General features: G+C 36.1%; 1 long non-coding RNA gene across 1 annotated transcript; it reads left to right on the forward strand.

Annotated features, from left to right (window-relative positions):
- Positions 1-11,346: 11,346 nt before the first annotated feature.
- LOC131278281 (uncharacterized) lies at positions 11,347-33,876 on the forward strand. The gene is made up of 3 exons (XR_009185601.1): positions 11,347-11,507; positions 21,482-21,725; positions 33,668-33,876. It is a non-coding gene; the product is annotated as an uncharacterized lncRNA (long non-coding RNA).
- Positions 33,877-72,089: the final 38,213 nt, after the last annotated feature.

Raw genomic sequence — 72,089 nt, forward strand, 5'->3', positions numbered from 1 at the left:
TCAGCCTCCAGAGCGCCCAAATAAAGAAGACAGTTCTTCAAGTAAGAGAGTTGCCAAGGTGCAGAGGCCAGAGCTTCTTTTTAGGGAGTCATTATAGACCTCCACAATGCTGGCTGCCTGTGAGTACTGGGTGATGTGGAAGGTCCATCTAGTTCTATGAGTCTGGACCCATTGCTGACTGGATTCTGCATTTCTCTGGTCAGAGAGATGCCATCTGGGTAGCTGAAGGGGTGACAGAACCATTTTTCCTTGGTATCCCATGTATTTACCATGTCCATATGATAAACTAGAAAGGCAAGACCATAACCTGAATAGGGATCTCCTGCAGCCAAAACATAAGACATAACCTGGGATGGTGGGAAAGGGCTGAGGTAACCTACTTGCCATGAGCATCCCGGTGCAGCCACTCTGGAAATAGCCTCTAAATGCCCTTTTCATGCTCTAGCTTTTGAAAAATGCATACTGGGCTTCTCTTAATGAAAGAAGTATTATATGTTCCTGGGCCCATAATTTCATGGTATCAGAATTTTATGCCCAAGTCAATTGTGGATCCATACAGCAGCAGATGAAGCAGTGGGAAATTCAACTGTTCCACAGATGTCACTAAGGTTAAGTTCATTATCCTTATCCTCTTGACCTTTTCTCCCAGGAGGATCTCTGGCCTCACGGAAGGTGAAAATCACCTAGATTCATCCTTTACTGGCTAGAACATTCCAGTGATATTCATCATGATACAAGCTCTTGCCATGCACATCAACAAAGGAAACAGATGGTTCTTTACCATACTGCCAATTGTTTCCAATGGTCTCTTTCCCACACTGAGGAATCTTTGATTTTCCAATTATGTTCCCTACATGAAGCTGGCCAGACTACTCAGCTGTTAACATTAGTTCATGATTCAGTAAACAAGTACATGGGGATGCTTTGGTCTGAGTGACCCAGGGCTAAGAGAACAGCTCAAAGTTTGGACCATTGAACACTTTTTCCATTGCCAGAGGTAGTACATAATCTACCCAAAGCAAGGGAAATTGACTACTGCCCAGTGGATACCAGACAGGTTCATCTTGGCTGATCCATTAGTGAACCAGCACAGAACATCTTTGAATCAGGGTTCCCAAGATGCCAATAAAGGGAAGAAAGGGCTCTCATTGGGTTTTGCAACAGGGTGATTGTTGAGGGAGCCTCCTTCACTTCATGTAAACATGTTACTCCCTAGGGGTCCAGTGAATGCAATACTGAATGTACAACTTCCATTTGATGATACTCTGTTGTTGGGAACTACTTGGGTGAGTGTTCTGATTCCCCAGGACCCAGAATACGATAGGAATTGATGGCTTCAGGAGGACCTGGAAATTCTCAATAATCTTTTCTGTTTACACAAAGGTCCAATAGCATGTGAGAAGTTGCTTCTTTAAAGGGGAGTAGCACTATGCTGTGCCTGGGAACTTCTTGGTGCCAAAAAGCCCAGGGTTCTGTGAGTTACTGTTGCTCCCTCCTCTATGAGAGGAAACAGTTAGCATAGGTCCAGGTGGTAGAATCCTGTAGCTCCAATGGAGGGAGATCCAGGTTCTAAAGTCCTATAGATAGGATATCTGAAATAGCTGCTTTTACTTCTGGCAGGAGCTGCTCCTCTTCTGTTCCCTGGTGGAAAGTACCTGCTTTCCATGTCAAAAGCACCTGTTTTGGAGATGCCAGGAGGATAACAAGATGAGGCATGTACTTGCATCATTATGCAAATAGTCCAATATCTAGGAAAGTGGATGCTTAAAGGGGCATTTCTGGATTCAAGTACACATGATCTGTAGTCAACTGCCATGCTCCACTCATCTATTTCAATGGTCACACAGGGCTATTATAGGCAGAAATGATGAAAAGCAGGGCACCAGCAAATAAAAGGTCCAGTAATGTCCTTTACTCCACAAGAGAGATGATATTAACACTGTAAAACAATGTGGCAAGGAGATGGGAGCACTGAGGGTGCAGGGCCCATCACTTGCCCAACCTTATTGGCCAGAATTTGTTGGGATGGGGGAATATATTCCTAACAACATTACTGGGATATACAGCAGTGCAGGGTATCAATCCATATAATGCATTCCTTAGAAGGAAACATGATCACAGGGACATCTAAGGGACTAAAAGGATCAACCCACAGGTTAGTGCTTACCACCCATCCTCATACCTGTGTGGAATGCCTGAAACCTTCCAATTCTATTACTCACCCTTCCACTCTCTCTCTTCCAGAATGATGGTAACCTTGGCACCTGTATCCAAAACCTCCATAAAGATATTTTTCACTGCCCCAAACCATACAAACACTGGAGCACATGGCCTTTTGGTCCTTTGCCCCTCCCCCCCCAAGGGCATTTTCAATTTAATCAAGTCTGGGTATAGATGTCCTTCCTGGAGGTCAGTCTTCTTGGTTGAGATCAATGGGAGAGGCAAGAGATAATAGTATCCTCCTCCCTTTCTTCTGTGGGGATTATAGAGAAGGGTACAGGAAGCAGCAGATTGTCTCTCTCAAGCCTGTGTTCCTTCTTATAGTTTATATATTTCCCCAAATTCTCCATTGGAGATACTGTCTATGATGTCCTGTGTCTAGTAACCACAAAAATTAGCTCGGAGTGGGGACCCAAGTGGAAGGGGTTTTTTGCCCTTTAGTCATTCTCAGGCTTTTCTGGGTTAACAAGTGGGCACCTACTGATCTGTGGTTTAACTCTTTGTTCATTTACCCATAACAGTCACTCACTTAACATAGGAGGTCTTGCTCCAAGCAGGGAGAGTCTGATAAACCTGTTCTGTGGCATCTCCCAACAAAAGCCCTGTGGTGAAAAGGAGAACCAACCTGTCATCCAATTTGGGGGACTACTTTCTAACAAAGCCATCAATGTTCTGCCATGAAATGGGAATTTGGTGAGACTCTAAATCCCTTACTGGGGATGGAATATCCATGCAGCAATATCCAGTTATCACAGTATGGCCATGTCTTCTTTCTCCTTACTCCACTGCTTAGTTGGAATTCAGTGGAGGTCATTCGGAGCAGGACACGCTCATTGGACTCCCTGAAGAATCCAGCTAAACAGAAGCTGTGGCCACCAAGCACCTGGGGCTATAACTTCAGCCACTTCCTCCCCACCTTTGCCTACTGCATTAACTTCAACTGATGTTGAAGAATTTCTTGGAGAATGGAGATGGACATGCCATGACCAAGACTCCTCCATGCAGCCTGACTGATCAAGATTGTAGTGGCACCCTCATCATTAAGTTAGGGAAGCCATGAAAGGAGATCTTCTACAGGCTTCTGTCCATACATATCTTTCATATATACTATCTCCTTCCCCAATGAAAGTTTATATTTTCAGTTAAATGTCCTGGTTCCCATCATCTGTTCTAACAGTTTCCTGAATAATGACCGGTCTCACACTAACATCAAGATTAATCTGTGTGTCCTGTGTGTAGGTAGGCCTTGTTTCAGAATGGGAACAGATATTAGTCTCTATGAGCTAGTGGATTGTATACCATACAGTGGAAGCCCAAACTTCATTGATATCAATATGGTAACAGTTAGCCAACTCCTGGCATTCATTATGTGCTTTCAGAGTGCCATTTCTTGCTGCCCTTCCCCCAAAGAATGGAGAGGTCATAAAGCCTCCCACCCAACCTGAGTTGATTGAATGGCTGTGAGCTTTCAGTTTACCCCACAGAGCCATGAGACCTGTGTTGCCCAAGGCACTCCTGGACAAAAGGAATATAAGAGCCACGAAAAGAACCATCAAAAATTCAACCCATTCCATACTTTCCTCTGCACCTTGCTGACTGCTCCAAAATCTGTTGAGTGAGTTGCTACATTGTACATTGTTGAAACACTGTTGTAGGCATAACAAAGACCTTCAGGAAATTAAGTTTTATTACTCACAATGCACAATGGATCCAAAATGGCAGGGGAAGAGGTCCCATCATGGCCAGTCCATCAGGGAGGCCAAATGCTAGGGTGAGGCTTGGTGGATGGCAACTTTGCACTCCGGGCTTGTGGTGGAGAGGTGGAAAGGATAGGTGCTGCCCAAAGGTGGGATATTTGCGTATCCCAGGGAGAATGGCATTTACACTGAGCAAAAAGATTGCATTAATAGAGTTTTGTGAAGAGTTCCTGTCTTGGAAAGCAACTTGGGCAGCTTGTTTCCAGTTTCAGGTTCAAGGTATGGTCAGGCCCTTCCATATGACCTAATGTCTCACTGTAGCTGCGGAATAGAAACATCTGCACACAAAGAAAAGGAGAGAAGGGGAAAGCTTGGAAAAGGTTGCTGAATATGCCTGTGGCTTTCTCAGCATCATTCCAATTGTTATTTATTTAAATTTTTGTATCCAATTATTTATTGCTAGCTTATAAAAATTCAATAGATTTAGTTGTTGTTGCATTGACCTTGCATTCTGCAAAATTTAATCTCATCTATTAGTATTACAAGTTTATTTTGAAGATTCCTTGGGATTTTCTCTGTAGATAATCATGTCACCTCTAAATTGAAAATATTTCCATTTATTAATTTTTTTAATTTTTATTGCCTTCTTTTACTGTCTAGGACTTCCAGTATGATGTTAAATAAGAATGTTGAGAGTGGACATATATAACTTGTTTCTAATTATAGAGGAAATGCATTCTTTCATCATTCAATATGATGGTAGAGCATGATGTTAGTTATAGGTTTCAGTGATTGTTGTTGTTATTGTGTCTTTGTTTTTAGATACCCATTGTCAAGTGCAGAATGTTCCCCTCCATGGCCATGTGTAGAGAGGTATGGTGAATTTTATTCATGTTTTTTGTTTATGAATTTTATTTTTTTAAGATGAGGTTAAATGTGTAATTAATATGAGACTGTGATTTTTCTTTTTTAGACCCTTCATTAATTCATCCCAACTTTGGAACATAGAAATTCTATATTTTCATGTAATTATGCATGGTAGAGTTATGAACATTTTTTGTATTTTAGTAATTTATGTGAAGTTAAACTTAAAAATAGTAGAACATTAATACTGATGTCCAATGCTAACAAATGCTATTGGACATACTAGACAAATATTTAAATACATACATTAATAGCTATAATTTGTAAAGAAATAGAAATCATGACCACAATTCTTTAAAAAGATAGTAATTGGTAAAAAAGGCCCATAACTTTTTTTACAGAGGATAAATAAAACCTGAGTGGTGTTTAATTTGTATCAGTTTGATCTCCAGATCTCTTTAAAAGTATGTAAATGTGGTTTCATCAAAATAAATAAGAAATATGCATCAAAGGACTTCATCAAGAAATTTAGAAAAACAACCTCTATAATGTTTACTATTGAAAATGGAAAATAACAAGTGTTGGAGAGGATGTGATGAAATAAGAACACCCATTAGTTGTTAGTGGGACTATAAGTGGTGCAGTTGCTGTAGAAAACAGTTTGGCAGTTCCACAGAAACTAAGTATAAAATTACCATAAGACTCAGCAATCCCATTTCTATATAGGCATATTCCCAAATGGATTGAAAGCAGGGACAGATGTTTGCACACCATTGTTCCTAGTGACATTACTCACAATTATCAAATGATGGAAGTAACTCAAATGTCCATTAATGAATAGATAAACAAAATGAGGTATATACATGCAATAGGATATTAATCAGCCCCAAAAAGGAATGAAGTTCTGATACATGTGACAAAGGATGAATTTTGAACACATCCTGTTGAATTTAAAAAGCCAGATATAAAAGGATAATTATCATATTATTTATATGAAATAATTAGAATAAGAAAATTTTAGTTAGAAACTAGAATATAGATTACCTGAGGTCTGGGTGGGGACATGGAATGAAGAACTATTGCTTAATTGGCACAGTGCTTCTATTTGGAGTGATAGAAAAGTCTTGGTTATGTGTGGTGGTGTTGATAGCATAACTTGTGAATATAATTAAGATGACTGAATCAAATGTTTGAATATGATTAAAGGGAAAATTTTAGGTGACATAAATTACTGGAATAAAAATTTAAGAACAACAACAACATAAAACAATAAAACACAATCAGTGAACCATAATATAAACTATGGGCTTTAGTTAATAATATAATTATAATAACATTGTTTCATCAATTTAATGAAGATACCACACTAATGGAAATGTTAATAAAAGGAAAAACAGTGTATATGAGAGGCAGAATATGGGGGATCTGAATTATCTGCATGATACTTCAGTAAAATTATAACTTTTCTAATAAAAATGCTTTCTTCAAATTAAGTAAGAATAGTGGCACTAAAATGTTTCTTTTTCACTTTGAAAGGATACAATCTCTTTCTCTATATGTATGTATATACATAAACACACACCCACACATATATATGCATGTGTATGTTTATGTGTATACATAAAAAAGAGAAAAGTGAAAATATAGTAAGGCTGTGAAATAATACTAGGACTATGATTCTTTATTTGAATACAGAACTTGATTTTAGCTATTTTGCAAATTTTATGAATATCTTCTGATAACATTTATTTTAATAATTGATAACTCACAAATATTAAGAAGTTCAAAGATACAAATGAAGAAAGGAGAAGTCATCCATGATTTTATTGTTGAAAATATTGAGTCCCCTTTTCTCAGGTTGTATCTAATTTATGATCTTGTTAAGATTAAAAAATAAAGCAAGAAATTACAAACTTTCCATTAAATACAGGGCAGATGCACCCTGTGCTCTCTACATTTAATATTTCATCTTGTGAAGCCCTGTTCAGTTCAGAGATAAAGCAAGACATATTAAATTTGCTTTGTGCTCAACACTCTCAGTATGACAGTCTTCATTTTACCAACAAAGACAAATGAAGGAGCAGAAATTGTAACATAACATTGATCATTTTACCACTATCATCCGTGAACAAAATCATTTATTCTGAAAAGTTTTTTCAAAACGTGTTTATTATACTTTTTTTCCCTACCTGTTATTACCTAGCTACAAAAAAGTTTTATTATATTGGAGCTATTTTTCAGTTAAAAAAAGGTGCTTTTATGTTAACTAGTTATTAAATATTATTCTTTAAAAATGTGCCTTAATATTATTATATTCTTATAATACAAACAATTGAGGCTGGTGATATAAGAAAAAAAAAATTATACCATTTATCCCATGTTCGTTAAGAGTTTTCCTCTATCAACTACTATACTATTCCACAACATTTTAAATGTTTCAAATTTTTGTTATATAAAGTTACTCTGCCATTATCACACCAGTCTGCCAGGCCATCAGTACTAGCTAGCTTGGCACACCTGACACTGCATTTTTAAGTGATATGTATTTACCCTTGGTGTAGCAGTTTGGCATTGTTTATGAATTCCAAAAATAGTTACTGGACTCTGTTTGTGACCTTGTCTTTTCCTCTGGGCATATTAGATTATATTGGATTCAGAAGTTTACTTGGTTAAATACTGATTAAAGTTTTGATTGGGACATATTTGTAGGAAGTTACATCCTTGACCCTTTGGTGGGCAAGGACTCAGAGAAAAAACATGGCAAAAGAGTTAGTTGGAGATTTTGACCTGGAGTCTGGGAAGTGAACACACAGCAGAAGAAAACAGAGAAATAGAGATGGCTCCTTAGACATGGCAGAAGCCCCAGTGAGAGAGACAGAGCCCTTCGCCGGATATTCTATGCAACAATTCATATCATCAACTCTTCCAATGATCTGGTCAGACAAAGTCTGAAATTTATCTTGCATCTGTTGCAGCCTCTGTACCTAATGGCTCCTGGAAGGTGAAGGAGGGGGTGATTGAGGGAGTTCTCAAGAGGTGGGCAGGAATGGGCTTTTTGGCACAGGGGAAGAAATGTGGGCTTAGAGACTCCAGCTTCGCCTGGGCTTAAAGGAAGACAGCTAAGCATGGCTAGAGTGGTAAATAAGTCAGAGGGTGCGAGTGCCCCCAGGGAGGTCTGTTTTTCTCTGTGAGCTGGAGAGAGAGCTGTGAGGGACCCCCAAGCTAAAAGGCTTAGAACAGACACCAATGAGACAATCAGGGAATTCTGGCAGATTTCCAGGCAGTGCTGAGAACCAGGGCGGTTGGAGACTTGTAGTTCAGGACTTCTCTCTAGCAGGGCCAGCCAACCTGTCCAGTGGAGAAGAGAGAGCTGACCCTCAGCCTGGACAGAAAGGGTGAGTCCAGTGTGCAGTCTCAGGGGATCCCTGCCTGCAGGGGCTGTCAGCTGAGCTGAGGGTTGTCTCCTGAGTCTCTGAGTTAGGAGAGCCAGCTTTCTCTAGGCCAGCTTTGGGGAAACAATGGCTAGGTTTTTTTCACTGACCAATGAGCCTAGGAGGCACAGGTTGCCTCAGCTCTTCATGCTTGGGAAGACTGGCCAACAGGCCAAGCAAGGCCTGGCAAACTAGGAGGAAGTTAGGATTCCCTTTTGGCAATTAGCTGAAAGTTCTGGGCATAGTTCTGGGCAGCATGTGGAGGCCTCAGGAAAATCAGTAGTACAGAAGTATGCTGGGTTGGTAAAGGGAACTTCCCTTTGTCCGTCTTCACTGCTTCTGAGGAAACAGTTAGGCCCAGGATTCCAGGCTCAGGAAGACTTGGAGGGCTGAGAAAATATGAAGTAACTCTGAGGATCTCAGCTCTGTTACAGCAAGGTGGGGGCCCACTGCAGGACTGGTTCCTGGTCCTGGTGTCCTGGTCCTGTCTGCCTTCCATACATTCCTTACACTTTCCCTGTTCTGCTATATTCAAAGAGGCTCACCCTGCAGGCTCTGCTAGCTGGGCGTTGGTTGGATTTGGCCATTAGGAGACTTAGGACTCAGGAGGAAGAGGAGGGGAGTTTGCCAGAACTCCCATAACAAAGTTCCTCCAACTAGGTGGCTTAAAACAACAGTAATTTCTTGCTTCACAGTTCTGGATGGCAGGAATCCAAAATCAAGGTGTTAGCAGCTACACATACTCTCCAAAGGCTCTTGGGAAGAATCCGTTCCATGCCTCCCTCCTGAATCTGATTTCCTTTACTTGTGGCAGCACCACTCCACCTGCCTACATCTCCTCAGGGTCTTCTTTCTTGTCTCTATCTTCCCATGGCCATCTCCTTTCTGTCTCTACTCTATTCTCAGATTGGTCAGGACCAGGAGGTGGCTTGCTTTGTTCCAGAATCCCTAATCTTGTGCCCTCCAGTTTCTTCTCTCATCCTCTGTCTCTTCCTCTACTGGCTCCCTGTCCCTAGGCTGAAAGAGCATTCAGCAGAGCCAATGCCCCTTCTCTGGGGCACTTCCAAATAGTGTCTGTGCTTCCCACTCTTCTTGCAGCAGCTCTTAAATGTTTTTCCTGAAATTCTTTTCCCAGAGAATAAAATTTAATTAATCTTCTGAATATTATTAGTATCCAGTTTTCATTTGAATGGTTACTTACAATTCTTACTTTATCCAATAATATGAAATGGCCTTGCTATTTTATAGCTATCAGGAATTCATAAAAGTAGTTATGGCTGGGAGAACATAAGGGGAAAAATTTCTATGTAAAGTGTTCTGTGGCTAAACTTTCATTTCATTTTCAGTTTTTATTTAAAATCATTATAAAGAGAAGAAATTCCAATCATTAAATATTTTCATTGTAATGATACTGAAGAAGAGTGGAAAAGAAAGGTAGTTATATGAAGTTGTTTAAGAATTTAAATGAGATTTTCTTTATTGAGTTAAGAACATAACAGGAATTCTTCTTTGCTTAATTTTTCATCATTTAATTAAAACGAGATACATCAATAGACTCAAAACTCTTGAAACCACTCAAAATATGAATGAATAAATAAAACATATATATATATACACATATACATATATATATGTTTTCTTTGATATGAGTAAAACATTTTGCATTAGTCAGCCAAAGGGGTGCTGATGCAAAATACCAGAAATCAGTTGGTATAAAGAGTATTTATTTGGGGTAGAAGCTGACAGATACCAGGCCATAAAGCATAAGTTACTTCCTTTACCAAAGTCTATTTCCACATGCTGGAGTAAGATGGCTGCTGACATCTGGCAGGGTTCAGGCTTCCTAGGCTCCTCTCTTCCCAGGACTTGCTTCTTTCTGGGCTCAGGGTTCCTCTCTTCCCGGGGCTTGCTTCTCTTTCCTCTGTGTGCTTGCTTCCCAGGACTCCAGCTTAAGACTTTAGCACCAAACTCCAACATCAAAACTCCAACATTAAGACCCTCAACTCTGTCCTTTGCCATGCCTTTTATCTGTGAGTCCCTACCCACCAAAGGGTGGGGACTCAGTGCCCCACTGGCACAAGAAGTTTATATAATTACTTAATAAATTAAACCTATGAATCCAATAAAATCTAATATGTCCAGAGGAAAAGATGAGTTTACAAACATAATCCAATATTTCTTTTTGGAATCCATCAAATAATATCAAACTGCTTCACATTATATAGTTGCTTTTTTCTTAGACCATAGAGATAGTAGTTCAGATACATAGCACATAGATAGTGGATATTAGATCTTGTGGTTTCTATATATTTAGTACCTGTCCCTCTGTCCTATCTTACTAACTTTCTTCTTTAAGAGATATTTAAACAAATATGTGGGCTGCTATTTTGAGTTAGCAACCCAAGAGGACCGGACGGGCTTCCACGGCTCGGCGGGGAGCCCCTAGGCCAACGCGTAGGCCTAGGTTCTCCAGGTGTGGGGGACGCGCGGTAAAAACCACGGAGACAGCCTGTGAGAGTGAGCTAGTCTACTTTATTGCGGAAATACACTTGATTATATAGGGTCGGGTTAAGGGAGGGGTAGGAGCTGGGGCGGGTTAACTACGGGGCGGTAGTGGATAGGCGGAGCCGTGCAGGCAGCTATGAGGTAAGCAGTGACTAAGGAAGGGGGCAGATTATGAGTTGGCTAAGTGGGTGGGACTGGCGGGAGGGATAGCAACGGCTGGAAAAGGGAGATAACAGGGGCTAGGAGGAGGGGTGAAGGAAGGCAGTAACAATTGCTCCTTTTGTTTTATAAAAAAAAAGAGGGCGTGAGAGAGTAGAGGGATGGGCTGTGGAGGGTGAGAGAAAAAGGGGTAGAATTGACTGGCGATGGGCAAATGACATATCATTTGGCCAGAATGTATGCATAGCCCTTAGGGTTGGTGCGTGCCAGTGCTAGACGAAATATCTAACATGATGTTGCGCACGCTTTTTTGGGGTGGATAGCGCTGCGGCTGGTTTAACCGTGAAAGATTCTCCGACGTATAGCAATAAAGGGGGGCGGAGGGTGCACCCAAGCCCTTTACGCCGAGGGAAACAAACCCGTGCCGGTGGCTAAGGTCAGGGAGTTTCACAGCAAGCAGCTTCACAGGCAGGAAGTACGGTGGGAAGGGGGGCGAGGACAAGGGCGGGATTGAGGAGCGAGATCAGAGGTAGCAAGACTGTGGTAATGGATTTGAACAAACGAGGAAAATACACTGTCAGCGTGATCCTTGGCAAGACGGATGATTCGTCGAATGGCCCAAGGACCAACGGTGAGACCTAGGATGATGAGCAGAACTGGGGTTAGTAACGGGAGGAGATAAGGGAAGAGGGGCTGCAGGAAGCCCCAGGAACCAGCACTTTGGGCTCATTCAAGTTGGCGTTGGTTGAGACCTTTTTCAAGTTCTTTTAAGCTGGAGTCTACTAAACCGGTATAATTGGCATAGATGCAGCATTCTTCTCCCAGAGCTGCACATAGGCCACCTTCTTTGAGGAGGAGGAGGTCAAGGCCTCGGCGGTTTTGCAGGACAACTTCTGAAAGGGAATTGAGGGAGTCTCTAAGATACTTGACTGCATCTCGGAGGTAGATGATATCAGAGTCTACTGCTTGTCTAAGGTTTTGGAGGGCGGAGGCTTGTGTGGCTAGGGCTGCAACACCAGTGGCAGCTCCAGCTGTAGCTAGGAGGGAAGTGACAGTGAGTACAGCAGTAATAGGTTCGCGTTTGTGGAGGTAAATAGCTTCTTGAGTGTGATCAAAGGCTTCAAAGAAATGTAGAGGAGTGTGATAGATGACTCGGGGCGTGAGGAGGATGAGAAAACACGTTTCTTTGGTCTTGTTAAGTGTGGCAACAGATAAGCATGGGGTAAGTCCAGTGGAAGAGCAGAGCCATTGGGTGGTGTTTAAGGGAACTAAGTATTTGGCAGAGACGTCTGGGGAGGTATAGTTGGTACAGACAGTAAGGCTAGGAGTGTGGGAAGAACGGGGGTGAATGCATAAACCTTTGGAAGAGATGTGTGTAAGAGTGAGTGAGACATGAGTAGACTGATTCCAATTGCAGGAAGAGGGGGAATCGTCGGTGGAGGAAGTAAAGAGTGGTGAAGGGATAGCAAGTGGATCATAGAGGGGGAGGCTGGGGGAAAGACATAACCAGCAAGAGCGAGTGAGGTTGGGGTGGGAGGCATTGAGAGAGGAATAGGAGGCGTTTAGGAGTTTGAAGTAAGGACTAGAGGGGATGAGAGGATGTGGTTGAATACCTGGAGCGGGGAGGGAAGTGGGGCTTATAAAAGGGACGACGGCGGCCAAGGTGGAAGAGATTTTGAGGGGGGTAGATGAGGACGGAAGAAGGTGAACAGTGGGTGAGGGAGGAGGGTTAAGGAGGTGATTGGGACCAATAGCAGAGGGTGGGGCGGAGACAACACGCTTTTGGATTTCGAACAAGGCGCCACGATCATAGTTGCTCATATACAACCGGAGTCCATAGGGGCGAGCGGCCAGCCATGTATCGTCGTTTGGGTTTTTTACTGTCAGCCAAATAAAGTCCCAACGGGAATTGTTGGCTACTTGGAGAGAGAGATACGGGTCTCTGTTGGGGGTGCCGGACCATCCATGGGCCATGGTCACACATCCCCAAGAGGGGCAGTAGAAGTGTGATGGGTCATGACAACCTCGAGCACTAGCAGGACAGATGTAAAAACCAGACACAGGGTTGAATTGAGGGCCAAGGAGACGGTTGTTTCGAGAAAGCAGGCATGCTGTATTCCCGCCTCGACAGGATGAGGAGGAGTGGTGGCCTACCTTCGCTTTTCTGATGTTGCTTACTTGGCATTCGGGACGGAAGGAAATTCCAGCAAGAGGGCAGACGTGCGTGAGAAAGGAGGGAGCGACACTAGTAACATTATAAGCGAGAATGCGCTTTTCCGGGAATGTCTGTAAGGTCCAGTTGAATGGCTGATGGGATGAGGAGCTTTGGGCAGAGGAGGCTAGAGACAACATGAGAATGAGGAGATGGATGAGGTAGGGAAGGGTAGGGGAACAGGAGGCGGGGGTGTGAACAGAGCGGGCCTGTCAGAGGAGCTGGAGAACTTGGCGCTCGATGGGGTCATCATCTTCCAGGGAAAGACGGCTTAGGCGGCGGGCAAGGAAGCGTTGTCAACGTCGTTCGTGGCGAGAAGGAGCTGATGTGGTTCTCGCGGGCGGTGATGTTGGAGAGGTAGGCTCGAGTGAATTTGCTTGGGGGCGCATGGTGGTCATGGGAGGAGGGCGACGAGGGAGGTGAAAACGCCAATTAGAAGTAGAAAGGCGACAGCAAGGAGAAAGTGTTGGCGGAGGTTCCAATCTGCTGGGGCTGTAGCTGCGAGACAGACAGCTGAAAAGATTGTTAAAAAAATGAAGACTATAAAAAAGAAGTATAAAAGTGGGTGAGGGTGCGAGGGGAGTGGGAAGAGCATCTGCACTGAGAGTTCTTCTCTGATAAGTTGTAAGGCACGTTTTGGTGGAGGTCAAGCACTTGTCAGCAGCAGGTTGTAGAGGCGGCAATAAGGCTCTTCTTGTAAATTGTGCAGAGTCGAGTCTTTTGGGGAATCTGTAAAGACAAAGAAGGGAGAAGAGAGCCCTCATAGGGGAGGGACAATCAGCGGAAAGAAACTCGGAGAGAGTACTTATTTAAATATAAACATTTCAGGGAGAGGCTGGTTGGTGTTGAATTTGAGCAAATGGGGCGACATCTGGGCCTCCGCAGTCAATGTTGTCTCTAACGGAGGGCGCAGTGTACTCGTCATTCAGTGGAACTTTGGGGTCGGTGGCAGGCCTGATGTAGCGTCCAGGAACCCAGAGCGGTTGTGGCTCCGAGTCTGGGAAGACAAAAGCAAAGCCTCTCCCCTGTGCTAGCAAGGGGGCTGGATCTTGCCAAAGGTTTGTGGCGGGGTCTTTCCAATGAACAAGAGGAACTTGTGAAGGTTGCCACATGGGTCCCCAATGTTTGTGATTTGGGGAGAGTCCTTTGTTATCGAAGGTCAGGAGATTATGATGGATAAGGCAAGCAGTAATGACGTCGGCAGGGGCTTTATGGGGAGAGGAAGTTTTTTCTTTTTGAATGAGTAGCTTGAGCTGTTGGTGAGTGTGCTCAACAATTCCTTGCCCCTGCGGGTTGTAGGGGATGCTGAAATGGTGTGTGATGTGGTACATCTGCACAAAGCTGGCAAAGGTGGCACTGCGGTAGGCTGGTCCATTGTCGGTTTTGAGATCCCAGGGAATTCCCATGAATAGAATGGCTTGACGAAGCGCTTTGATGCAATGTTTGGCACTCTCTCCTGTGAGGGGCACGGCATAACATAGGTGCGAGAAGGTATCAACTGCAACATGAAGATATTTAAGGCGCCCAAAAGCATTAACATGGGTGACGTCTAGTTGCCAGGGGGAGTTAGGCCGCAGGCCGCGGGGATTAGCTCCGTGGGGCTGCAAGGGTCCAAGGGGTAACAAAGGTGCGCATGTTCGACAGGAATGCACAAAATGTTTGCACGTTTCGATGGAAAGGTCTGGAAAGAGCTTCTGGATAGATCGCGCAGAGAAGTGGAATTGAGAGTGTAAAAGTTTGGCTTGGTTGATGAAGTCCCCTAGTCTTGTTTTGTCAATGGAATCTTCTTGAATGGCAGCTGGGTATACATGGTGGCCGGACGCTAAGGCGTCAGCAAGAGCATTTCCTTGAGTCAGTGGTCCTGGCAGGCCAGAGTGACTTCTGATATGAGCGATGAACCAGGGTTGTTGCCTTTCTTCAAGCAGTCGCTGTACAAAGGCGAGTGCTTGATCTATAGATGAGTCGCTGGGTAGAAAGGTAGCAAGTGGGAGCAAGTGCGACATACCTGTAAGGTGTATAAGCTGTCTGTAAAGATGTTGAGAGGCTGGTCTGGGTAAAGATTGAGGACTGCAGCGACAGCTAAAAGTTCACCCACTTGAACAGAAAGGTGATTGGCAAACATTACTTGTCGTGGCTCAAGCCTTCCTGGCGCATATATGACAGCAGCGAAGGCCCTTTTTGAGGCATCAGTGAAAGCAGTGATGGTGAAGGGAATTGGCTTTCTTGCGGGCAGCGGACGGAACGGGTTGAAAAATGCTAATTGAGATACACCTTGCAACAGTGGATGATGAGGATAGTGGTTGTTGAAGGAGCCACAAAAGAACTCTATCAGGCTCTGCATTTGAGCATTATTCATGATAAGGGAAGTAACTTCTCTTGCATCAAAGGGCCAAACAATGGTGTGTGGCGGGACGCCGTACGTTTGTATGGACAGAAGTACTAAGTCAGTGGCTAATGTGATCCAAGCCCTTGTAAATGGGCAGATTTTTGGGAGTTTACTTTTTGATGTGTGTAGAAAAAGAAGAGGACCATCTTGCCATAGGAGACCCGTTGGGGTGACTGGTGTTGGCAGAACTAAGGCAAGGATTGGGAGATTGGGAGAGAATCGCTCTAGGCGGCATTGCTGGAGTGCAGCATTTACTTATTGGATGGCTTCTTTGGCAGCTGGGGTGATGGTGATGGGGCGAACAACTGCAGCCGATGGACTGCATTTAGTCTGCGGGAGCTCGAAAAGAGGTTGCATTTGCGCTGTTGTGATGGGGAGTGCTGATCGAAGCCAATTGATCTGTCCGCAAAGCCGTTGGAGCTCAGTCAGCGTCATGTGATCAGAAACATGGATTTGCGGGCTGGTGGGCTGAATATATTGATGAAAATGAAAGCCTAAGAACTGGAAAGGTGGCTGGGGGTTAACTTTGTCAGGTTGCACTGTTAATCCAAGACTTGAGAGGTTCGTCATAACTGCAGAGAGTAGATTATTGAGAAGTGTGTTAGAACTTGCTGCTAAAAGAAGGTCATTCATATAGTGGATGATGTATGTGTGCTCTGGATGGAACTTAGAGCGTAGCGGCTCAATGGCATGATTGACATAGAGCTGACATATAGTTGGACTGTTCCGCATGCCTTGTGGTAGTACTCGCCATTGGAATCGGAGTGCTGCTCCTTGATTGTTGGTACGCGGGACTGTAAACGCAAATCGTGGACAATCTCGCAGGTGAAGGGGAATGGAGAAAAAGCAATCTTTGATGTCAATAGTGGCAGCATAAAAATGCTGGGGGACTGCAGTGGGATGCGGGCAACCAGGCTGGGGTGACCCCATTGGCTTAATATGCTTGTTAATTTCTCGAAGGTTGTGGAGGAGGCGAAACTTGCTTGTGTTCTTTTTGTTGATGACAAAAACTGGCGAGTTATAGGGACTGGTAGACGGCTCATTGTGCCCTGCCTATAGTTGCTCTTCAACGAGGGCAGAGAGAGCTTGTAGTTTGTGAGTTGGCAAGGGCCACTGCTCGACCCAGATGGGCTCCTCTGTGTCCCATTCCAGAGGGATAGGGTCAGGTCTTGAAATGGGAGCAGTGGCCCCTATAAGGGGGGGGGGGCGGCGCAGCTAAGAAGGCTTCTGTAGTGATTCGAGCTTTTAGCTGGCTGAGTACATCTCTTCCCCACAGGATGGTTTGGACTGAGGAGAGGACGAGTGGACGAATTTGGCCTTCGTGACCCTCTCGGTCGCTCCAATACAGAGGCTGAGATGTTTTCCAAGAGGTAGCAGCTCCCGTGGCGCCGATAACTTGAGGGCCAGTTTCGAGGGGCCAGTGATTAAAAGCGGCGATTTCGAAGGGAATACAAGAGATTTCAGCACCCGAGTCCAAGAGTCCGTCAAGCCATTGTCCCTCTATTTTAAGTTCTAGTGAAGGTCTTTGGTGACGTTTGATAGGCATGGTCCACATTAGGGTTTTGGAGCTTTGTGAAGGGCCTCTTGGGGGAGGGGCTGAGGCCTGCCCTGCTGGAAGTTTAAAGGCTGAGAAAAACGTTGCGCTGAGCGGCAGTCGCGGGCCCAGTGATACCCTTTGCCACAGCGCGGGCATGGCGTGGGGGGACCTCTTGTTCTGTGCAGTGCTACGGCAGGGCGGGGAGTTGCCGGTTGAGGGCACTCGCGAACAAAATGACCGGGCTGACCGCATCGAAAACAGGCAGAATTGGAGGCAGATGAGACAGCCATGGCGGAAGCGAAGGCAGCAGTAAGTGCTTTAGTCTGTGGGTCAATATCTCGACAAGCTAGGACCCATTCGTGCATCGGCTTATCGCGGATAGGAAGGATGACAGCTCGGAAGGGTGTGAAGCACCCATCAAGAATAAGTTCTTTTGCTAACGCAAACTGAGCGTCTTCATTAGTAATTTTACGTTGGCATGCTTCGATAACACGGGCAACAAATGCCGGAAAGGTTTCTTGCGAGTCCTGAAGCATTTGCGTGAACTTGGTGGATTGTTTGGTGGAAATCAAAGAAAATGACCGCTGAACGAGAACTTTCACTCGGTGCCAAAACCCTGGGTCTATGTCTACATAGGAACGAGGGTCAGCATAGTTGTTAACCCCTGTGTAGGCATCAGCTGGATCTTGGACACCTGCTCGAACATTTTCCACTACTTGTTGATCAACAGCCACTTGATAGTGAGCGCGCCATTCAAGGAACTGGCCTGGCTGAAGGATGGAACGAGCTAGAGAAATCCAATCATAAGGAAGAACAAGCTGAACCCCTAACTCTTCTATTAGTTGTTGAGCATATGGGCTATCAATGCCGTCTTCTTTAATGGCTTTGCAAAGAGTTTTAACTTCTTCTGCTGTGAAGGGAAGCCAAGTCTGAGGGCGTTGCTGCGTGGGCAGCGGGTTGAGCGGGTATAGCTGGGGGGCAGGAGAATGCACTTCGCTAGAAGCAGGTGGGGGGCTGCTGCCATACGGTGGTGGCGAGGGATGAACAGCAGCGGGGAACAGATGAGAGAATGATGGCTTAGCAGCGTCAAGGTGGCAACAAGCTGGTGGCGGGATATTTTTGGGCGCTTGACAAGATGGCGGAGCGGCTACATCACTTCTGGGCGTCCGCCAAGATGGCGGTGTAGTGACGTCGTTTCCGGGCGCCGGCCAAGATGGCAGCGAAGTCGCGTCATTTCCGGGCGCCGGCCAAGATGGCGGCGAAGTCGCGTCATTTCTGGGCGCTGGCCAAGATGGCAGCGAAGTCACGTCATTTCCGGGCGCCGGCCAAGATGGCGGCGAAGTCGCATCATTTCTGGGCGCCGGCTAAGATGGCGACGAAGTCGCGTCATTTCCGGGCGCCGGCCAAGATGGCGACGAAGTCACGTCCGGTGAGGGACAAAATGGCGCAGGAGGCTTTTCCGGTTTAACGGAAGATGGTGTCTGCATCATTTCCGGGGCAGGGCCGGAAGATGACGGGACAGGGAGGGGCGGGTTAACTACGGGGCGGTAGTGGATAGGCGGAGCTGTGCAGGCAGCTATGAGGTAAGCGGTGACTAAGGAAGGGGGCAGATTATGAGTTGGCTAAGTGGGTGGGACTGGCGGGAGGGATAGCAACGGCTGGAAAAGGGAGATAACAGGGGCTAGGAGGAGGGGTGAAGGAAGGCAGTAACACAAATATACAGTTACTTTATATTTAAAAAAAAATTAGCAAACTTTCTGTCACATCTATGTATGCCTATTTCTTGTGGCTTTTAAATTATACATTGTATTATTTGTGTGTTATTATACATAAATGTATATCTACAGTATATATATATTAAGTATTGTATTAGTCAGCCAGAATTACCAGATGTGAAATACTAGACATTGGTTGGTTTCTATAAAGGGCATTTATTTGGGGTACGAGCTTACAGATACCAGGCCATAAAGAATAAGTTACTTCCCTCACCAAAGTCTATTTGGAGCAAGATGGCTGCCAATGTCTGTGAGGGTTCAGGCTTCCTGGGTTCCTATGTTCCTGGGGTTTGCCTTTCTCTGGGTTCAAGGTTCCTTTCTTCCAGGGGATTGCTTCTCTTTCCTTTGTGTGCTGACTTCCCGGGTCTCCAGTTTAAGTCTTCAGCATCAAACTCCAAAATCAAAACTCCAACATCAGAAACCCTCAACTCTGTTCTTTGCCATGCCTTTTATTTGTGAGTCCCCACCCGTAGTCATAACTCAATCATGCCCAGGTACAGGTCAGATTACAAGAATAATCCAATATCTACTTTTGGAAATCATAAACATATCAAACTGCTACAACTATATAAATAGTTATAAACAAAAATGCATATAAGTATGCATACTTAATTTAAATCTCAAAAGACAAGGTAACTATAGTCTACATATTGAAGGTCTTTTTCTTGTTTTCTTTATTTTGTTAATTGAACAAATATATACATACATATATTACCTATGTCCATAAGGAGACAAAAAGGGAAAAAATCTCAAGGCATTAGCTATGGTTTCCTGATTTTTGAAATTCAAATATTGAACTTCATTTCCTGTGACAGATCAATGTCCTCCCCAAGATTTTTACAAACTTCTGAGTGTATATGTTTTAGAATTGACCTCTCTGTTGACTTTCTTCTTCTGTTGAAATCTCATCATCACTCAAAATTCAAATCCTTTTGTTATTTTTCCCTGTTTCCCACTGATCCAAATCTGGAGCTCAGCACTTATTCTTGCTTCCTGTTTTTCTTAACAAGAACAATTCTTACCATTCTGGTGTGTAGTGAACTTTAATAGAGATTTTGTAATCTGGAATGAGTTATGCAAACGTGTAATTAGAAAGTTAGACACGCTTGAATTTAAAATCCTGAGACCCCATTGTTGTTGGCCATCTTCTGCAGGTAACAACTTTCTGCCAATTTGCTCAGGTTCCAACAAGTCCCAATATGTCCTCTTTCTCCTCCTTTTTCATTCTCCCTTCCTTTCTCTTCTTCTTACCCCAAACTACTATTATTTCATAGGTAGGCTAAAAAATTTCAATATAAATTTGAACTACAGTATTCCAATACACATGTGAATTCATGAAAAATACTATAAAATTTCCCTCATCCCACATTCAATATCAAAATATTAGGTTTCATATTTACATGTAATTCATGAGAAGCCATGTGTTTAATTTACAAAAAAAAATGTATTGAGATAACACATTTATTTTAAGTGTACATTTCAATAGATTTTGACAAATTTATACATCAATGAAAACACCATCAGATTTAACATATATAATATCTATATTACTCCAAAATTTCAGCTTTGCCTCTTTTGAATAAATCCTATGCTGTGTTCAGATTTAAGCAGTTACAGATAAGCATTCTGTCACTGTAAATTATATTAGCATTTTCTATGCCATTTAATTGGAAACATATAGTGTGTTGGTTAACTACAATGTACCTCAGAAAAAAATGTGTTCTTAAACTTAATTCATTCCTGTATGTGTGAACCCATCATAGATAGGACCTTTGATGAGGTAACTTCAGTTAAGTTGTTGCCAAACTCAATCAGGATGGTTCTTCATCCTATTACTGGGGTCCTTTATAAGAAGAATAAAATTTAGACAGAGAAAGGGCCATAGGAAGCAAGAAGCTGAAATGCAACAGTGCCCAGAAGAGAAGAGAGAAGACATGACTTATAAAAGCCATGTGCGTTGCTATGTAATAGAGGCTCCAACAGCCAAGGACAGTCATTCCCAGAATGCCAGTTTCAGGAAGAAAGCATTGCCTTACTGATGCTCCAGCTTTGGAATTCTACTAGCCTCAAACCATGAGCCAATAAATCCCATTATTTAGGCCAATCCATTGTGCGGTATTTTCTTGAGCAGCCAAAGAAAGGAAAACATACATTATTTCCCTTTGGTTATCTGACTTCCTTCTGATAACCTAATACTTTTCAGATTTATCCATGTTGCTAAAAGTAACAACAGTTCATGAGTTTTTATTGCTCACTTGTAGCCCACAGTTTGGATATACCAAAATTTGTTCATCCATTCACTCTCTTTAACATTTTTGTTGTTTTCGTTCTTTGGCTATTATAAATTAAGCTGCTATGAAAATATGCATATGTGTGTTTGTGTAGATCTGTTTTCCTTTATTGTGGGTAAGGTTTAGACTTGTGTAGGTCTATATTTAACTTTAAAAAGAAATCTCTAAACCACTTTCTAAAATTTTACTTTTTCAAGAGACTAAAAGTAACTGCTCTATGTCCTCAATAATTTTTGTTATTGTAACTTCATTTTTAGTGAGTATTTTATGTGTATGTGATGGTTTGAAGATTTTGTGAATTCCAGAAGAGATCATGTTCTTAAAGCGAAGCTGTTGTTATGAGTGTGGGAACCTTTGATTGGATTAGATTCATTTGGGGGGATCTTTGATTTTGCTTCGATCAGGCATGACCTAGGGTGGAATATATTCCCTTTCTGGAGTCCTTTACAAACAGAAGGCAGAAAGCTGAAATCCAAAGAGAAAAAGCAGCAGCAACTGAGCAATCTTGAGAGGCTGAGATTGAAGTTCCGGAAGGCAGAGGTTATAATCAGCAGAGCACAGAGGAATGGAATACAGCCCCCAAAAGGCTGAAAAAGAAGAGACCCAGAAAAGAGGGGAGAAAAATGTCATGTGCCTGATTACCCACAGGTAAGCTTGGGGAAAGAGTAAGCCTGAAATAGAAGTCTAGAGTAGAGAACCAGACCAAAGAGCCACCATTATGTCTAGTCACATGTAAGGAGTCCAGGATTGCCTCTGATAATGCCTTAATTGGAACATTGTCGGAGCCTCAGAGCTGTAAGATTTTAACCTAATAAATTTCCATGATAAAAGCCAACGTATTTTTGGTATCTTGATCCCAGCAGCTTCTAGCAAACTAAAACTGTATATATTTACTGTATACATGTTTCTGGTATCCAGTGATATTGAACTTATTTTCTTGTGATTATTGGCTATGCATATATCTTCTTTTGTGATATATTTGTTGAAATCTTTACCCATTTTATGTGGGTTTTTTTTGTCTTCTTACTGTGTTGTAGGAGTCATTTTATTGTTATATATATGTGTTACATACTTTAAGAAAAGTCTTAATTTCTACAACATATTTTGATTGGGATTGCATTGGATATAGAGATCAAGTTGAGATGAAATTACATTTTATCATGGGTGTTCTGATCCATGAACCTAGGATGTATATCCATTTATTTAGGTTTTTCTTAATGTCTTATAACACTGCTTTGCAGTTTCTAGTGTTTGGGGCTTACACATACTTTGCTAAATTTATCCCCAGATATTTCATGATTTTATTGCTACTTTTAAATTGAATCTTTAAACTTTTAATTATCTATTTCTTTTATTGCTGTTTTGCTGAAATACACTTGGATTTTCTATATTGGCCTTGCATCTTATGACCTTGCTAAGTTTACTTATTATTTCTAACAGCATTTTAAAAGAGTCTTGAGAATTTACAAAATACCTAGGCATGTCTTCTGTAATTTAACTAAATTTTGCATCTTCCTTCCCAATTTGTATGCTTTAACTTTTTTTTTCTTATTTCACTGGTTCAGTCAAGCAAAAGATTAACTATATATAGTAACAGTAGTTAACTTGTTTTCTTGCCCTCATCGTGCATATAAAACATTCAGCATTTCACCATTAAGTTTAATACTAAAACATGATTTTTATAACACCACTTATCTGATTGAGACCATCATTTCCAATTTTCTGAGAGATTTCATCATAAATAGGTGTTGAGTTGATTTTCCTCCATCTGTTATTATCATATATTTTTCTCTTTAATTTTCCATATGGGGTGAATTACTTTTAGTTTTGGAAAGTTAATTTAACTTTGCATTCCTGTAACAATGCAGTCCAAATTGAGATGCAGTATGCTTTTGCTATATACTCTCATTTGATTTGCTAATATTCTTAATGAATCTTGCATCTATGTTCATGAGAATTATTAAATTGTGGGTTTTGGTAATATCTTTTACTTTTTAAAATTATGGCAATGAATTGGGCCTGTAGTTTTGTTTGTTGAAGGATATTTTATTAAAAAGAACTGACATTATTAAATAAATATTGGGATACTCATGCTTTCTTTTACTTGGTGAGCCAATTTTTATAATGCATAGCTTTTAAGGAATTTTCCCCTATCATCTATGCTGTTTATCTTATTATATATAAACTGTTTATAATACATACTTACCTATTTTAATGTTTATAGGATATCTAGTGATGTCATCCCTTTAAATTCTGATATTGTTAATTAGTATTTTTGTTTTCTAATTTTTAATTCATCAGTCTACCTAAAGGATTACCATTTTTGTGGGTAATGTGGAAAAGCCAGTTTTTGATTTGATTGATTTTATCTGTCCTTTTTCCTTGATTATACTTAAATTTATACTTTTTCTTTCTACTTATATTGAGCTTAACTTGTTCTTATTAACATAGAAGAAATCTAGATCATTGATTTGAAATGTTTCTTTAATATAAGAAGTTGAAGCTCAAATTTTCTGAATAGTTTTAAATGGTTTTTCCAATTTTTATAAATTATACTTTCATTTTCATTCAATACAAAATATTTTCTAAATTCTTTTTTTTTTATTTCATCTTTAACACATGCAGTATTTATAAATATGATATTTAACTTTATAAGTTTTAGGTCTTTTCTAAAGTCTTTCTGTAAATATTTTCTAATCTAGTTATATTTTGTTTAGGGATGATTCCTTGATAATTTGCATCCTTTTAAATGTATTGAGATATTTCTATTAGAGACTCAAGTTTACTGGATCTTTGTGAATATTTCATGAGTACTTAAATGTCTGTTTTATTATTTCTCAGTAGGGTATTCTATAAATATCAATTACACAGATTGACAAGTAGTGTTACTCAAATCTTCTATATCCTTACAATTTTCACTCTACTCATTCTACCAATTACTAAGAAAATGTGCTGATTCCTCCAAAGATATTTTTGTACATGGCTATTCCTCTGTTCAGGTCACTTAGTTTTGGCTCTATGCATAAACATTTAAGATTGTGATAACCCCTTGATAAATAGACACCCTAATCATAATGGAATAGTCCCATTTATATATCATATATTTCCTTTTTCTGAAATCTTCTTTATCTATTATTGATAATGATATATTATCTCTTTTGTTTCTGTTCTCCCAGGGATAAGATAACAGCTATTCTTGCCATCCAGTGTCTGAATACAATTCTTTCTTATGCCTCAATTATATTCTACTTTTTACTTCAGAAGGGCAAATTCATGAGTAACTAAGTATAACTGGAAAATTTGAAAAAAATTAATGAAAATGTGTATCTTAGTTTAACTTATTTTTTTATATTTTTCTTTTTTTATTATTATTTTAAAAGAAGCTTTAGATTACATAAAAGTTACATAAAAAATATAAGGAATTCCCATATGCCCCTCTCCTTCACCACACACACACTTTCCCACATTAATAAAATCCTTCATTAGTCTAGTACATTTGTTAGAATTGATGAGCACACTTTGGAGCATTGCTACTAACCATGGACTCTAGTTTACATTATAGTTTACACACGGTCCCACACAATTTTGTTGGTTATGACAAAATATATAACAGTCTGTATCATCATTGCAATGGTATGCAGGGCAATTCCAATGTCCTGAAAATGGCCCCATGTTATACCTATTTGTCCCTCTTCCTCCCCTAGAACCTCTGGTGGCCACTGCCTTTATATCAGTTATAAAAGTTCTTCCATTACTAGAATACTAGAATTACTAGAATACCTAGAATTATATAGAATAAGTCTATATAAAATAATAATAGTTCTACTTCAGTTCATTGTTCATTCCCCAATCTTGAGGATTTTAAGATGGTGATGCCCACTCTTTCTAAATGACTGGAATGGGTGTTGTCTGCCATCATCTCCTTGTTAGTTGTCCTGGATGAGTCCAATGAACTGGAGATTAGTTGTTGCAAGCTGCTGAGATTCTGGGCTCAACTGGCACATGGATGGACCAAAGATTTAACTCTCTGGGCCATATATTCCTGAGCATTCTGCCCTGATTATAGTGTCTGGATGTCTCTGGAGTCCTCAGGAACCCCACTATTTAAGACACTGTTTACTGTGGCAGTGAATGAGATCCTTCTGAATAGTGCATAAGTGTAACCTCTGGAATGCTCTACTGACTCATTTTGAAATCTCTTAACCATAGAAACTAATTTGTATTTAACGTTTCACACTTTTTTTTAATTGCCTTTTTTTTGGTCTTTTTTTTTTTTTAATATTACATTAAAAAAATTGAGATCCCCATATACCCCCCACCCCCTCATCTGACTCCTCCCCCCATAACAACAATCTCCTCCATCATCATGAGACATTCATTGCATTTGGTGAATACGTCTCTGAGCACTTCTGCACCTCATGGTAAATTGTCCACATCATAGGCCACACTTTCCCACATTCCACCCAGTGGGCTATAGGAGGACATACAATGTCCAGTAACTGTCTCTGCAGCACCACCCAGGATAACTCCAAACCCCAAAAATGCCCCCACATCTCTTCCTCCCATTCCCTACCCCCAGCAGCCACCATGGCCACTTTCTCCACACCAATGCCACATTTTCTTCAATTACTAATCACAATAGTTCATGAATAGAATATCAGTAAGTCCACTCTAATCCATACTCTATTCCTCCATCCTATAGACCTTGAAATGGTTGTGTCCACTCCACATTTATATCAAGAGGGGACTTAGATTCCACATGGATGCTGGATGCAATCCTCCTGCTTTCAGTTGTAGGCACTCTTGGCTCCCTGGTGTGGTGGTTGACCTTCTTCAACTCCATTTTAGCTGAGAGGGGTAAGTCCAATAAACCAGATGTATTGCTAGTTGGTGCTTGGTGATAATCCCTTGGGGCCAAGAAGGTTCATCCCTGGGAGGCATGTTCTCCACTGGGGGGAAGGTACTGCATTTATATGCTGAGTTTGGTTTTGAGCAACAAGGAAACTTTCAGGAGGTAACTCTTAGGCAACATAGGACTTCTTAATAGTGGAATAGTCCTAACTTCTTAATGGCAAAAACTTGTATAAAACAGAATCTTTGGAAATCTGGATGGATGAGAACCTTTGATGTAACCCCATTTTCCATCACAAATCCCCCAAAAGCTCAAAAGGCATTGTAAACCTCTGCAAATGGGGTCATTATAGGAGGCAAACTGAATAAAGATGACTGAAAGTTGTTTAAGAGCTAAATCATTAGATCCCTTTCCACTCTGTGTAAACTATTAATAGTAAATATCCCTCCCCTATTCCAGCAAAACACTAAAAATTTCCTTTTTGTAGTGAATAAGAGGACACTCCCTGGACTGGAAAATATCAAGCAGAGTTGATGCCATGGGTACTAAATGAAAACATTAATATTAAGTGAATTTAAGTATACTGGATCCTGAACACACAGCTGTTAGCGCACACTCAATGTACAAATCCTTGAAACTAAGTTTTACGTTTCAGAATAGATAATGGAAAATTCTTCTCTAGGTATTCTGATCCTCTCAAAGAAAGACTGAAATATCACCCTACAGTGAAAATCACTGTCAACAAACTCCCAATAAACTTTTAGTATTTCAATTTAAAAAAGAACATACAAAATGTATTACCTATGTTAACAAAGCATTGACATGAATGGAACTGAAAATAGCTATGTCAACAGGCAAAACAAAGCAAACAGCAAATTCTTCATTGTATCTCTGGAGGGATAATTTAGTATGTCCTGAAAACAAGAGCAAGGTGAAATGGAAAAGCATATTCAAAGAGAAGGAAAAAGATATCTTGGAAATTAAAAATATGGACCAGAAATGAAAAGTCTAATAAAACACTTGAAATGTAATTATTAGAAAAGCTCCCAGAAAGTGTGACAAATGGACAAAAAATATGAAAAATAAGTGAGACAAGATAAGCAATTAGATAATATTTGAGGGTGTGCAATATCTGAATAAGAGGGCCTAGTCAATATGAAATATTTTCTTCCATACAATATTCTCAATTATATAAAAAATTAAGTTAAATTGCCAGTGGTTCTTATTTTTGGTTGTGATATGACCTCCTAATTATTTTTTTTTTTCCAAATTCACCATCAAGAAACCAACTCAACTTGGTGGAATGGTTTTTATTTCTTGAACTAAATTTCATAATGATGATGGTGATTAAAATAGCAAATATCTGAAAGCAATTATCATCATCATCTTCATCATCTTAATTGCAAAGAGACATTTAGCACTTTCAATATGCCTGGCAATGTATTATAATTTAGTGTTTTAATTTATATATTATTACAAGAACCCTATGAGGTAGATACACTTATTGTTCCTATGTAATTGATATGGGGACTGAAACAGAGAGTTTATAGCATTTGCTGTGATCACACAGCAAAAAGTGGTGAATCCAGATTCAACATCAAATTATCAGACATCATAATTCATGATATTACCTCAAAGATATATGTGAATCATAGCTTTATGCATGAAAATATGATTTCATATTTTAGAATATTTCTGGCAAGGTTAATTTACAATGACCATGGCTTCATTACACTCTTTCTTGAGATGCTATTTTCTTAAATTAGAGACAATAACATATTAAATTTTTCTAATAATTAAACAGAATTTTCTGATAACTAAACAAATTTAACTGATAAGTGTGAAATTTATTTTGTATATTGTATAAAATAGGTTTTGATTTCATTTTTGATGCTCTCTATATAAATGTATATAGTTATATATACAATTATATATTGATAATATATATTTCATTTACAGCATAACTTCATTACTAAAGTAATGAATCATTACTTCATTTATATTATTACTAGGTCATTACTAAAATTGTTTTGGAATACCTAGTATTCTCTCTTCTTTAAGAAATGTCTTTTGATATTTTTGCTACTTCTTTTAATATATAATATTAGAAGCATTTTTCTAATTTGCAGTGAAATCTTAGTGGTATTTTATTTTAAATTATAATAACTGTAAATTAACTCAAACAAGCTTCTGTATAATATATATATTTTTTTTCATATGCAGGGAATGGTATGTTTATTTTTTATGAATGTATTTTTAACAACCATGCATTTCCTTATCAAATATATAAAACCAATCACTGTAGTGGTTATTATTGCACCCATTTTACAGAGGAAGTAAGAATGGCTTTAAAAGTATCGATAACTGTGTAATGTCATGAAACTATAATATGTGGTTTTTGGCTTTAAATGCATTACTTTTTGACCCCAAATCTTTACATGTTTAGTCACTGTGGTTCCTTTATTACATCTATAATGGTGGCATACATTTTGAGATTATTCTACCTTTTCAAAATGTTGTTACGGCTACTGTGGACATAGAATCTATATATTTTCATTAAAGCATTCCAATTTTCAAGACATAAATAAGCAGAGAGATCAAGGATAATATATGCAAATTTGAGTAGAAAAATTTAAAGAGCAGCTATTAATATTTATATTTTCTGAAATACTATTAAGTGTTGGAATTTTGATATTTAACAGCATAGAAGAGTCTTGATTGGGTCACAATTGAAATGAGATCATTTAAATTAGTTCAGACAGATTTCTAAGACACTTCTCTTTTTTTAGCCTTGCAAAAATAAGATTGAATTGCCCATCAAATTACTGCTGTCTTATATGAAATTAGTAATATCCAGTCTAAGTAGAATGATTTATGTAAGTAAGGTCGCTTAAAAGAGAATAAAATATGAAGAGTGAGACACATTGAAAGTTTAAAATTTTGCACATGTTTTGCAAAGATATAAAATGTCATAGGACTGTTCCTAGAAAGGATATTAAAATTGCTAAAATCCATAAACTATACTTTCATAACAATGTCATAATAAAATATAATATGACTTGTTAATAAGAAGAGAATTTTTGGAATTAAAGCACTCAAAAATTCAAAAGGATTTTTTTAAAGTGAGATATCAAATGGACAGTTATTTTTGATTCATAATTATCAGTGCAGTCAAAGAAGGGATACACAGCCATTTTCTTATTAAATTGAGATGAAAATGCAAAAAAAACCACCAATGTTTTAAGATTAGACAACACATACAGCTAAAAAAGTACTTACAAGGCATGTTTCATGCCACATCATCAAAGAACTATAACATGAACAAGAATCACTTTTGTTCTTATTTTTCACACTTCAACTCAAATTATATTGTTATGTAATAAATATTTTTGGTTAAATCAAGACTTAACATCCAATAATTATTGATCTAATCACATACTATGTGCTCTATAACATACCTGTTAAGAACAGAAAATTACAATTTGAGGTGTATGAAGGTAGTAAGTGAGAAAACAGAAGGCAATACAAGTAATATTATATGTAGTACTGAGCATCTCCTCTGTGTCAGATAGCATTTTACAACAACCTATTTTAGTTCCTATTATGTTGACAACGAGGAAAAATTAGAGGCAAAAAGCATGCTGCTTAAGAGCAAGTTTTTACTCTGAGAGAGATTTAGTTCACTAAGGATCTATATAATCTTCCTTAAATTGCCAAACATTTCTAAGCTCCTATTTCTTCATCTTTAAAGTGATAGTAATAATAATATCTGTTTGATAAGCTGGTTAAATCCAATAAATGGTATCTTACATGTAAATCTTAGTTTATAAATGCTTGCTAACTATGAAGTGTTCATTTAAAAAAACATTGTTTGGGGCATATTAACAAAATAATCCTAATTACCAGCACTACCAATCTGTAGAGGATGCATATGAATAATGTACAAAATGAAAAAAAAATCATTAAACTCTAATGATTTTAGTCCAGACTGAATATACTAGTAGCTACGTATTTATTGAAGAACTTTGTTCAAATGTGCTCCTTGGATTCAAGGCTTTGAGGCTGATTCAAAACATAAAATTTATGACCTTGTAAAAATTTTGTCACACAGGATTCTTTGAACAGTTTGGTATGTTTAGACTAATTTTTTTTCCATATTTTTAGATTGGAGTAGTTGTGGGCTTACAGTAGAACCATGCAGAAAATACATAGTGTCCATAAACACCCAACACACAGTTTTTCCTATTATTAACATTTTGCATTGTTGTGTTACCTTTATTATAATTGAAAAAATAATATTATTATAATTATACTATTAACTATACTTCTTAGTTTACATGAGTGTTCACTTCTTGTGTTGTACGGTTCTGAAGGCTTTTAAAAATATTTTAATCCGGTAACATATATACAACCTAAAATTTCCCCTTTTAACTGCTTTCAAATATACAATTCAGTGGTTCTAATTATATCCACAATTTTGTGCTATTATCACCAACATCCACTACCAAAACTTTTCCATCCCCTCAAATGGAAACTCTATACTGATTAAGCATTAGTTTCCCATTCCATACCTGACCCTGGCCAATGGTAGGTAACCTGAAGTCTAGGTTCTGACTGTGAATTTGTATATTCTATTTGATTCCTATAAATGATATTAAACAATATTTTCCCTTTTGTGCCAGACTTATTTCACGTAACATGACATCTTCAAAGTTTATCCTTGTTGTAGCATGTAACAGAAACTTCATTCCTTTTTTTGGCTGAATATTACCCCATTGCATGTATGCACTACAGTTGGTTTATCCATTCATCAGTTGATGGGTACTGGTATTGTTTCCATCTTTTGGCAATTGCGATTGATGTAGCTATGAGTATCAGTGTTTAAATATTTCTTTGAATTTCTATTTCTAATTTTTTGTGCATGTACCTAGTAGGATTGCCAAGTATGGTAATTCATACTTAACTTTCTGAGGCACCACCAAATTGTTCCCCACAGTGGTTGCACGATTTTACATTCCCATGTACAGTGAATAAGTGTTCCTAATTTTCCACAGCTGCCCCTTTTTAAAATAGAAACCTTTCACCCAGGCTGAAATGGTTTTAATTGTGGCTTAAACTCAATTTTAATTATAAAAATCATAAGCCAAATAATTTTGGAGGAAATATTAGGTTTCAAATTGAAGAGGATCTCATTCTTCTCATGGTTTGATAAGGATCTTCCTTGAATCTTTCATAATAATCTGAGGATAAAATGTAGGCCACCTGATGGCATTAATGATATCTGACTCTAGATAATTGAATCAAATTTTATAATTGTAAAATTATATTGACAGTCCAACCCTTTCCTTCATTTTTCCTTTCTGCATCACAAAGTCAATGATATAGAATTCAAATAATCTGCATTTTATTTTTTGTCTGGGAAATAATTAGCTAGATAAATATATATTATTATGCTAATGTCAAGCATTCCAAAAAATATATATTATGTGATGAAATCTAATTGGAGAAAAATAACATTAGTTTAACATCTGAAGTAGTATAGAGTTTTATGCTATTTGAAAGTTTACTTGGGAAATTGGGTAAAGATTCTAAACAACAAATCCATATATAACATAAAAAGAGAGGTAGAGTTTTTGGTAGTTTAGGTTATTTAAATTGGGATTCCAAAAGATCTCTAGGCGTTTGAGTAAGCAACTCAGTCAAACACAGTGATAATAATTATAGGTTCCATTTTATAATAATTTCTAGTTAAAAGCACCTTTAAATATAATATTGAATTGTATATTACAGCTATTACAACACACATATTTAGTCATCTTAAACATATATAGAGTATTAAAGTCCAACTTCTAATTTGTCAAAAAAAATTATTTAAACAATTTTAGCATAATATACAGTACATTTTTTTCTCTGTAAAACTCAAGGAATGTGTTCAGTTACGTTTTAAAATATATACTGGCAAAATGAAACACTTCCAGGATAAAGTGACTGAATCACCTGTATTAGCATTCTTCAGGGAAATAGAACTGAAATGTAAATATGAGAATTATTATAGAAATTAACTCACATGACTGGGAGATGGGCAAATTTGAAGTCTGTAGCATAGACTACTGGGAACTCTGTGATGATTTCAATGTATTCCCCAGGGGATGCTGGCTTGCTGAGGTAGTGACAGATATTCTTCTTTCTGACTCATGAAATAATCAGTTTTCCCCTTAAAGCTTTCAACTGATTGGGTTAGGCTTCTCTCATTGCTAAGGCAATCGAGTCTTTGTTTATTGTAAATATAATCAACCATAGATGCAACTAATTGACTAATGATTTAAATCCACAAAATACACTCAAAGTAACAATCAGGTCTGTTCTCGCTTGACCAAACAAGTGGACACCATAGCCTACCAAATTTGACACATGCAATTAATTATCACAGTAACTGAAATGTCAAAGGAAGTGTGGCATACCTTTTAGGAATATAGGCTTCAAACAGAACAAGAGAGGGGTTAGAAAATACATACTTGTCTTCAGATGTATGAAAGGATTCCCCATGGAAAAACAATGCGTCTGCAAGTATGTGATCCCTTTGAAAGAATTAAGATCTAAAGAGTAGAAATTATGAGAGGCTAGAGTTTTGGATCAATATAAAAATTTGTATTCTCCTGGAATTATCCAGCTATGAATAGCTACATGACCTATCACTCATGTCTTATATTTATGTGACTATTGCACAGATATAGAGAGTGTGTTTTTGTCTTAAATGGATGAAATTGTCAACTAAATGACCTCTTGGAATTTATAGCACATTCCTTGTAAGGTGTTCTCTTGTACTTTCTTATAGTCACTTGTCCTTAGTTTATAGATATAAAGAGGATAATATAAAGTTTGAGTAATATAAGCATATACATACAATAAACAATACAACTATGTCCAGATCAGCACTAATGACATTTCTAAAGTAATGTTTCTTCATGGAAATGAAATGCATTTCAAAGTTATTATCCACTTTTTCATCCTATGCTAATTTAATTCACCATACAATATACTGATTTCATTCTTACTTGAGTAGCCATATTCTCCAATACAGAATTTTTTAAAAAACTGGATATCTGTTACATGATTTTCCTTTTTAATTTATTATCTATGGCTTATTTCAAACAGAAGGAGGAAAAATGGCACTATTCAAATACTTTAGCTTTTACCTAATGATACCATACATTAGTGCTTGTTTGATGGCTGTATATACTATTTTTCAATACTCAATAGGAAGTTGCCAGTACTTTTACAGAGAGGCAATATTTTCTCTTCTTCTGAAATCCTCAAGGGTTCTGCAGTTAATATAATATTTTCCGTAACAAATTAAAATGCTAGAGATTTGTTTTCCCATATGTTCAACTTTTGTAATTAATTAATGCTTTAAAGGACCATTTTAATAAGATAAGTGCACTACCTGCATGAGCCAGACTTCACTTGTTAAATGATGAGTGGATTCCTGCCTTTATATTTCCATAAAAAATGATGGTTATATAAGCCTTATGCCATAATGCAAACATGTTCATATTTGTAGGCCAGTCCTTAAGTTCAAACAACAAAAGAATGTTGTTTGCATTTTTATATAGAAAAATATAAAAATATAGATAATAAATAGATGTATTACCAATAGAAAATAAAATAAAAACATTTATGAAACTAAAGGTTGAGTAGAAGATATTTAATCTTTCTGAATAAATGTTTATCTAACCAGCCCTGAGAAAGTGTATACAATAAGGAGTGTGCCCGTGAGGAAAGCCGCCAAGCGTGAAAAGAAAGTGCAGCCTGCCCAGGAATGGCGCTGCCCACACTTCCCGTACCGCTGACGACAACAGAAGCGGACAAAGAAACAAGACGCAGCAAATAGACACGAAGAACAGACAACCAGACAACCAGGGGAGGGGGGGAAATTAAATAAATAAATAAATCTTTAAAAAAAAAAAAAAAGAAATCTTTATAGCTCAGTACAGGGAATGAACATGGCAAATATTATGTATAAATAAAACGTATGCAATTTGACCTCTGAATGTAAGTAATTGTGAGCTAAGAAAGGAGACATGTTATGCTCATTACCAACTGCAGAGTAAGAAGTATCAGATGAGATGGCAAGAAACCTAGCCACTGTAGGAGAACATGCTAGCAATAGTATCTCGATCAATAAATGGTGGTGACAGAAATTTATTGATATTTGGGGTGGACCTTGAGTGAACATGAGAATTTAAGTTGGGAAAATAAAGATTTCAAGGAGGAAGAACAATATGAACCCACCAATGGCAGGAAGTCACAATATTTTTTAAGAAAGATGACACTGGGAAAACTGTAGGGTTTGTGTTGGGGAATAGCTGTGGATCTGTCTGAATGGTAGACAAAGGAGAGAATGTGCTAAGTATTTGAACATTAAATAAAAGAGCTGAAGACTTCATTTTTAGAGATTTTTATTCCTTGTTTGATTGTTAGTGTGATTGTAGTGCTTTTGCTTAAGTAGTAAAGAGAATTGATCAAAAGCTTTCAGTTGTTTATTTTCTATTTATTTTAGAGTAATTTGTTAACACTGTGATGGATGAACTGACAGAATGGGAATATGGTTAAAAACCGGAGACAAGATAGCTAGTTAGAATGCTGCTAAAGTGATTTAAGTAAGATATAAAAGCCTGCACTAAGTTATAGCATAATTTAGCATAAGTAAACTAGCAGAGAACTGGAAGACATACATCCAAAATATTTATATAGTTCTTCTTTCAACAGTAAGAACAATATGTTCCCTTTGGCTTTTCTTACTGGTCTCAACTGTTTGAAATCTCTGAGTCATGGTAAAATACCATTTATTGCCTATAAGTCACAACTCAGTACGGTCTTTGACTCCCCTGGGAAATAAGTACTGCTATAGTAGAAGAATGCTGTCAACAAAAGGGATCGTTTGATAGACTATAAAGTGTAGCATTGTTCCTGTTACCAAAATTCTGATTCAAATAAGGAAGTAGTAAGGGAAAGGTTATTTAGGGAACGAATTATCCAAATCAGATAACCACTGACCCAGAACTAATGAGAAAACAGTCCACATGCTACTTCTTTTTTCTTAAAGATTTTGAGCATGTGGGAAATAGTGAGAAAGAAGTAAATAAACCAAAATTGAATTGAAATCAGAAATGTAGTGAAACAATGAAGCACCTTTAAATTATTAATTGAGGGTTTTGTAAAACTATTCAATAACACTTCATTATATTTAACCTATTTGGAAACATCCTTAAATTTAACGTAATTGAAACATGTAAAAGACTATCATATTATGAAGAAATTTTGAAAATCTGTTGTTTCCATATAAGAATTAGATGATTTAGAATCACTTAAGTTAAAAATTATAAAAAGTGAAGTGTATTTAATCAACGTATTTTTCATCCTAAACAAAGCACAAAATATTGAAAGTATTTGAAAGCTAACGTCCATAGGATTTAAACAGTTCGTTAAAGTATCTCTCTATTTGTATTAGTCAGACAAAGGGGTGCTGATGCAAAATAACAGAAATTGTTTTGTTTTTTATTTAGTGTAGAAATTTACAGTCACAAGGCCCACCCCAAAGAGTCCAACTGAAGGTACCATAAGAGGTACTTTCTCACCCAAGTCATTAGCCACCTGTTGGAGCAAGATGGTGGGTAATATATGTAAGGGTCCAACCTTCTTGGGTTTCTCTCTTCCTGGAGCTTGTTAATCTCCAGACTCAGCAGCCCTTCTCTCGACACAAGGCCAGTTGTAGATCATCAGGCGACCGACTCTGTTTCTCTCCCAGGAGCTTGATTCTCTCCAGGCTCAGCTGCTCTGCACCTCTGTGTCCTTACTTCCCAGACTGCAGCTTAAAACTCCAACATCCCTTCTCTGCGGTGCAGTTACTCTCTGTTCTACTGATACAGACCATTCAAGTAAAGGTGAAACCTCTGAATCCAGTATAATCTAATAGGTCCAGAGGAAAAGACCTGTTCACAAACATAATTCAATATCTATTTTTGGAATTCATAAATAAGTATCTATCTATCTATCTGTCATCTATTATCTATCATCAATCCTTTGTCTTGTATATGGATGTATAATACTTGATAAGCAATAATAATTAATGTAACTCCTATGTTTAACTAAACTTAAACAGAGAAATTGAAAAAAAAGCAAGAAAAAAATTGAAGAGTAATGGTTTCCAAATCAAAGAATCTAAGTACTTTTTTCATAAAGGCTAACAAGGTACTAATTATGAGTGTTTCAAAGAGATTATTTTGACTTTCTTCTGACTTTAACGTAAATAGAAAAGTATAATTTACATATAACATCCCTTATTCTTAACAATATAATCCTAAGTAAAAAGCCAATACACAAAATACAAAATTCTATGTGCACTTTTTTCATAATTAAAAGTATCTTCCTAATTAACATATAAAACAAGTTATACATGAAATGTCATAATTTATCACATATCTTTATAGGATAGAACTAAACATTAGCTGGTTAATTACTTAGTGTATATTACCTTAACCATGGATTGTGTAAAAATTAAGCATAATGTTATATTTCAAAAATTAATTTAATAATTATTTAGATTTTAAAATCAAACATAGAAAATAGCCAATTTTTTAATTACGTCAACTTTTAAAATTTACTTCAGAATAGAATGGATAGTGGGGATAGCACCTACATATCTTAAAACTCTGTGACATTAATTTTGTTCTAAATTATCCTCTAAACATTTACATTTGTAAATTTTTCTATGAAATATTAATTTCTGGGTTTTAGTCCAAAAATTGTCTTATCTCTAATATTAGAAATTCAAATCAAACTAAAAGTAAATACATTGGAAAAATATTTGGATAGCCTCAGAATCTTACATTTATGAATAATACAACTGGAAATACAGTGACTCTAGATCCTCTAATCCCCACTTTTTCTGTGAGTCTGCTTAGTTTTATCAGTGAATTTTCTCTTTAATAATATAGAGTACCTGACAGTTTGAGGATGATATTCTTACAGCATTATAACAATGTTAATTGTGCAAAGGATTGGACTCTCTGTGGTTTCTGATTTGAAAAACTCTAGGGAATTATTCTAGCTGATCTGATTAGGATAATGGGTATATCATCAATAAATCAATCTCTTTGACCAGAAGACCGAAGATGGTGGTGGCAAGTCTCATGTAAGAAGACTATTACTTCCTTTTGGACAGCTCAGCTAGATCACAGTAAGGACTCATTTTCCAAATAATGAGGTGTTATTTTAATTAATGCTCATTTAAAAGTTCAAACTAAATTTCCTGTATAAATTAACGATGCATTTGAACTGTATTACTGTTGCTTTTTAATTCCTGAGGATTTCATTAAGCAAATTCTTAAAGCAATATATATGATTTTTATGAAATAATGGACTAAAACAAATGTATACAAGTGTAGTGAATTAAAATAAAATAGGGTCTTTTTGCACTGTCAGGATGCCTCAGCATCTTAGATCACGTCATTAGGTCCCTCAGTGACCAGCACTTATGCAAGATAAATAGCTTCTCCCTTTCTTCCCCACTCCTGCCCACATTCACTCTCACTTGACCTACTGCTACTGCTCCACTCCAGAACACTGTAGAACAGTCTGCAGGTGACCGTAATTTTTGCTCCCCACCAGCTTGGTTGAGCACTTGCCCCTGCAGTATTCTCCATGTGGCTCTGAAAGATGTGATGCTGTTCCTCTCTAAGTCCTATGAGCACTTGTAAACTTTTTCTTTCATGTATCTGTGGTGTCATTTGTCCTTGCCAAGTCTGACTATCATAAAAAAAATACAACTCAACAAGTTCCAATGAACTGAAATTGTACTTCAGAATAACTAAAGGACCATTAATTGAGATTAATAAAAGCATTTGCCTTCTATCACCCCAAAACATTGACAGCATTCTAGGATATAACCTTACATATATTGACATGCATGTTTATTGATTTCAAATAAATATCATCCAATATATAGCATACAATTATTTGTTTGCTATACTTAATATAACAAGGAAATCATTCAATACCAATAAAGAGATAATTTCATTTAAAGCCTACAGAATATTACATATATGGCAGTACTGAAATTATTTATATAATGTAGTAATATTGAATGTGTCTTATTATCCAAATAAATCTTAAACTATGTTCTAATGAACATGTGTGTAGTGTATATGGTTATATCAGTAATAATGTCTATATTGCATATTTCTAAGATTGAAATTGTGTATTCATTGAGTATAGAGCTTTTAGAGACATTTGAAAGTCATTTCCAAATTTCCTTCTAGAAACTATTAAATCTATTTACACTCATACCTACACTGTGAGCAACCAAGTATTGCTGTCAAATAGGAAAGATAGGTGCACTATAATTTCAAAACCATCAGCATCAAATTAGTCTCCGTACTGAACAGCAATGTTGTCATGTTTGTTTGACACATCCACTCTCTCAATCTATGCAAAGACTATTTCATTCTATTCAAATCACTGACCTGCCTTCTTCTCCATCAGTCTCAACAAATAAATGGAAATATTACCCATAATAAACAGCAAAAAGCTGGTTAGTCTGTGAGACAGAGTAGAATTCCTTGGTCAGTGAATGTTGGTTTATAGTGAGTGGAAGCAGCGTACTCTCTTGTGTGACTTTCTTGGTGGCGTTGCATTCTCAGACCTTGACTGCTCTGGTGCAGGCACAGAGAAAGTATGTAAATGGACTCATCCAGTGTTTGAGCTTTTCAAAAAGACTTAGGGGTTTTGTTTCTTTCACTGTGATAAGATATATATATAAAATATATACATGTGTGTATATATATATATAAAAAACATAAAATTCTCTATTTCAACCATTTCAAAGTGTACACTTCAGTGACATTTTAAAAATTTACAATGCTGTACAACTATCACTATTTATCTAGTTCTAGAACATTTTCATCACCGCAAAAGGAAAGCCCAAACCCATTAAGCAATCATTCTCATTTTTCCCTCCCCCAGCCCTTGGCAACCAATAATCTGCTTTCTTTCTCTGTGGGTTTTTCTATTCTTGGTATTTCACATAAATACAATCATAAATATGAGACATTTTGTGTCAATCTTCTTTCACTTAGCATAATGTTTTCAAGGTTCATTCATGTTGTAGCATGTATCAATACTTAGTTACTTTTCATGGCTCAGTAATATCCCACTGTATGGAAACACCAGGCTTTGTTTATCCATTCTTCAGTTGATGGACATTTGGGTTATTTCCTTCCACAGACTGGTCATTGTGAATAGTGCTTCTATGAACATTAAAATATAGAATGCTTTAGATAAAGCAAACAGAAGTCCCTCAAATTCCTGCTTGTCCCACTATAAATCTAAAAATATTGGAAAACATTGCCTATTGTTTCCATAGGGTTCTAGCAAATGGTATTTTTCTCCTACTATCTAAGGCTAATCTCATCATGTGCAATTTAGATCCACCCAGTGTTCTCAGTAAATCTGAGCTATTGACCATCTCCCTCTTGCTTATTTATTTAGCTATTTTCTCTCAATTGATTTTTATCTTGTTTCTTAAACACTTTAAATTACTTCCTATTAAGAACCAACTTAAGATGCACTTGACTAGTGTAGCCCTTTCCAGCTACAACCCCCAACTCTTTTCTTGCCTTTACGTAGAAGCATTTTGTATTATCCACAGTGACTTTTTTTTCCCCAACTTCTAGATTTCAGTAAGTCTAGACTGGTTTAGTTCACTTCGTTCCACAGAAACAGCATTAAGCAGAGGTAATTATAGATCTAATAAATCCAGAGTTCATGACTCCTACATCACCTTATGTTTAAATTTCAGCGGGGTTTACATGTCTTTCTATTTTGAAAGCTCTTTTTCCTTGACTTCTATGACATTGCAGGCTCATATTTTTCCTCCTATTTATCTGGCCACCCCACAGTCTCCATAACCAGGCTATTAAATGTTGGGATTACTGATGGCTCAGTTCTATGTCCATATCACATTATACTTTATTCTTTCTTTCTAATTGTTTTCATTTTCTCTTAGAACATCAGTTAATACCTATCTACTGAAGATTTACATAATAGCTGATCTTATAGTACCATAGATATTTTATTCAGAGTAGTCACTATAAGAAACTTTGCAAGAATTTACATGATTAGTTATTAATGCTCAACCCTTCCACAATACCTTAAGATTTTGAAAGAAGGGAGCATATCTCTCTTGACCACTGATGTTTCCCCAGCAATCTGACACCATGCCTGGGATGTATTAGACACTCAATAAAAAGATACTGAATAAACACATAAAAGACTGAATGAATATAAATGCTCAGTGCCCCTTCTCCTCATGACTCATATTTATAACGTCCTATCTATTTATATACTATAAAATATCCATTTATGTAAAGTGAAATCATCTCAGTTTCAAAATAAACTATTTTCATTATTATTCCCACTCTCTGTACACCTGGTTATTTTTCAGTATATGTCTCATGAATTTAAGCCAACACTTAGTAACCTAATTTGATTCCCCCCCCCCTTTCTAGAACTTGTACCTAAATTTAGCATCAAGATCTATCTAATTTTTCTCCTGAATGGCTTCTTTTAACTTTCACCCAAAACATCTAGTCCCAAACACTACCTTCTATCTCTAGGACTATTAATATAGTACCACACTAGTCTTCTCTTCTCTCCTCTTTAATCCAGTGTCCGTATTTCAGTCAAGGCTATATTTTAAAAATTGAAATTTCGTCATCCCCTCTTAAAATATTTTGATGGTTTTCTTCACACTTAGGGAAAAGATAAACGACTAATATGGGCATTTATAAAAATCAGTTGCGAGAGAATAGTTAAATAAATAAGCAGTAATAGTTAATATTTCTACTTAATCTACTTCACTTTGTAGATTTTTCTTTTGTCCCTTGCTTTATCTTCCTGTCACCATTCCAGAAACACTGGCATTCTTTCAATTTCTTGACTGTGCTATCTCTCCTCCTGCCTCAGAGTCTGAGCAATTTGATTCTTTTGCCTTGATCAATTGTAACTCCATTCTCTGACTTTGATCACCACTTAAGCCTTCATCTCTAAGTAAAGGCATGGCCTATCATGAGTCTTCAATTAATGTTTGTCGAATGGAAGAAAGTATGTATGAAAAAAGATGAAATAAGAGTACCTAGATCTTAAGCATGGCTTCAGGTATTACCAAACATGGAATACAATTATCCTATAAGGGTGGTGATAGATATAAATCGGGGGGAGAAACAGAAGGCTTTCGAATAACAAAAGAAAGACTAACAAAACAGTAAATTTATTGAAAAATTAAAATTAAGATTCCTAGGCAAAGTTATAGTTTGGAGTCCAGGAAAAAGTGCTTGACTGGGAATTGGAAAACTAGGACAAAAATATGGGGACTTTGCTGCTGATTAATTTCATATAATCTTCTCTTGGAATTTACAGTGCTCTCCTCTGTAACGTGACAATTTAAAAGGCACTTAGTGAATACAACTGTGTGATGTGCAAACCACTTGATAACTGTCAGGGCTTTTTTTTAATCTCATTGCTCCACTCCTATTTTTCAATATTAGGTTTCCAAAAATCTAGAAATAGCTATTTCTATGAGTAGGTTCTTTGATTTTGGCAAGAGTTCCATCATCCAGTTTTCCCCAGTGTTATTGGTTGTTTATGCCTGGGGGCAGCTTGGCTTTGTCCAAAAGTCAGAGAAAGATTCTTTCCTAACTTCTGTACGGCACTTCAGCACTGGACCCAAATCTAGTTTAGTATTTCTCTATTCTTTTAGCTTCTTAGCTCTGACCCTTCTTCTGTTTCACTGAGGATACAATCCAGATGGGAAATGAATACTCTACCATCACCTCCATCGTTTGCCACCTCAAAACCCGGAAGTTTCTGACTACAATTAAAGTCCTTGATAGTAATAATAATAGCAATAATGACAAATATTATATTTCATGTAAATATTTATAGCATTGGATTTCATGAAGTACAAGTGATGACTGATGGGGAGTTAAATGAAAAATATGATATTGAAATCTCATCTTGAGCTTCTAAAATTCCCTGTTTCAATGAGATGATACTACCCACATCACACATTATTGTATCAAGCAAACACTCTGATTTTGTCCTCTACCTCCCACTGAAAACTGTCACCCAGTGTTTTTCAGTTTCTCTCCTCCATCATTAGCTTTTGCCTTTTGCTAGAATTGTCTGAAAACATACAAGCATATACCAATTTCTTCATTTTTGAAGAAGCAACTGTCCAGACATTGAATACTCTCTAGTTACTGCTTGATTTTTCTACCTTCATTAGAGCAAAATGCCCCAGAAGAGTTGTCTATTATCTTTGCCTCCAATTCTACTCCTCTAATTATTTCTTGAACTTACTCCTTTCTCTTTCTCACTCTGTCATCCCACTGAACAGCTCTATAAGGACCAAAAAAGGATTTCCAAGTTGTTGAATTTAATAATTTCATGTCTTGTGTTTTAACGATCAATAGTATTTGACACATATGATCTCTCATATATTATTTCTTCACTTGATTTTCAATAAAACTTTCTTTACCTCTTAACTCTTTGGATGTTCTTTCATAGCCAAATTGGCTTATCCTTCTGAACTCCCAATCTTTAAATGTGGTGTGGCCCAAGTTCCAATCTTAGGCCCCTTTGCTCCCTTTTCACACTTCCTACATTTTTGAAGGTCTTATTCATTTCCATCCCTGTAAATAACCTCTAAATATCTAAATATTATTATTTCTTGCATACTATTTCCCTTGCAGATCTCTCCTCTGAATTCCAGGCTTGGGTATCCAACTGTTTAGATGATAGTTAAAATTATCTAACCATCTAACCAGAGGGTTCCATTTCTGCTGTTGTCCTCCTGCATTTACTTCTCAAAACAGTAACTAAAATTATCCTTTTGAAACTTAAGTAGTATCATTTCTTCAGCTGGAAAATAATTAACGGTTTAGCATCTCATTCAGAATAAAGAAAGGACACCTCCCTCGGTTCAGTTGTTACTTTTGTCTCAACTCCTACTATATTCCTCCTCCATGCAGTGCTGATGCTTGAACATGTATCCTCATCTTAAGGTCATTACACATTTAATTCCCTCTGACTGAAAATTCCTTTCTTCAGGCAAATATGTGGCTAGCTTTTCACCTTTTAAAAAAAGTTACATCAATACTACCTTTGTAGAAGGACCTTCCTTGATCTAGAGAAATAACTGACCTTCTAGACAAGCCTTACTACACTTAATTTAGTTCATTTTTCTCCGTGGCACTTCATACCATCTGACACTCTAGGTATTGACTTTAGTTTTGCTTATTTTATTATTCTAATTAGAATGCTAGATTTGAGTATCAAGGATTTCTCCTCTCTTTTTTTTTTAACTGCAATAATTCTAGGGCTCAGAGCAGTGCCTGGTACGTAATATGGGTTTAATAAATACTCTTTGAATTAGTTAAATGAAATAAAGTATGCAAAATTGCAACTTAAAATTAATGACTTCTTAAGTGACATTATTTTTGTAGCATTAATGGGGTAAGAAATTACTATTCTAATTCCTCATCTTTCAAGTGTTGGGGATCAGCTATATAATGTTTAAACCTGTCTTTCTTTAACATTCTATTAATTTCTGTCATATCTATTAATTTCATTCTATTAATTTCTGGTATATTCAGTGATTTCCAGTAAACATAACTTTCTGGTAACTTTCTTTGCCCATTGTTGCTTTGAAGTTACTTCACTCCCAAAATCCAGGAGAATTTAATGTTTTACAGTTATAACTCTGATTTGATATGAAAATAAAGATAAGAAATCTAAATCCATTTTATAAAAATTGACTTTAAATGCATTTTGATAAAACATATCTAAATTGTCACACAAAGGAGTCCCAAGAGTTTCATTCATATCATATCAATTGTGTCTTTTTGCAATATTTCAAAAGTGCTAATTTTAATGAAATTTTTATCATTTTTTTTCTAAATTTATGAAAGCAAAGCTAACATACATTTCCTATCTAAATGTGTACCATCTTTAAGTTTCTGATCTTGTGACTTTTGAGTGATAAGGATTACCTTCAAAATGAAAATAGCAATCAATACTTAATAAACGTATAAATACAAAATAATTGTATCTCTATAAACAATGCTTCTAACAGGTGTTTACAAAGGAAAATTATGAATAAGAAGATGGCATTATTAGATTTTTGATAGTGTGACCCAATGCTCTTTTCAAAAAATAGATTATAGCAAAATAATAAAATATTTATTCTGTAAAAATTACATTTTGAGTGCATCAGTTTCAATAAGTCATATAATCTTATCATGTCAACATGCTTATGTTGTTTAAATAATAAATAATTTAACACATACGAGCAATACGAAGAATGTTAAATAGCTACACTATTTCTCTTCTCTCAAATTTATTGATTCTGCTGCTTAACTAAGTATGCTTAGTTAAAAAATAATAAAGTGTTACATATTGGCCATCATTCTTACACTAAACTTTTCATAACAGCACAGATGCACTAAATAACAAAATGGAAGGTAGAAAAAAATCTATATATTCCCCCCTGTTCTTAGTTTCTTTAGAATTGCTCAAATAATTCAAAACCTCATGATCTCCCTGTTTGAGTAAATTTGAAGAAAATAGAACCAAATTTTTTGTATGAATAAATGTAATTCACACTTTTGAGGAATAGTATGCATTTCAAATTGTATAAATTATCTCCAGTATGATTTACATTTTAAGGTTTCCATTCTTTCCATCACCATGACAAAATATTTCAGATAAATTCTATTTTTCCTTTGTTCTTGCTTCTTATGATCAATCACCAAATGAATTTTTTCTCCATCATGCTTTTTCTTTACTTTAGCCCTTCCAATAGCTTTTGTAAGGCCTTGTTACCTTATTCATAAATAATAAAAACAATCTCCAAACTGTTTTATTTTCTTTAGTTTCTCTTTACTCCTTCATATCTTGCTAATTTTTGTCAGATAAAGTTTCCTACAATACCCCTTTATTCATTTAATAAGTCAGAATCAGTAAAGACATTTCAAAATATGACCATAATAATTTTTTAAATTCTTTTGTGGTCGCTCTAATAAGAATATTTGTTTAAATAATAATAATAGTCATAATAAGAATAATATTAAGCGACTGGTTTCTGTTTGGTTTATGACACCCTTCCCTTTCTATCCTTTCCACAAAATTCTAATAATTAATGTTCATTTTCAACCTTTTCATTTATCAATAAAAATAATGTATTTAAGAATATCTTCCTATAGTATACTAACTATAAGTTAAATGAGTTAAGGTTTTGTGTGTTTGTGTGCATGTAACTTTTATCTTTTTAGTAAATAGTATAATATCTGGCAAAAATATAACATGATTATTTCAAATATGTATGTCAATGCATTTCAACCATTAGCTTCAAATTGCATGACTACCCTAGAAATTCAGCTTCCTTAGTTTGCTTGACTTCTGTGACAACCACCACATAATTGATTGTGGCTCAACAGCAATTTGTTGACTCACTCTTTTTGAGGTTAGAAGTCCAAAATCAAGATATCAGAAAGGTTTGCTTTCCCACAGAATTTGTGGCAGTCTGGTGGGTTTCTTCGACTCGGATGTTTGCCTCCCATCACATAGAGATTTCCTCTCTTTTCTTCCCTTCCAATTGTCTTTGACTCTGGATCCCGTTTTTTTCTCTTTATTTGGTCTCTAGTTTTACGAAATAAGAATGCCCCTGATTCAGTTGACCACACCTTAACTAAAAATAACCTCCTCAAATGGTCCTATTTATTAATGGGCTCACTCCAGAGGAATGGGATTAAGATTAAGAAAATATTTTCTGTGTTACATAACTCAATCTGCCACACACTTTAATAAACTCACTCAAAAGAAATAATTGAAGATGGTCCAAATATTCAGAAAGGAGAATGTCCTTCATATCATTTTTTTTAAAAGGAAAAAAGTTTTGAAAGCAAATTCAAGTTCACCAGTGGTAACTAGAAAAATAAATTTGATCTAGCCATATAATGGAATTATTTGTTAAAAATATCATTAGAGACTGTGGACTACTTATTTTAAAACTCTATCTATAATCTATTATCTATCATCTATCTATCTATCCATCATCTATCATCTACTTTCTTCTATCCACCCATCCATATTCTATAATAAATATAAACCAAATATAAGCATTCAATTTTCCTTTAAATTTTTATATTTTCTAAAATTTGAATGACATTGACAGGGAAATTACAATATAATCATTTTTAAATAGTAAGATATAAACAACACAAATTGCACTTTACTAAATGTATATTTCAAGTGTTCCTCAGAGAATATCCTTTATCCTTAAAGGAGACAAAAATTTAAATTACATTGGGAATGTTATGTTTTGCTCCTCTGAAATCCCAACAATGATATTATGCATTTGACCTAAATACTGTTTACATATGCATACACTCAGCAAATTTGAGGATTTGTAGTGATGGAAAGCAGGATTTCCCAATGGTGGTAATAGATTTAGAGTGAGAAAGTTTCCTGTCATTGCATTTGTTAGTAAAGTTAAAATTTTACAGTGTCTAATCTTTATAATTAATTTATCAACAGTAATTGAAATCTGAAAATGGTGTGGAAGGGATAATTCAGCCTTTGTAATAAATCAATCCATGAAAAAATGCTTTGTACCTAATGGAAGAGAGGTGGGGAGGTATCTTATTTATATTACACTCTTCCCTCAACAAGTCAAATCTAATTTTCATTTGGTACCTTGTATTTTAAGTCAATATTTAAATGAACTAATGTTTTCACAAGTGGGGAGAGAGATTTAAATACTTGTGATGTGGTGATTTGATTAAAATGATTTCATTTATGATTTGCAGTTAGCCATATAGGAGGTATTTTTGAAACACTACTATTCCAACTTAATTCTTTACCAACCTGCCCCAGGGCCACTTTTTAATTATTTTTCTGTCATACTCATGAGTTCAAGGTTCCTGGTTAAAATGCAAATGTGTTACCTGAGAGAAGTACACATTTTAATTCATTAGTATTTTAACTTGAATTGGTTTGTCAGCTTAATCAATATTTGTATTGATTATATATTCAATATTTATATATGAAAATCTTCTATGTGCATGACATGAAAATTTTAGAATGATGTGGACAAAGTTGATCTAAAAAATGTAAAGATGATTCTGTCCTTGAAATTTTTCAATAAGCCTTTATTAGTGCTCTATTTTTTCCCCGTTTACTATTAGTAGCTATCTAAGATATTCAAAGAAAATAAACAACTATTGCATATTTAATATTTAGATGTATCACGAACTGTACTAGATGCTTTTCTAAAATTGAATTCACTAATTTACAAAGAAACCGTGAGAAGTATTGTAGTTTTCATTTTACAGAGAAATTACAAGCAAAAGTAAGTAAATTTAATTTAGCAAAGAAAAATAAAGTATAAGTTTAAACCAGTTATCTCTAAAATTCAAAACATATTTTAAAAATTCTGTGATGTTAATTTGGAAAATTTTTATTTCTCAACTCTTCTACCTTTTAATAATATAAAACTACAAAAGAATGCAAAATAATATGAATATAATACATTTATGGTACAGTGCTTACCATTAGGCAATATTTATAAAATAATATTCTTTCACACATCCTCAATTTAAGGAAAAATATTGCTATTAAACATCGTAAATGCCTAAAACATATTCGCTGAATGGGCTAAGGTGATAAGCCCTTGAAAAGATCATACTGTGATTCTTCTGCAAAGATAAAGTGAAAGTAAATATGATTATCTACAACAACTTTAAACAATGATGAGTGCATGCTGATACACTGTCTTAACATAACTACAAGATAACCTAAAAATAAGTTAAGATTAAGCGATTAGGAAACGACAGAGCTATACAAATATAGAGAGAATTATATATATACTTGTTTTGTAGAATACGTCTCAGTTTTTCACGTTGAAATAAATATTGGACAATTTTTGTCTTAAGTTTTTTCCTTATAAAAATTTCTTACACATTTTTGAATATGTTTTTTCTTGTTTTTCAATATGTTTTAATGTAACAGTTATGGAGCTAAAGTTAGAAGGCTATTAGAGATTATCTAATTTGATCTAATAGTTGTCTACTATTATATATTATGTCATATGTATTTTGAATATATGTGGAATTAGCTCACATATTTAATACATTTTGATGTACTTCTTGGAAGTAAAGAAACTCTCAAGCTTGGAACCTGTAAATAGATAGATAGATAGATAGATAGATAGATAGATAGATAGATAGATAGATAAATAGATAAGTGCATTTATACATTTTCACATTATATATATATATACATATATATACACACAGGTAAGAAAAAACTTGGCAAGTTAATATTTTTGTTTGTGCTATCATAAGATATGGCATATTTATAGCAAAATAAACCTGGAGCTATTTCACGAGATCAGTTCATATTATAAACATTGTGAATATATAGAATTATATGGCAATTGTCGAGAAGACAATGGATTTATTTTTAATATTTACTTAAAGTAAAACCTTAAAAATATTATTTACTTTTAAGAATGGCTGGAGACCTCAGCTGGACAAGATAAAGTAACAGGGACCAAATTTACCCTCCTGCTTTAAATACCTATAAATAGGTAAAATATATATGAAACAACATGTTGTTAAGATATTAGACACAAGAAAATATAGGAAAAATGATTTTTAGGAGATGAGATGCAAATAAGTTGAACTGTATTATTGCCTCAGCTTCTAGCCTGAGAGTTTCTAGGTTGCAGTGCAGGGAAACTGGACCCAGGTAGTTGAGAAATAAACACTGCAATCTGGTGAGACGTGTGGATAAATTTTGCAGAGATCTACCTGAAAGGATGAGAAAATTCACATAGAATTGGTAGGGGTTCTGTTCCCTGCATCTAGAAGGGAAATCTCAATATTCATGGAGCTTTGGATAGAGATTAAAGTCTTACCTCAGCAATTGGGCATAATGGTTGGCATTGACATCAACCAAGCATAAATTAGAAATACAAGCTTTCAGGCCCTACCCAGATTTACTGAATCAGATTACGCATTTTAAAAACATCTTTAGGTGTTTGGTATAAATATTAAAATATGGTAAGTATGGAATTATGTGATGTTTCCTCAAATTCAGTGGGCCATGAAGTCCAATATGGTAACATACTTAGATTATTCACTTTTATATTTATATATTAATTAATTAAAAAAACAAATCACCTAAAGTTAGTATTACTTCCATTACATGCTGCAAAAGGAGGTGGGACAGAGTTTGATAGGAAAGAAAAGGTAGTGGGAACTTGTTTGACAATAATGAGTCAACTGAAGGATGAAGGGATGAATTTTTTTGTAATAAGAAATATCAACAGAGATTTGATTTAGAGATTAGAATATGAAATCAATCCTACTTAATGGCCCAAAACTGTTTTCTCAGTTTTATGGTAGATTGCATCATCTTGGAGACTTGGTTCCATTTTTATATTCAGCGTCTAACTCACCAGCAAGATTTTTACATCACAGGAGTTATTAAGTAAATATTTTCTAGGTGAAAGTCAACCAAGTTTAATACCTTTAATACTTCAGACCTATTTTTGTATGCATCATACTATATCTTAATTAAATATCACACTTTAATTAAGATTTTAAAAATAAGACATATTTCATTCAGTAAGACAACTTGTCATGAACAGATATATGCACATCAATGTTCATAGTAGCATTATTCACTATTGCCAAAAGTTGAGTGTAACCAAAAGCCCATCAACAGATGAATGGATAAGCAAATTTGGTATATATGTATATATATTTATATATATACACAATGGACTACTAGCTATAAGAAGGAATGAAGTATTGACACAAGCGACAACAGGGATGAATCTCGAAGACCTTATGTTAAGCTAGGTAAGCCAGTTACTAACGGACAAATATTGCATGACCTCACTGATATGACCTAAACATATTAAGCAGATCTGCAGAAATAGAGTCTGAAGATAGGTTATCAGGAGATAGAAATGGAGTAGAGTATGGACAGTTGATGCTCAATATGGCAAAACTCATAATAAGATGAAATGGGGTGGTTTGGCAATGGGCAGGGATGATGGTGGTGCAGGCATGCAAGTGGGGTTGATGGTGCTGGAATGTGAAGAGAGCATGATGGCAGGGTTGGGTTGGACTATCTATGGAACTGGAGAGCAGGCCTGGATGAAGGAACAGTTAAACTGGAGATTTGCAGGTCTGTGGTTGAAACTGTGGTGGGATGTTCTCTTGGTAAATATGGCAGCAAGGGTCACTGGTGTAGGGTGACCATGGTGTAGGGAAACATGTGGGAAAGGGAGCACCTGGGGTACACTTCTATGGAATATGAGTGTATTTATCTTGTCATAGGGTTTTATCTCACTGGATGGAGACACATTCAATAAAGAAGAAAATATTAAACTCCCATCCTGGAAAGTCCTGCTATATTTTCAAATAGAAGGGCAAGAATCTCTCAAGTACAAAGGCAGTGTCTAATAAAAGAAAAGAGACCAGTGTGTTAAGCCCTCAATATTAATGCATATTATGAAATTTAACCTCATAAATTTGGTAAAACTGAGACAAGGTGTGCTTGTACTTTCTTTTGCTAAGATATGAAATAAACATATCACTTTAGAATATATTGCACAGTTAGCATCTATAAAAATGAGACAAATTTCTCATTCTCATTCAAATTTCTCATGTGTTAGGGAAAAATACAGAAACAAAATCATTAAATTCTGCTAATGGGTTGGTAAGATTTTTATATGGATAATTTTAGACAATGGTATATTTCAGAAATGATCATTTCCATTTGTCATTTATTTGATACAGATTTGCATCAGTATATCAGATATGATTGCAAAATGTACTATATATACCAAGCTACACAGATAATTTTAAAACAATTTCTTAGGAAGTTTTTGACAAATCATTGGCCGGCAGATTTTTATCTCAATGAAATTTTATCCCTCCTTTTATACAGTAAGGTCCAATTTTCCCAACAATAACTAAGATGCTTTATGGTTTATAGTCTTTAAATAATCAACAAATCAATGAAATCTCTCATAGACTCATTCTTAGTATGTGGTAGATAATGCATAATCCATAATTAGAATGTGGAAAAACATTATTATAATATATATTACTGAAAAAAATTGTTTTATTTACTGAAATATCTCAAGGTCAATTTGTGATGACTGATATGAATATGGTTAGGTATTAGTGATGGTATAATGTACATATAGAGATTCACATATATAAACTTCTAAAGGTCATAGAATATTTAATTTATTAACTACAGAGACTTTAAAAATGACATATTCCAGTGGGTGGTGAAGAATGTCCTTTATTTAGTATTTTACCAATAAAGATTTCCATTTAGATCAATAGAGCCTCCTTCAAAGGCATTATTTTCTTCAGGTAAACTCATACAATTTTATTTATGTTTATTTGCTTTTTGTTTTCTCCAGAATTATACTATCATAAATAGCTAAGTAAAATGTTGCCACCTACTAAAACTAGATGGTTTTCTTTTCTTTTTTCAATTTCAGCTTGTATAAGTTTTATATGGTTCTCTCTTTTTTTAAATTACTTTGTGTGTTCTATTCCTATTCTATTACATTTATGATGGTTAATAGTCAAATTTCCTGAGTATGGCTAGTGAATAACAAATCTCTAAGATATCCAATACCTAAAAGAAGAAATAGTCCTTCAAGTTATTGCCTAACAGTTTATTGGCTCAAAATCACCATTACATACATAAATATCTTAAACAAGTCTTGTTCTGCAGTAGGCCTACCTGAGGTGCATCATCTAAATTGACAAAGCATGTGGGGTGGCAAGGTAAGAATTTTTGAACATGACTGTGTGCTCAACAGTCTGGTATATATATTTACCATATACTATCAATCTTGTCCTTGTAACAACTATTTGTGAGATATATTTATGTATTGAAAACCTTCAGTGAATAACTCATACAAGACATTAGCAGACTGAAAATGGGGCAAACAAAGCCAATAGTTGATTATTCCAGTAAAAACTGAAAAAAATATATAGAATTATAGAAGCTAAAGTAAGTTCTGCAGGAGGAATTACATCCACAGAGGAGCTGTGTTGGGTAAGTATGTTGGGCTGAATGTAAATGAAACTTAAAATAAAGAGTAGTTATGCAACCACTTCATTTTGTAAGTACTTACAGAGTGCTAAGAACTAGGCACATTTTAAGTACTTACAAATATTAACTTGTTCAATCATCATAACAACCTTCTGAGGTAGGCAGTTATATTAACATGGTGGTTTTACAGGAGAGGAAATGTAGGTGCACATAATATAAACAATGTTTATAAGTTACATAGGTAGCAAGCGGAGAAAGCACGATTAAAATTGTTCTAGGCTAAAACCAGAATTTTCAATATAATCGGAGATTATAGCATATGTGCAGAATTGAGGCAGCATATTTAAATTTCAGCATTTGAACTGTTCACAATTGACAAGTAGTGCATTTCTTCAATTGGGGGAGGGAGAGGGATTAGATTCCAAAAGAAAGTTTGAGCGTTAGATGGATTGATAAAGCAAACAGGAACTTAAATTCTGCAGACCCAAGATATAGGAAAGAGGGTAAAAAGCATGAACCTTATTATGAAAACCTAATATACCAAGATAAGAGAAGGGTTTGCTATATCTCTGACTTAGATCTAGCTATTAATCTAGTGACAATGAGTCTATTATTAAATACAAACTTTGTCCAGAATGCAGTGGAACCTTTTGCTTTGGGATATAAAGAGCATGTCGTTCATTCACAGGTTGACAAAATGTTAACCACATGATATACCATAGTATGTTAGGCCAGGTGCATCTTATCATGTTTTCTCACAGTCATAACAGTCTCATATATATCTGTGGTAGAATGAATTATGCACCCCAAAAAAACACAGGATTTTAAGATTAACCTAAGTCCCTGGACATGTGAAACCAGTGAAAATAGGATCTTTTGAAGATGTTATTTTAGTTAAGATGTGATCAACTAATTTAGACTGGATCTTAATCCATATTACTGGAGGCCATATAAAGAAAAGAAACTGGAAACCAGAGTCAGAGAAAGTTATAGGGAGGAGGCAGAGCATGGAAGTCAGCAGAAATCTGCAGAGCTGAAAGAAGAGGATATTATTACATGTTGGGAGGCAGAAACACGAGTCAAGGAATCCCAAGAACTTTCAGCAGTCAGCAACAGAATTCTACAGACTCTGGAAGAGAGTAAGCCTTGCAGATGTATTGGTTTTGAAATTCTACTATCCTCAAAACTGTGAGTCAATAAATTCCTGTTACCTTAAGTCAATTCATTGTGTCATATTTGTCATAGAAACCTGGTCAACTAAGACAATAACTGACCTGATTTTTAAAACTGAGATATTATAAAATTGTATATTTACTATGAAATTCCCTGCATAGAGAAATTAGATATCAATCTGTGCCTTCAATTCAAATGTGTGCAGATCTGTGAGAGCTGTTTTACAAAAAAGACAAATCCCCAGAAAATCCTCCCAGGATTTTAATGAACATCTTTCAGTTCAATGTAAAACTCCTCAGATGATTTTGATCCTGGATAAGATTATAAGTCAGAAGCTACTGCACAAATTAGATATCACTAGAGATTCCAAACGGTTTTATTATTTTCAAGTGTGTGTATGACTTCTCACATGCATTGCTGAGAATATTAATCAAAATGTCAGTGTAATACAGTTGAGGCCAAATAAACAAATTGTAGATTCAGTTCATACTTCATTGATCAATGAATGATATCAATTTTCCATAGCCCAGTTAACTTTCCTATTGAGTGAGTAGCTTAAATTTTAAATGACCAAGGGCTTAAAACAAAGAGAATTGCTAAAAAACTCTTCTCAATGCTTTAAAAATATTATGAATCTCTGATCCACATAATGGAAGACACTTTTAATACAATTCTCAGGAGCTACCAAAAATAAATAGAAATATGCTTCTTTGCCTTTAAATCTTGTAACTTCCAAATAAGTGTTATGGTAATATGGGTAACAGGAAATAATATTTTCCCTAGTCAAGTACTTACACAGTTTGAAATTCTATTAAATGCTGGTTCAGTTAAAATTAAAATAGCTGAAAACTCCAATTACTCCAAATTATTATTTTGCCCTCTTATTATGAATTTAAGGGTAGAGTTAAGGTACCCCCATAAAAATAGGAATGACTTTTACCATTCCATATGTTTAAGAACATTTGGAGCACCAAACTGGTGACCACTGCCTAGAAATATGCTGTTTCAATGTAGGTCATTGTCATGATGCTATCAGAAACCAGTTTTCATGTGCCCTCCCTACTCCTAACACAAAGGAGCATGAGACAATTGCTTGTGTCTTACTGCAAGCCACTGCTTCATTACCTGTAGCTTCCACCCCTAAGGAAGTACGAGGAATATCCAGAACCACTTTACAACTATAGGGAATCCTTTACTGGCAAGCAGAATAATCTGATCCCTCTTTGAGTCAGTGGGTATCTTCATTTCCCATGGTTACCACAATAAAGAACCACAAACTGGATGGCTTTAACAGTAGAAATGTATTGCCCTGCAATTCTGGATGCTAGAAAGGAGTAGGCAGTGGGTATGCTTCTTATTAAGTCTGCAGAGAAGAATCAGTTCTCTTCCTCTTTCTGGACTCTGGTGATTTGTTAGCAATCTGTGGAGTTCTTTGACTTGTGGCAGAACTCAATCACTGCCTCTGTCACATGGCTGTTGTCTCTCTTTGTGTCCAAATTTCCTCTCTATATATAAGGACACCAGTCATATTGGATTAGGGCTCACCCTAATACACTTTGTATTCAACTAAAAACACCTTCAAATATCCTATTTTTAAAAACAGGGCCACTTTCACTAGACTGGAAGATAGCACTTGAACATATCTTTTGGAGGGACAATCTATAACACCAGTCATATTGGATTAAAGGGGCCCATGTTCTAAAATCTGGTCTCCAAATAGGACCTCATTTTAATTTGTCTAATTTCATCTTTAACAGCCATATTTCCTAATAACCTCACATTCTGAGGTGCTGGAGGTTAGGACTTCAACATTACTCTTTGGGGGGCACAATTCAATCCCCAGTAGTGGGGGTAGCATTTTCTGTGCCTCTCAACCCTGCTTTTCCTGTTATCTGTTAAAAGTAGAAGCCATTTTCCTGTACCTTCCAAAAGTAAACGTCTCTTTCCCTTTTGTCATACATTTAATTCTTTTTTCTTCCTCTCCTCTAATTAAAAAATCTCTCCTTTATTTTCTGAACTCTTATACTGAGCACTCTGGAACTCCTACTCCAACCTCTCTACATAGGAACCTCCTCTATATGAATAAAGTCTTTTTGTTTTGTTTTTGCAGGGTTTTTGTTTTTTGTTTTTTAATTTTTTTAAAAAAAAAGCTATTTAGATTACATAAATGTTACATAAACAATATAGGGGATTCCCATATGCCCTGCTGTCCACACTGTCCACATTTATCCACATTAATAACATCTTTCATTGGTGTGGTACATTCATTGCCATTGATGAACACATTTTGGAGCATTGCCACTAAGTATGGATAATAGTTTGCATTGTAGTTTACCCTCTCTCCCACACAATTCTGTAGGTTATATAGCAAGATATATAGTGGTATACATCTGTATTTGCAATGTCATTCAGGATAATTCCCAAGCCTGAAAATGTCCCCATATAATACCTGTTTTTCCTCTCCCTGAACCCAGAACCTCCACTGGCCACTGACTTCACATCGAAGGTATAAGTTTGATGTATCATAAATATATAGTAGAATACTATGAAGTCCACTCTGGTCCATAGTTCCATTCCCAATCCTGAGGATTCTAGGATGGTGATGCCCACTCCACCTCTAATTGAGAGGGGGCTTCAGTTCCATATGGCTGATAAATGGGATTTTCTTCCTTGCAGTTGTAGACTCTCTCAGTTCCTTCAAATGGTGGTTGTCTATCATCACCTCCTTGTTAGTTGTCTTGGATGAGTCCAATGAACTGGAAAGTAGGTATTATAACTCTGTTGAGGGTCAGGGAAAAATTGGCACATGGATAGCCCAAAGATTCAAGTCTCTTAGATGTACACCTACCAACTCCAGCACCAAGTATAGGTTCAACTAGAAGGGACCAAAGAGCCATGTGTCAGGAAACCACACCTACTTCCAATTCTGTCACACTGGGGAACACAATCCCAAAGTAGGGCCTGCTTTCAAGGCACCAAACTCATGAGCTGTTTATCCTCACCATAGTGCCTATGTGTCTCCAGAGTCCCCTGAAGCCCTGCTATTTGGACTAGTGTCTAATTTGGCAGTCAATGAGATTCGCTGGGACGTGCATAAGTTAACCTCTGGAATGACCTCCTGACTCACTTTAAAGTCTCTTAGCCATGTAAACTCATTTGTCTTTACATTTTCTCCCTTTTGATCAAGGTCTTTTCCAGTTGCATACTTGGTAGTAATCCTTCAGTGCCAGGGAGGTTCATACCTGGGAGTCTTGTCCCATGCTGGGGGGAAGTTATTATGTTTATATGCTGCATTTGGCTTAAAGTGAAGTCATATTTGAGCAACAAGGAGGTTCTCAGAGGGTAACACATAGGCACCCTATAATACTATGCTAAGTTTCCATTTCAAGAGTAAAGGTTCATAAGCACAGTCGTCTATTTCAAGGGCCCATCAATGAACCATCCTCCTTCACTAGCCATTGTCTCTGTACTTGGGGAACTCTTCATAAAGTCTTTTAATAATTCTTCCATGAGTGGCTTTCTATATATTCCTAGAAGGTGAGTTCCTTTATTCTCTTATCCTGTACATATAACATTTAGAAGATAGGACTGTTAACTTCTTTTATTCCTAAACAACACTTTCTGACCATTATATCTCTACCACATTTTAAAAACTACTACTGTTTTAAGGCTCATAAAAGTCAAATAGAAGACTTCCACCATTTAATATGATTCTGTCACCCTCACAGATTCTCACAGGTTCTCACCCCACAAACTGACATTTCTGTTCTTTGATAAGCCTTTTTATTTTCTCCTTTTGACTATTTTCTTTGCTGTTTATTTTTTTCCTAATAAAAGTCCTATATTTTCATATTGGACTTAATAACAGCTGAGGTGCATCAATCTCTGAAATTATATTAAAATGAACTTCACTGCAATAAGACAGTTCTCTTTGTACATCTACCACCACCACAATTTTACTGATTTTATCAGGAATTATATTTTGATTTGTTACTTACTTTTATTAAGTTATTTTTCTACCAATTCCAGCCTTTTTATTTTCTTTCTTAAGCCAGCATTTATTTCATGTTCCATCATTTCTATTATTCTCTTCCCAATATCCTTTTCTTCTTTGGAGATTTCTGTATCAGTAGAACACAATGCCATCTTCCCTGTCATTAAAACTTGTGCTGGTTTAAGATTGTAGGCACTAACTTCTCATTCCCCTTCAAATCCTGTGAATCACCAAATCCTATTGATTCTATCTTAGAAATATACTATTAATTGGTGTACTTCTCCCTTTTTACACTCTCATTCCAATGATCTGAGCCATTATCACCTCTCAGGTTAACAACAGGAGCCATTTATTATAGATAAAATTTATAAAATGAATAAAATATAGTTCAAAATCCATGGAAATACTGGATAATTTTTACTCTCCAATTTGTAAATATTCTAATGTATAGTTATATTTTTATTCTCTCACTAATGTGGGACACAAGGGAAAACTATTTATTTTATTAATGTTAAATACACTTGGTGGAAAAGGCCTTATATTATTTTCTTGATTTGATATTGGTAAATAATTCCAGGGTAAATTTAGTTTCTCAACTGCATCATTTTAAATTTAATCTACGACATTGCTGCAAAAATGTTGTTTTATAAAATAAATGTCACTACTCTGCTTAGAATACTTTGTTGTTGTCCCATTATTCTAAAAGAGAATCTAAAATCCTTAATGAAGTCTAAAACCCTATTGCTCAAAGCCCCACCCTATCTAATTTCTTGAAAGATTCTAAGGTAACTTGGCCACACATTGATATTAGAAAGAACTGGTCTTAAAAGCCCTACATGATCTTCATGCTACATCTTCTCTTTAGCCTTATTGTAGAACACCTTCTCATTCTGTAGTTGCTGGAAAAAAAAAAAAAAGAATTCTAGTTTGTTAAAAATAAAAACCCATATTTTTATCCAGATAAATAAAATGATATGATCAGTTGTCTAATGATAATGATGACATTAAACAATACTAATAATAAATATAAGTTCTATTTTTACAGTCATATGAATTTTTTCATTGGCAAATTTTATTTTGCATTTTATTATTTAAAGAAGTTAAGTATTTTTAATAATTTAATTTTATAATAATACTCCATGCAAACTATATGAGCTTTTTAAGAGACATTTCAAAATGAATTTGTAGAGACATTTAGTCCTGCACTATTTATAGTGTATACTTTGTTTATACTTATTCTGCATAAGTGTAATTAAGTATATGGAAAGCCATATATGTTACAAAAAGAAAAGAAAGGCATAATAACTTAACCACATCAGACCATACCTGGCTAACTTCTACTCACCTACCATATGAAAATAAAAATAATTTTCTGAGGATATCAGTTGCCAAAGTCAGATACTTTCAGTATATCCTTTATTGCACCTTAGTATAATTTGTAATGTAATAACTTTTCTTTTGGTCTATATTTTTACAAGATTATAAATTCCATCAGGGTCTTAGCACAGAGAAAATGCTTGCCATTTTCTATAGTAACTCAGGGTCTATGGAAATTTTAAAATCACAGATGATATAATCAATAAATATATTCTGGGTAAATGTATGCATAATATCTGCTTGGTGACTAATGTCAGTGTTGGGTATATTGAATTATGTCCACAACCAAAGGAATATTCAGGTTCTATATTAGTCAGCCAAAGGGGTAGTGATGTAAAATACCAGAAATTGTTGGCTTTTATATAGTGTGTTTATTTGGCATAAAAACTTATAGTTAAAAGGCTCTAAAGAGTCTAACTCAAGGTTACTTCATCACCAAAGTCAGTTTCCACATGTTGAAGCAATATGATCACTGATCTCTGCAAGGGTTCAGGCTCCCCCTCTGGGCTTGTCTTTTAGGGCTTCCTATATCAGTCTCGCTGTCTTCCCAAGGTGAGCTGGAAGGTATCAGGCAAATAGCTCATCCCTCCTCCTGTGGCTCTGGGTTCAAAATCAACAAAATTCTCTCCTCTTCCAAGACATGACAAAGCTCTCTCCTCTGGTATCTATGGAGCTCTCTCTCTTTCTGTGTGCCTTCTTAAGTGTTTATATCAGCCCACAAAGGGGTCAGGGACTCAACCCTGAGTTACAACCTACTAACATGGTAAAATCAAAACTCTAATCTTTTATCAAGTAGACTTAAAACTTTTTAATTTAATACAATCATAGGGTATCACACCCAGAAGAACAGACCAGTTTACATACATGATTTTTCTCTTTTTTGGGGGATTCATAAATAATATCAAATTGTCACAGGTTCCAACCACTGATCCAGTGGCTGTGAATCCATTTGTAAATAGGAAATTTTTCAATGTTACTTTACTTAAGGTGTGGCCTAAGGCCTAACTGAATCTGGTTGAGTTTTAATCCATATTACTGGAGTCCATTATAAGCAGAATGGAATTCAGGAAATAGGAGAGATAAAAGCATGGAGAACCCAAAGCTGGGAATCAATGGGACTCAGAAGAGAAAGAAGAAGATGCTACCATGTGCATTGCCATGTGACTTAAAAGCCAAGAACCCCCAAAGATTCCTGGTCAGTCAGAAGATAATATCTCTAGGAAGAAGAAAGCATTCTATCCTCTAAATTATTATCCAAATATATTCCTGTTGTTAAGCCAAACCATTGTGTAGTATTTTTTTTAGCAGCCAGAAAATCAATACATTTTTGTTACCAGAAAAATGGGTACTGTGATGACAAATAACTAACAGGAGCTTTGTAATTGGGTAAAGGCTGGAAGAATTGTGAGATACTTGATAGAAAAAGCCTAGATTACTTCAAAGATAAACTTGGCATAAATATTGGCATTAAAGGTACTTCCAGTAAGGTCTTAGAAGGAAATGATTAGTTATTGGACACCAGAAGAAAGGTGATCCTTGTTATAAAGTGGCAGAGAATTTGATGAAATTGTGTTTTGATTTTGGAATAGTCAGAACTTAAAAGCAATTAATTTGAATACTTATCCAAGATTTTCAAGCTAAGTGTGGAAGGTGTAGCCAGATTAAAGCTAGTAATTAATAGTAAAATACAAGAGGAGAGGGATTAAATGAGAATTAAAGGCTTAAGCACAAAGGAACCAGCAATTGATCATATTGAATATTCTCAGCCTATCTAGTTAGTGTGCTCTGAGGCTAGGGACAAAATTGGCTCTATTAGGGATCTCCCTGAGCATTTAGGAAGTGATTCCTCAGAGAAAGGGGCTCCATAGGAGGGTTTAACTAAACTATCCTTTGGAAAAGAGGTTGTAGTTGACCCTGTAGCCAGTCAGCCCTTTCATTGGAAGTCAGGATTAGGAAAAGTTCTTACCCAGGAAGGAACTATGGAAAGTTCTATTATCTGATGATTTTGATATGCATTAACTGCAAACAAAGCCAACAAAGTTTTCTGTAAAATTTGTATGAGCAGAATCAATAACTGAAGGGACAGGAAAGGAATGAATTGAATGAAGAATTACTTCAAGGGCAGAATCATGGAATGCAAGTTGTAGACTGAAAAGATATTGGGGTCAAGACAGAGGACCCAACCATGTGCATGGAAAGGGCAGGTCTGCCCCAGCACTTGTAGGGTGCATTCTGCCCCCAGATGTTCAGGGTGAGTTCTGCTACCTCAATTCTCAGAGAGTGAGCCCTGTGTGTGTTCACCATTCCAAAGTTCAGAGATGCTGGGGTGTATATTACAGTGTCTTAAGAAAACATGGCTATTATGCAAGTATTTGGAAAGAGTGGGTTTGCTGGTCCATTTGGCCTGGAGCACAAGGCAGTGATCCATAGATGACTCTTAGGCCTTGAAATCTAATAGAATTTGCCCCCCTCGGTTGCTGACTTGCTTGGGAGTCATGACCCTTTTGTCTTCCAATTTTTCATTTCTGGAATGGGAAAATTATCTACATTTGTCCTGCCATTGTATATTGGAAGTAAATAACTTGTTTTCTAGGGTTTACAGGTCCATGGACAGAGAGAAATTTTGCCCTGGGACAGACTACACCCGTAACTGATTTTTTTCACTTTTTTTGTAGAGAAATTTTAGGTATACATTTACAGAAAAATTTCATCAAAAATATAGGGAATTCCAATATTAACCTTCCCACACCAACACATACAGTTACCTTATTACTGACCTCTTAGATTAGTGTGGTACATTTGTTACAAATTTGAACCAATATTGAAGCATTGCTACTAACCAAAGAATGTAGTTTACGTTATTGTTTACACTTTGTGTCAAACAGATCCTTAGGCCTTGACAAATATGTAATGTCATATGTTCACCATTGCAGATATTATACAAAAAATCTCACCTCCCCAAATATGCCCTATTCCACCCATTCATTTCCACCATCCCTCTGAACCCCTTGCAACCTTTGTCTTTATAACAAATATTACAAGTTCTTCTGCCAATACAATAATAAGTAATCTATTTTGGTCTGCAGCCACCCACCCACCCCCATGATTGTTTATTCCCCAATCTTGAGGGACCTGGGATGATGTTTGTTCTGACAGCCCCAGTCTGAGAGGGAACCCAGATATGATATGGCAGATGGAAAGAATTATTCTGTCTCCACTGCATGCACTCTCCATTTGGGGGTATGGGACTTGTCCATTAACATTGTTTTGTTAGTTGTCCTGGGCAAGTGTGAAGAACTGGAGAGTATGTGTTGTCCACAACTCTGCTGATATTCAGAGCTCAATGGACATATGAACAGAATGAAGATTTAAGTCTCTGAGACATATAGTTAATGGATATAATGATAATTATAATTTCAGATAAAAGGAGTAGAAAAACCATGATTAGTGAACATATAAATGAGTATAGCTATATTATATTGAGGAAATAGATTATCATATATCCCATGGGGCCAACTGAGGGGGGGGGTGTTGCTTTCATGGTGCTGTTTGACTTGCCTCTATTGTCCAGGTGTCTCCAGGGATCCCAGAAGCAGCCTTGTTTGAGGATTTGTTTACTGTGCTAGTTCATGGTACCTGCTGAGACCTGCATAAGCATAACCTCCAGAATGACTACTTGACTTACTATGAAATTTCTTGGACATTGTGGCAGTTTGAGGTTATTTATGAATTCCAAAAAAATGAACGATCATGTTCATTAACTAATCTATTCTCCTTGGTGTGATACTCTGATTGCATTAAATTCAGCTGAGATGACTTTGACCAGATTATCTGGTTAGGGATTAGGGATTTTGACTACCTTGAAGGGTATGACTTAGTTTGAATCTCCATGCCCTTGCTTGGTCTGATATACATGGATAGAACACTCACTCCAGAAGATACACTGAAGAGAGAGTTCTATCACTTTTTGATCCTGCCATGTGACAGAAAGGAGAAAGCTCAAACAGCTAAAGCACTATGGAAAGATGAACCATTTTTCCTGATAGTTTACAGCTGAGATTTGGAAGAGAGCTGTCTGATATAAACCATATGTCAGGAGAGAAAGGACTTCACTTAGACATGAAGCCTCAAGAGCCTAGGCCCACTGAGCCTCAAGAGGAAGAGGAAGTCCAGAGAAGAAGACAGAGAACAGCCAGATATTGGTGACCATCTTGCTTCAACACATGGCCACTTACTTTGGTGAGCTGATCTTGTAACTATAACCTTTTATCCCAAATAAATACCCTTCATAAAAGCCAAAAGATTTCTGGTATTTTGCATTGTTACCCCTTTGTCAGATTAATATACCTATAAAAATTCTTACCCTTTTGGTCAAGGTCTTTTTCCAAATGATTAATGCTTGGTAATAATTCCTCAGTGACAGGGAGGCTCATCCCAGCAGTCATGCCCCATGATAGAGGGAAGGTAGTGAGTTTATTTGCTGAGTTTGGCTTAGAGAGAGGCCGTAGATTTTGAGTAACAAAAAGGTTTTCAGCAGGTAACTCTTAATTATAATTAGGCAAACTTTCATTTTACAGGAATACATTTCATACATTCAAACATTAAGATCAGGGACTTGTCATATAGGACTGTTTTGTTTTCTTAGGCATGGCTTATATATTCCAGAGATTTTTGTCATTTTATGGGAGAAAGTAGTACAGCTTCCCCATGATGGAAGTTTACTATATAAACTAGCTTTTCTTCTAGTTTCATGGATAGGCCAAAACTTCCCCTTTCAATTGTATACTAATTCACACTTCAGCAGTATTAATTACACACACCTAATTGTGTACCCATCACCTCCTTCTATTTCCAAACTATTACAATCAACCAAATTATAAATTCTGCACAGTTTAAGCATTGGCTCAATAATCACTACTCCCCTACCAACTTCTAACATTCTATCTTCCAGACTCTACCTTCATAAATCTGCTCACTCACTATCCTTAGTTCATGTCAATGAGATCATTCAATATTTGTCCTTTTGTGTCTGGCTTATTTCACTCAACAAAGGATCCTTGAGGTTAATCCATGTTGCTACATGTGTCAAAACTTCGTTCTTACAGGTAAATAATATCTAATTGTATGAGTATTCCACATTTTGTTTATTCACTCATCTGTTGGTGGACACTTGGTAGAGCAGTTTGAAATTATTGATGAATTCCAAAAAGAAATATTGGATTATGTTTGTGAACTGATCTTTTCCTCTGGGCATATTAGAGTATATTGGATTCAGAGGTTTACTTTAACTTGATTAAATAATGAGCAAGGCTTTATTGGGCCACATCAGTAGGACCTTGAGTCCCCACCCCATTTGTGGGCAGCGATTCACAGAAAAACTGTGCCATAGAGAAGGGAGGATAGAGTTTTTGAGCTGTAGCCAGGGAAGTGAATACACAGTAGAAGAACACAGAGGAATAGAGATGGCTCCTTAGATACAGCAGAAGCCCTGGGAAGAAAGACAGAGACATCTGACATTCTACAGCTGACTTTGGAGCGAAAACACAGCAGCTGAGCCCAGAAAGAAATGAAGCCCCAGGAAGAGAGGGACCCAGGAAACCTCTTGGCAGATGTAGGCAGCCATCTTGCTCTCACATGTGGAAATAGCCTTTCTTGAGGGAAGTAATTTATGCTTTATGGCCTGATAACTGTAAGCTCCTACCCCAAATAAATTCTCTTTATGAAAGTCAATAGATTTCTGGTATTTTGCATCAGCACCCCTTTGGCTGACTAATACACCTGGGTTGCTTCCATCTTCTGGCAATTAAGAATAATGCTACTATGGACATTTGTGTGCATATTATATGTTCATTCCCATACTTTCTATTCTTCTGGGTATATACCTGGTAGCGCTATTGCCAGATCATATGGTAATTCTATACTTAGCTTCCAGGAACCGCCAAACTGTCCTCCACAGTGACTACACCATTTTACATTTCCATCAGCAGTGAATGAGTGTTCCTATTTCTTCACATACTCTGCAGCAATCATAGTTTTCTCTCTTTTTTTAATACCAGTCAGTTTAGGAGGTGTGAAATGATAAAAGCCATGACTATAAAGCTCCTAGAAGATAATGTAGCGAAACATCAATTAAATCTTGTGGTAGGCAATGATTTCATGAGCTTTTCAACTAAAGCACAAGCAAATAAAGAAAAAAAAAATGGATAAATGAGGCCTCCTCCCAATAAAAACTTTCATGTTTCAAAGGAGTTTGTTAAGAAAGTGAAAATGCAGCTTTCGCAATGGTAAAAAAATATTTGGAAACCATTAAGGGCCTAATATCCACAATATATAAAGAAATCCTACAACTCAATACTAAAAAGACAAACAACCCTTTTAAAAAATGTGTAAGAGACTTCAATAAAAGCTCTTTCAAAGAGGAATTATGGACAACTAAAAAGCACATGAAAAGATGCTCAGTATCACTAACTATTAGGGAAATGCAAACTAACTCATTTTGATGAAATGTACTTAGCATTGCAACTGAAATGACTGAAGGCAATGAGATGTTGTGCTAGAATGAGTATAATTGGAAAGTAGGAAGAACATGTCATTTGGGGGTTCAAGGATAGACTGTTAGGGATGGAATCATGTCTCCCGCAAAAGGCAAGTTCAGGGTTCAGGTCCAACCCAGGTCCTGTGGTGTGAACTTGTTTTAAATAGGATCTTTGAAGATGTTATCAGTTAAGGTTTGACCAAACTGAATGAGGGAAAATCTTAATCCAATATTGTGGAAGTATTTATCAGCAAAGGAAATTGGATACTGTAGAGAAGCCATGGGGAGCAGTCAGAAACTGCAGGATTCCAAGAAATCCTGGAAGAAAAAAGAAAAGATATCATGTGATGAAAAAGCCAAGGCACCCCAAAGATTGCCAAACACTGGAAGGAAGCAAGCCTTCTAGCCTCTAGAACTGTGAGCCAATAAATTATCATAGTTAAGTCAACCCATATTATGCTATTTTTTTTTAGCAGTAGGGAAACTGAAAAATCTGTGAGCATTCTTACTCAAATCCTTTGATTTTAACATTTACAACCACTGCCTTTTGTAAAGGAAATTGATGTTCTTAGTTAAATATTTTCAATAACTTTAAAGAAAGAGTCAAAAAATGTATAGGTGCAATTTTTTTTCTTCCTTGTTTGTAGCATAAAATTTAAATATCCCTACCTTTACTTAAATTCAATATAATCCACATGTTTTTTTTTTTGTTTCATTTACAAAGCAAGTATGTTCTTAGCAGTGATATATATAATTTTCTGTCTTTGCCTTTAGATATAATGTCTTTGGGACAATGAACCAATTTTTTTAATTTGTTTTGTTTGTTCATTTGCCATTTTATATCAGGGATTCAGCATTTGCTCAATAAAAGTTCATTTCATTATCCCTAAATATCTCAAAGTTCACTTTAGAATTTATTTTATAAGCCTTATAACAGCTCCTGTTTCTAAAGAAATTTCTGCTCTTTGTATTTGTTTATTGTTCTGTGTTTAATATATAATTAAATGCTGTTAATTATGTTCACAATGTTGTGCTACCAATAAAACCATCCATTACCAATTTTTTTCATTATCCCACGTAGAAATTCTCAACCTTTTAAGCTTTAACTCTTTTTCTCCTATGTGAGCCTGCATGAGTGAAATGGAAAGTTCAATATCACCCAGCGAAACAAAGGTAAAATAAAATTTAGGTCTCTGTAATCCAGACTCGCTATTCCCATCACAACACTGAACTTTTTCATGGAATAATAATGTGAAATTGTATTCTGAGTTGCAAGCCAACAATAACCAAGTTCATAATAGGGTGCACAGCTCCAAAGAAAAATGTCTGGCACATCAGCAATAAACATAGGATGGATCCCTGAAATACTGCTTTCTTTGGGGCTCAGAATTTATATTCAAAACATTGCAGTGGCAGTAAGACACCACAATAACAACTCTACAGCACCAGTTTCAAAGGTCTAATAAATTAGATTCTTCCTTGGCTCAGACAAAAATCCTGTGTTCAGCAGTTTCAACAATGGAAGCCTCATCTAATTAAATTAAGTGCTTTAGCGGCTCATGCCAGCAACACTACCTACAGTCGATAGACTCAGCTTTGCAATATTGCTAATCTGGCATGCAGCCACAGGATGATCATAGACACTGAGCCAAAATTTGATCTCAGGTAACTGAAAGACAAGAAAGGGGCAATATTCCTTTTAATAGTGCAGCAATCAGAATATTAAAACTTATATTTCTCTTCTACATATATCTAGAACATTTTCAGAAGGCCCACTTGTTATTAAATTAGACATTTAATTCTAAAAGAAACTATGAGCTAATGAGTGTTTTAATCTAATAGCTATTTTTCTACCAAAAATCTCCTCCATTAAAAGTGGCAAATTTTGCTTGAAGATACGGTTTGTCATACTGATAGCTATCATAGTATATGGAAGATTTAGGACTTTTTATTGTAAGTATTTTTTATTTACTTGTTACTGGGATTATTTTGATAGTTTAATGAAATTCAAATAAACATTACAACTAAGAAAAATTAGAAAATAGATTTATTTTTATATTATTCAGAAAATAGATTTAATTTTTATATTATTTAGAAATTTTTTTCTGAAGAAACAAGATCTTTACAATTATGGGTACTGAATTATTTTCTCAGTTAGCATATATTTATACAATTTTATTATTAGAACTCATGCTATAAAATGCTATAGGCATATTATCTGGTTATTAGTTTCATTCATAATTTAATTAAGACTTAGTATAGAATAATTTGGAAATCATAACTATATTATTATATTCATACAGTTCAGTAGGATCTCATAAATTGTCAGAGAACATAGATAAAAGTAAACAGAAGGCATAGTGTAGCATGCTTTGTCTAGGAAACACTAAATTGGAATACTTAAACTGTAAATATATCAAAACAGAAAATAGAGGAAGATGCAGTTATCACTACAGAAGAATTATTCTCCAAACAAAAAAGAAAATAAAAATTTTGAGGTGGAATCAGAAGGGAACACAACATCTGAGAAACACGTTATGAAAAATATTTGTCAACCATCTAGAGGACTTTAAATGGCAGGGCTAAAGCTTAAATATAGAGTTTTCTCAAATTTTGAGATCCAGGGAAATATACGTAAATTAGATTTTGATTTTGGTATAGAGTAACAATTATAATGGTAGAAAAATAGATGATTTAGAATAGTATTTTAATAATGACCGAAAAGCAGTTCAGGCAAAGATGTCAAATAATAATCAATTTCAGAGACAAAAGCAGCTAGCGTGCTAAAATCTTAAAAATATTGACACAACATTCCCATTCAGCAATCATAAATTGTTACATGATGAGCATATGTGTGTACACATAAATACATATTTACATGTATGTGTATATATAAAAACATATACATATATATGCTATTTAGCAATAGATTTTGAACTTTCATATCCAGAATACATTCTGTCTAGTGAAATTACTTGCCTAAAAATATTATAGGAAAGACACAAAAAGTTCTTACTTTTAATCTATTCCTGTGGATATAAATCCATTGTAATTATAAGCACCCTGTAAAATGAAGAAAAGTACATGAGTTCTAAATATCAGTGAAACCTTCAGTGCCTTCCTTTTTATCTCCTTTGGTTTGAAAATAAAAATCAATTTTAATGTTAATTTAATACTAATTTTAAACCCTTTAAAAATAAAATGAGTATATAGTTTCCTGTAGCTATTCCTTAAATGCTGTATCTGTTGTCATTAAAAAAAAAATCTTTGTGAAATTTTGCTTACATCCTTTCATTTTCCAAGTGTATGGCACTATATGGACTATACTAAATGACTGTTTATAATTATTACTGTAGGAATCATGGAATTTCAGGGTTAAAAAAGGCCTCAAATGTCTCATGCTGGATGGAGAACTTGGCTTAGTATGACTGTCAAGTTCTCATCAACACCATTCATGATAATATTGATTTACACCCCAAAGTAAACATTTTCATATTTAACAATATGTAACTTTAAAAAAAAAAGGTTTCTGTAACTTTCTACCAATCAATTTAATTTCAACTCCAAATACTAATTTTAAACATTATTTCAAGACAATTATTACATCTTATTTATGCAGGTCAACAATAACCAGTCTTTTTACCAATTCTTTATATGAGATATTTTGTTGCCCCATCATCATTTGGAAAATTGTTCTTGAATATATGTTGATGTTCAATAGCTATATTTATCTTTTTCTCTCTCTTGCTTTCCTTCTCTCTCTCTCTCTGTCTCTTTCCTCCTCTCTCTGTCTCTTGGTGTGGAATCATTAGCCAATTTCAGAATTCGATGGATATCAACTAACTCTTTCTAGATATTAGAAATATACAGTTCTAGATATAGAATTTCTTATATATTAAATATAACTAATTTTTATTGCTTCTATTGTCTAGGCACTCTTCAAAGAACTCAACAGGTAGTAATTATAATGTAGTAATTTTTGTCAAGTAATACTTTGTGCTAAGGACTATTATTGTCCATTTTTACTTTACTAATGAAGAAACCAATACAAAGAGAAATTAATCAGTTACTCCAGATTCATGTAACTGGTATATATTGGCACCGATCTTAGAAACCTGGTTCAAGAATCTGAACTTATATTCAATATCCTATCATGCTGCTTCTTATTCATGCTTAATTAACTGTCAACATACACTCATGTCTCTTTAATAAGCCTTGCTCTTTTAAACTACATATAAATTGAATACATTTTTCCTTGTAATCTTTGAAAATATGTTATCATTTTTTTACTCTTTAAACAAATGAAGTTTACTCAAGAGTAAACGTAAGAAGCTGACTTGGCCCAGGAGTTAGGGTGTCCATCTACCACATGGGAGGTCCACGGTTCAAACCCCGGGCCTCCTTGACCTGTGTGCAGCTGGCCCACATGCAGCGCTGATGCGCACAAGGAGTGCCGTGCCACGCAGGGAGCCCCACGCGCAAGGAGTGAGCCCCGTAAGGAGAGCCACCTAGCGCGAAAGAAATTGCAGCCTGCCCAGGAATGGCACCACACACATGGAGAGCTGACACAACAAGATGGCGCAACAAAAAGAAACACAGATTCCCATGTCGCTGACAACAACAGAAGCAGACGAAGAAGAACATGCAGGAAATAGACACAGAGAACAGAAAACAGACAACTGGGGGGCAGAGGGGATAAAATAAAGAAATAATTAATTAAAAAAAAAGAGTAAATGTATTTCAACATATTTAACATTAATTCACAGTTCCTCTTATGTACTACATCTTTCGTATAGCCCCTAGTATTTATTTTGTCATTATTTGCAATTATTTCTTTTTATTTTAACTTTGAATTCCCAGTGCATAATGCACAGTAGGTGCTTGGTGCAAGAATTCAAAAATTGATGTGAGGCCATGAATGTACAGGTGTTTAAATAAATATATGTATCAACTGAGAAAACATTAACAATATTTGATAACAGAAGGATGATATTTCTTTTGAAATATATATGGATCTGTTCATTTATTCCTGAATCAAAACTTTAAATATTTTGAGAAGTCTGAAAGGACTGAACTGCAAGTATCTGAGAAAATATTGAACAAGCATTAATGAAAAAAAGAAAATTAAATATAGAGAAAATAATAATGGGCCTGAAATATACCATAAACAGACATTAATGACAAAATTGAAAGTGGAGCATACATAAAAAAGAGTGAAAAAGTAAGATTATTAAGAGTAGACAATCAAGTTGGAAGTTATAATAGACAACATCAAAATTTTTAACCATTGCAATTAATTAGTTTTCATATCACGTGTATCACTCATTAGGTACTCTAAAATATGCTTTTCACATTCAAAAGAAATGATTTCCTAAAGTTTTAACCTTTACTAAAACCTTTTAACAAGTTTTTGTGTAGAAAAGACCTTTCACAATTTTTTTTTCAGCCACCAAAATCTGCATTTTGACTTAGAAAAACCTATACTCTGTCATTGACCTACCTGAGTACTATATCTTGGAAGAATAATATTGCTTGGCATTTTTACAATGCTTAGAAAGTACACAACTAAAATCATGTCAATGCTGTCTCTGTTACTGTTAACAGTTGAGAGAATGGCATCTATTATAATGTCAAGTTATTTCTTAATATTCCATCAGGTTTTATAAGTTGAAAATGGAGTCCAAGGCAGTATTACCACTTAGGCACCCCAGATTTCAAGAAAGTATCTACTCACTAATACTTTTTCTGAATTTAAAATATCATTAGGTGACTAGATTAAAGAATTTAATAAGGGTACAGTATAAAATATTTTAATTTTTTTCATATCACCTACACATTAGTGTGAAGAGGAAACTTCAAGTTATCAATATCAATAACCACTAAGCCCTGTATTTAATATAGTACTACACTGTTATCTAAAACTTAGATTATCACTTATAAAATGCTTTGGCTCCAATTCTTAATCCAGCCACTGTTGCATCAAGCCAGTGTCAAGCAGGCTTCCACTAGCTTAATGCAGAGGCAGCAGAAGAGCTCCTTTCCAAAGCAGAGTAAACTTCAGTTCCTGTTCCAGTGCTCCTGTGACTGCTGAATGGGACACCGAGGGTAACCGCTTTCACATTCTTGCCTGTACGACCCCAAGTGCAAGGGAATTAAGTTCAAGGCCCACTTTTATTCAATTGGGGGGATTGAAGCCAAGAGATAAATGAATTCCCATTTTGTCTCCATGTCAGTTTTTCTGAAATACATTTTACAAATCTCCTTAGATCATCTGATTGCATCAAGCGCCAATAACCTGCCGTCGCAAAATAGATAGCATATCCTCCTTTTTCTTTCTACTTCTGCATGTTTATCACTCGTGTGCCCCTGGATCACTTCTGAAATAACCACATATACACAGCTCTTTGTTCTGGACTTTACTTGTAGTGAATATGAAAAAAAAAAATATGTCCAACCATTCCCTTCTTAGAAGTTTCTCTCTCTTTCACAAATACTTGCTTTTATATGGAAAAATTGAAAAACCATCTTACCCAAAACGCCCTCAGTTCCCCATTAAGGATTATAAAATTCCTAGAGCTATGTCTCTGGAGTTTACCGGCTGTCATGTGTTTCTCGGGTGCTGAGTTTTCCTGGATGTGACCCACTTTTGACAGCCCATCAGATAAACCCTCAAAAAAATCCTGTGGATGTCATGAAAGATCTTTCTTTTCATTACCAAATTTAAACCTTCTCACTTTCAAACCTATTTATATATAGTAGAAAGCTGGGACTGAAATCAATAAACCCTTCAATCAAGCTATGGAATAACACCATATCATCAGACAGATGTAATGGAGTTGAGAAGGGTCAGAAAAGGGCAGCTGCAAT

Source organism: Dasypus novemcinctus, chromosome 4 (genome assembly GCF_030445035.2).
Source record: "Dasypus novemcinctus isolate mDasNov1 chromosome 4, mDasNov1.1.hap2, whole genome shotgun sequence".
Lineage (NCBI taxonomy): Eukaryota > Metazoa > Chordata > Mammalia > Cingulata > Dasypodidae > Dasypus > Dasypus novemcinctus.